This window comes from Pinus tabuliformis, chromosome 6, assembly GCF_031772625.1.
Source record: "Pinus tabuliformis cultivar Carrire ecotype Pingquan chromosome 6, CPIR1, whole genome shotgun sequence".
In the NCBI taxonomy this organism is placed as follows: Eukaryota; Viridiplantae; Streptophyta; class Pinopsida; order Pinales; family Pinaceae; genus Pinus; species Pinus tabuliformis.
Window position 1 is genome coordinate 1,197,054,575 of NC_142292.1, and position 72,089 is coordinate 1,197,126,663.

Sequence of the window (72,089 nt, forward strand, 5' to 3'; positions counted from 1 at the left end):
TTGCCTCCCATGCTAGGAACATTAATTGCTACAATATTTCCGTTGGGCTTGGGGCAAAACCATTGCATGATCCATGGCGATATCGTTTTCCAAGATCTTTTTAGAAGATATCATGTAGCAGGTTCCTATCGATGCCACTTCTTCCGGGTTGATTGGAGGTGGAAGGGTGAAAGTTACCATTAGTATAGGATCTTTTAATAGGCCTACTCTGATATTTTGAAGCGAATGAGGGCTTCCATGGATCATGGGAATGCTTCCTGTAACTTGAGAACCGTTGGGGAGGAAATTTTGTTGATCGACGATTGTAACCCCTCCTTGAAAGGGAAATGCAATCTTCCTAAAATAGGTTGACACAACAGCCGCCATAGCATATATCCATGGCCTTCCTAGTAGGATGTTGTAATCAATATTTCCATCGATTACTTCAACATCTATTTCTACTGTTTTCCCTTCTAGTTCAATTTTCAAGTTACTTAGAATACCATATGGGGTATATGTCCTTCCGTCGAATGCTTTTAATGTCGTCGAAGATCGCGACAAGGTTGGAGATCCTAAAGTTTTCCAGCAACTCATCGACATGATGCATGTAGATGCCCCCTCATCAATAATTGTTCGATGAACAGTTTTGTTGAGGGCTTTCACTTGAACAAGGAAAGCTAGTTGAGCTGGTAATTGAGGATCGTATCCTTTATGATCGAAGGATACAAGATTGGAATCCTTTGGGTCTATCCCACCAATGGCTGATAATAAAGCCTGCCTTTGGGATGGGCAATTCTGTAGTACTTCAAGAGTCGACATAGCGGATGGCGATTGGGCCAAATCTTCCACTATATTATAATGTTGTGCCGCTCTAGCGCAGGGATTAAATGTCGACTTGTGTACTACTCCCTTTGGCAGTTTTATCGTCAATTCAGGAATGGTAGGTGGCGCAACTTCTATCGAAGTTGTTGTCGAACTACTAGGTTGATCTTTATCCTTGTTGTTCGACAGTTGTGGATTCCCATAATCTTTGTTCCTTGTCGATATCAAAGCATCATTTTGCTGTTTTGAAACTGACAACATTAGCACTTGAGACGGGGAAGCATTTTCACTTTCAACCAGATTTGTTCCTGGATTTGGAAACGGATTAGTTAACACTGCGAAGGTTTTTGAATTCTTGAAGAATTTCTTAACCTCAGCTCTATGTGGACAATTTGCGGTCCAATGATCCTGATCGCATATAAGGCATGGATTTTTTGGTTTCCTATCTCGAGGAGGGTTTGAAGAAGATTTTTCAGGTGATGATTCCTCCTGTTTCTTCTTCTTCCCTTTGCCTTTTTTCTTGCTCCCTGGTTGTTTGGTTTCTTTGCCTTTATCTGTTGATACGGCATTTACTTCCGAAGCAAGAAGTTCGTCTTTTTCATTTTGACCTGAAATCTTATGGGCCTTTTTGGATGTAGCCTTTGTCGATTTCGTGTCTGTTGTGCCAATCACGCCATCGTCGGCATGAGAGTCATTGTTCGATTTAGGAGGAGGAGGAATTGAGAATTCTGGTCTAGGGGCGTCAGGTATTTTATCATAGAGCATGCCGGACTGAGTGTAAATCAAATCCAGATATTGTGCACGAGCGATAACTTGCTCTTCTGTTACAACTCCCCCCTTTGCCACATCTTCCGTGATGGAAGGTAATAATGACTTGATAAACCATTCAGTTAAAAGTTGATCGGGGACATACGTTTTTACCATTCTACGACGACGTCGCCATTCATGTATATGATCAGATACGTGAGTAGCCGTCGTCTGTTTGAAATTGGTAAGAAGTTCTGTTCCCGTTTCGTACCTTATTGGTAACTGAAAATGGGTTAAAAAGGTTGTGGTAAGGTGCTGAAGTTGTCGAACGAAGCTCTAGGCAGTTCGATGTACCATTTTGCCGCCGGACCCGTTAACGTCCTCTAAAAGAGGCGAAGTCTTATCGAATCATCATTCAGGGTGTTTGATGAACACCATAGATGAAAAGTAATCACGTGATTCGTTGGATCTTCACCCGGATTTCCATTAAATTTAGGAATATCTGATGGAAGTTTATGCAGAATTGCTGGCCACCAAGGGGCGTAAGCAATTGGATCGTTGGTTAACCAGTTTAAATCAGGTAACTCCAAAGTTGCCACAAAGGGTAACTGCTGATTCAAGTTAGGTGAAGCATACCCAGGATAAGATGGGATTGCCTGAGCAGTTGGTCTTTGCATACCGGAATAATGCATTTGATGTTGGTATGTTTAGTAAGGTTGGTGGACATGAACATTGTAAAATGGTTGATTTTGACCATTTTGAATGTATGACTATCCACTGTTAGCAAAGATTTTTTGCTCAGAACCTTGGTATACTTGTTGGAATTGCAGTTGTTGGTATTGCACCAGCCATGGTTGTGAAGCCATGTGCTGTTGCCCAATACTAACAGTTTGACCAAGATGAGGGGTAATTGTACCCGTCTGAACCTGTGTCGTTCCACTAGTCGGCGATTGTGGTTGAGTCGCAGGGTCAAGGGGTTGTTGCATTACAACCTGAGAAACATGAGGTTGGCATACAACAGGCAGCGCTTGAACTTGCGACATGGTCACAATAGCTGGCGTAGTCGGTATATTCGACATAGGTAAGCATTGTTGCATTGAATATACAACTCTTGGTTGTTGAGGTAGTATAGGTACCCAACCGCTTGAGGTAATTCCAGTATAACCTGAGTGTTGTTGTGAACTCCCGTATGGATATCCTCCCGGAGGGGATAATGAAAGGGTATACTGCCCCCCATACTGTGGTAATCCAGAACTCAAGGGAATTGTTTGCCCTTGGGGGCCGGACTGCCCAAATTGACCTCCAAATGGATCAATTTGTTGAGACTCAACATAAGAGTTTCCAGATATTATTCCGGATGAACAAACAGGAACAGACCATACTGTCAAAATAGCCCCTGAGTGGGCTCCTTCTAGCGGCTGAGAGCTAGACGGGACAGATGGTATAACGGCGAACATTGTCGGAGTGATAGCAGGGAGTTCTGTCATCGCTGTGTCAGACGACACAGTCCTAGATGTTGACAGTTGTTCAGACATTTGTAGTCTATCCAAAAGATTACCTAGCGCTTCTACAGGAGGTTCCACTGGTGGTAGACTAACTTCTAACGAAGAAGGATATAGAGTGATCCCGACTCCAAATTGCGTTGGAGTACTTGTTTGAGGATCTTCTACAATTTCTTCTATGGAAATCAGACCAGGTGGAAGGGGAAGACCGTCAGGTCCGTAAAATATTTTTGGTGCCGAAGAAGGTGTGAAATCGGCAGCGACAGATGTTTGAAGAGAAAGACTCTCCGAACTGGTTGTAGATGGAACTGGTTCGGTAACACGAGTGTTTACTCTCAGACTAGGATCAATATCACTGTCCTTCTGTGGCTACTGAACTTCTTCTGTAGAGGCAGGGATTCCAGAAATTTTTGGAGTAACCGGAGTCTCTGATGTCATTGGAACACTTGTTCTAACTTTAATAGGAGATTTGGAACCGGTTAAACAAGTTCATTTTTTCCGTACTGGTTTCGATTCCAGAGACAAAGACGGTTGACTCGTAAGCCTCCGCGAATGACGGGGTTTCAATTGACTTTCTTCCACGATTGCAGATTACTCGATCAACTAAAATAAAAGGGAAGTATGTTTCCGAATTGAATGAATTTTAGACGCTTTGACACAACTTGTTTTTTCAGATTTTAAGAGTCGAGAAAAAACAAAAGATGACTCTAGTCTCCTTCGATTTTTAATGAGCCTGAAGTGACAAGTGCTCAGATGGACCTTTTCCGTTAAGGAGTCTGAAAAGGAACAAAAGGGACTACTCTGGAAGTCTAGGTAGAGGGAGTACCAAACCAATCGCAAAACTGCATAATACTTTTTACGGTACGACAGTCAATCTTCCCGAATGTTGTGTTCAGTGCATTGCGATCGATAGGGCGGCAAACACGGTTTCCTATGGATAAAGGATTTAAGCCTATAGGGGTCTCCCAAAATATACTCGACGGTACGTGGGAGCACAAGTCCGTACTGGCAATTATCGTCTCAAAGTGGAGGAATCACCCAACCATCAGTGAGAACAACAGTTACCAGGCTTTACGATGCCGGAATACGTCTCTAGCCTAGACCTCTAAATGTTGTACGTTAAGTTCCAAAGCGTTGTTAGATTCATTGAATTTATTTTAAGTTGATCTTGCTTATGAAGTTTGCCTTTCGGGTTCACCACGAGATGTAGATGTAATTCCTAAAATGCAATCTAAAGATGATAAACAAACTTTTTATCTCTTTTGTGCAATGAAAATCCTAGCTACTAGGGAAAAGAAAGACAGAATCTTTTCACAAAGAGAAAAGAGCACACTGTAAATGAACTTTCCTAAATCAAGCCAAACAGACTGTCTATATGCAAATGCACATGCATGTATTTGTTTTTGGACTTTCTTAGTATATAGATGCTAAAAAGAAAGTTGATGCACAAATCTGAATTTCTTTTCAAGCGACAAATATAAACAAGCTTCTTTTCGAAATCAAAAAATAGAGATGATTACGACACCTTACGATTTTGAAATGAATACTTTTTTTTGACACTAGAAAATTGCAAATTCAGACCAAAAGCAATAGTAACAGGATAATCGACCATCAACAGCAATCAAACTTTCTCCTACGATCAAAATCGACACTTGCGACAGATTCAAATCAAAGGACGACAGTACGACTATGCTACTTTTGCAAAGGAAAACTGTAAATGACTCAACAAACACACAAAAACATCTACAGTTCTTTTGTACAAAGGAGGCAGAATAATAGCAAGGAAAAGGGGTTTTAAACAGACATATACTGATCACAGACAACAAATTCAGGAATAGAACTGGAAAGAATGAAGCACAGAAGCCACAGCTGCACAGAGCTAGTCTGATCAGTGCACCTGTAACACAGGGAATCTGAAATGCAGCGCAGGTTGTCCCTTCGGGAAGTGCGCTGAAATTCAAAATCTCTGAACAGTACCTGCGCTGGGCCAGAAACGACACTCTATCCGGGTTCTGGGTCGCAGTTTGCAGTTCAGTTCTTGGTTTTTGGCCGAGTAAAAAGCAATCAGTAATGCAACAATCAGGGGTAGATCTAAGGAGGATCTAAGAGCTATCACAAGGGCAATCAGATAGTTTGTGAATCAGCTGTTTAAATCATAAACAGATCCAGTGAATGGATTGAAGCAGCAGTTATCTACTTTGCATTTGTTATGGCAAATGTAGTTCGAATGCTACTTGTAAGTTTATGAAACAAACAACAAAGAATGATAAACAAACAAACTAATTATATCCCCAGCGGAGTCGCCATTTTGTTACAGGGAAAAGTGTCTATATAGAATTGCTCTATCCCACTAAGGTGTGATAGCTGCCTTAGAAACAAACAGAGAAAAACTACTTTTGTTTTTCCTTTATGAATTATAGATAGATAGGAACAGAAAGACCAACCTCTGTCTTGCGCTAATCCTTTGATTTGATCCCTCTCTCCTTTGATAGTCCTCAGCTACCTGCTCCCTTGCACGCCCAGCTTCACAAAGTACCTGTAAGATCACAGAAGCATAGCACTATACAAAGACATGGATCTATAATCATAAACAATCTAGGATCATATGTAAATTGACCATACAAATGTAACAAGCATCAATGATACAAAAGCATGGAGGAAAATTCAAATAGCTTTTATTGATAAACAAGAAAAGATCCAAGAGGAGTTACAACCAGTTGTTCTGACCCAGCATCAACCTCCCAGCAAAGAAGCCCCTCTTCACCTCAAACAAAGCATAGATCACCCAACAATCTGATGTTTGTCTCTAGAAACCAACAGCAATTCCTTACAATATGCAAAATTCCAGCCCCCGGATCTCTGGGATGAGGGATCCATATATAGATATATGTAAGGAGGATGAGTCAGCTTGTGATTTGATTAGTGTCTTCTCTTTGTCAGTTCTTGCTTCCACTTGGAGACTGAGGGCCTCTTACTCATCCTTGGTCAAATTCAGTGAGGCAAGTGTCACAGGAGAAGATTCCGGAAGCTTCCATTGCGTCTCCCCTCACGGAATGACACTGCCATTTGTCATTTCTCGCCCATTGCACCCCAAAGAAGGGTGTTTTGAAATGCAACGCACCCTCACAGTGCATTTGGGTGAGATGCAACGCACCTAACCAGTGGAGCAGCTGCAATGATCCTGTTTTGACCAATTCTGAGCAGTTTCTGGTGGAGAACTTCTGGGAGAAGCTGTAATCTGTTGACCTTGTTCCTTTAGGGGTTAGAACAACACTTTTAGGGACTTAGGAGCCCTTGGTTTATGGACATTTCATGCTTGGAGTTGTAGGGCACAAAAATGTCTATAACACCCAGCCATGGCCCCATCGGATTCGCACCAGGAGGCCCCCGATCCTCAAAAAGCATTCTCAAATCTGGTAAAGTCCCTCCCCCCACAACGTCCCAGGCCTGCAATCTCGAAATTTGTCAAGAAACTTGATGTGCTTCAGGAAGTTCAGCTTCCCCCATCTATCCCTCGCATGGCAGCACTCTCTCTTGCCAAGAAAGGACTAATAGGGCAATTTACAGGGTTTTGGCCATCGCCAAGAACAGTCCAAAGATGGGTGGAACGAAACTGGTCAGATAAGATCAAAGGGAAAATATCCATCCGATTTTGTGGAAAAGGGTATTTTACATCTCACTTTGAATCCAAAGAGGACAAGGATCTGATCTTCAGGAACAGGCCATACTTCATGGATTCAAGGGGGCTCTATCTTAATAAATGGACCACAGATTTCGATCCGGAACTAGACATCCCAAGTGTTGTTCCGGTCTGGGTCCGTCTCCCTCACCTTCCACTTCACTGCGGGGGTGATGAATCGGTTCGGGCCATAGGGAATGTTGTTGGCAAATACATTGATCGTAGTGAACCCAAGGACAACATGCATGCATACACAAGGATTTGTGTCGAAGTGGATCTAGGTCGAAGACTGCCGGAAGTGATAAAGTTGAAAGTGGACGAATGTAGTCATATCCAGCAGCTGGACTATGACCAGATTCCATTTAAATGCAAGGTGTGTCATGAATATGGGCACTTCGCTAATAGATTCACAAAATTTGTTAATGTAGACAACGATGAGCAAGATGGCCACTAGGAAACAGTCAAAAAGAAGAAATCAGCCCCCCCCCCAAGCCTTCTTTGGACTCTGAAATTCCCGGTTCCTCCGGTCTGCGTCCATCCTCCTCTTCTCCATCACCCACTGATCTCCATCCCCTTGATTCGCCTCTCCCTTCTTCTTCCAACCCTTTCTTTATCCTCTCAGCAGTAGACTCTGCCCGTGAGAATCCCCCCTCTGAGCCCCCTATCACCCTCCAGCCTTCATTTGTATCTTCTCAACCTCCGCCTGAGCCCCCTTCATCAAGGATTACCAGAAGTTCCTCCAAAGAACATGGAGCATCTAGTGATGCTTTGAAAAAACAGGGACTGGGCAAAAAATCAGCCAAGCAACAGAGGGATGAGAACGCCCAAAAAGATATAGCCATGGGCACGCAAACCCCAATATAATCCTACATCCTTCGACACTAAGAAAAAGAGACAAGTATTAAAGATCATGAGAGGCGAGCACCTCTCTGCATGCCCAATGCATCATGATGAAAATTCTTTCTTGGACGGCAGGGCTTTAGCGCACCCCTCCAAATTAGCTGCCCTTAGAGATCTAATTCACAGCGAAAAGCCAGGAATCATGTTGATACAGGAGACAAAACAAAATCAGTAAGAAATGACAAAAATTATAGACCAACAGAGACAGTATTTATGAACCATCAGTGAAGCTAGAGGGGCCTCTGGAGGAATCGTTACCATTTGGGACAACAATAAATGGGTTTGCATCTCAACAAATATTCATTAGAATTGGATCAAAACTACTCTCGACAGCAGAACAGGCAATCAAATGGTAACCATATACAATGTTTATGCACCCAATCACTTCAGAGAAAAAGAAATCTGCTGGGATGATTTGAAGGTAAGCATAGAAGGGGAACCAAACACCAACGTCATAGTCACAAGCGACTTCAACCTGATTCTTCATGCCATTGAAAAAAGGGGAGGAACCTTTACTCCAGATCCCTCCAGAGACCATCTAGAAACCATCATACAGGAGCACGATTTAGTTGACGTTATTCCCAAAAATCGCAGATATACTTGGAGCAATCGTAGGATCGGCATTGGCAATGTAATGGAAAGATTAGATAGGTTTCTAATCAATATTACATTCCTCTCCTCTTTCTTAGTAGGATATACCAACATCCTCAACACATCTACCTCCAATCACTACCCCATTACTTTGACATTGGAAAGCCATTGCCCTCTTGGTCCCATCCCCTTCAAATATAGCCCTCTTTGGAATCGGATTCCAGTAGTTAGAGAACTTGTTCAAAAGACATGGAATCAGCATATAGAAGGCTCACCAAGTTTTATTTGGGAATCCAAATTAAAAATAATCAAACAGGTATTAAAAGATTGGGCTAAGGACAACTATCAGGAACCAGAAGAGAACAAAAAGAAAGTCAAAAGTGATCTAGAAAATGTTTAGCTAAGGATTGAAGAACATGGATTATCGCAGCAAAATAAAGAGCAAGAAAGTTCCCTTTATGCATATCTGAGTCATATTAATAGGGAGGAAGAAATCAAATGGCGCCTAAAATCTAGACAACTATGGCTTCAGGGGGGAGATAAAAATACAGCCTATTTCCACAAACAAGCTACTGTTCGAAAGCTCAGAAATAATGTAAGTACAATTATGGACAGCGAAGGAAATCGGTACAGCACTCAGGAAACCATAAATAAAGCTGCCTTTAAGCACTACATGGACCTTCTCACCGAAAGTAAAGGGGCAGAAGACTATTCTGACTTGCTCCAGCACCTGCCCAAAGGAGTCACCAAGGAGATGAATGATAATCCTAGCAAAGAAATAGAGGAAGAGGAAATTAAGGGAGCAATCTGGAGCTTGCAACCTGATAAGGTGCCAGGACCAGATGGATTCCCCATCTGCTTCTTCAAGGAGTATTGGACTTTGATAAAAAAGGACCTGATAAAGATGATCCGTTGGGTACTAAGAAAAGGGAAGTTAGGAGGATTCACCAACTCCACCTTTCTTGCCCTCATTCCCAAGGAAAATCGGCCCGCCTCCTTTTCCAAATTCCGACCCATTTCTCTATGCAACTCGTCCTATAAAATTATTTCTAAAATCTTGGCTTCCAAGCTCAATCCCCTTCTTCCATCCCTGATGTCTGAAAACCAAGGAGGTTTCCTTCCCAACAGGCATGTCACCGACTCCATCCTCCTTGTACAAGAAGCCATCCATTCGAGCTTATCCAGGAAAGAGAAAGGATTTGTCTTAAAACTTGATCTGGCAAATGCCTTTGACAGAGTAGGACATTCCTTCCTTATTGCCATCTTAAATGAAATGGGCTTCGAGCCATCCTTCATCAACATGATTGTAGCCTGCATTTCAGGGCCCTGGATATCCCCCTTGATCAATGGAAGGCCTTGTGAAGCTTTCCAATCTTCCCGGGGGCTTAGATAGGGTTGTCCTCTTTCCCCATACCTATTCATTCTCATGGCTGAATCTTTTAGCCAAGCTTTAGATCACAACCATAGAGTGGGGCTCATAATTGGCATCAAATTTGGGAATGGAGCAAAAAACATTAACCACTCTCAGTTTGTCGATGATACCTTATTAATTGGGGGAGCATCCACCACTATAGCAAGGAAATTCAAGAAACTCCTTGACCAATTTATGAAGTATTCCAGAGGCAAGTTCAATCAGCTCAAAATTTGTATCTACGGGTGGAATACCACAGACCAGGTTATACACAACATTGCGAGCATATTCGGTGTCACATGCAACCTGGAATGGACCCACTTCTCATATTTAGGTATGCCTGTGAGCTGGGGCCTTTGAAGGCTGAAACCTGGAATGGAATCATTGACAAGGTAAAGAGGAAAGTGCAACAATGAGGAACAATGTGGCTCAATCTATCAGGCAAGCTCATTCTCCTCAAATAAGGTATCACTTCCCTTCCTCTCTATCGATTTTCTCTATATCAAGCTCCAACTATTTTTCATCATAAATTGGAAGTTGCACTCTGAAATTTCCTCTGGCAAGGGGGAAGACTGATAAAAACAAGTTCAATTTAGTCAGCTGGAAGCATGTAATTCAAACTCAGGATAGAAGTGGACTCGCATCAGATCTCCAAAGTTCTTAAACCTGGCCTTTGTTGCAAAAATTGTCTGGAGATTAATAACAGGACCTACATTGTGGTGGAAAAAGGTATTGGAGTTTAAATATCTTAGTTGTCCCAGGCAGCAACTCTTAGACTCCAATATCCCCAACGAAGAATCCACCAAAATCTAGAGATTATGTAAGAAGTTTATTCCATTTATGAACCAAAACATTTCGAATGTCCCTGGGGGGGAACCAGCATAAATTTTGGCACTAATAAAATTATGGGGCAGCAGCCCTTGACCATGCACAAAGAGGCCATCCCTGTTATAAATTTGTTTAACAATAGAGGAATCTATCACCTGTCTCAAATCTCAAGATGGGATTCCCAGTCGCATGTCTAGACAGGCTGGTATTTCCCTGAAATTCCCAATGCTTTAGAACCTAGCCTCAGCTATCTGAAGATGCTCCTCCATAGTAAGGCCCCCATCCAAGAAGGTGAAATTGATGGTTTTTGTTGGGATGCAACTGGAACAGACTACACCATCAAAGCAGACCATCAACATCTCTGTAATAGCACCTATCAAATGAGTTTGTGGAATCATTGGAAAATAGTATGGCGAACAGAGGCTCCTCCAAAAGTTAAATTTTTTATTTGGCTCTTGCTAAAAGCCAAAATTCTAACAGCTAAAAATCTAAAAAGAGGAGGCATCAATGGCCCATCTAGATGCCCTAACTGTTGCAAGGCTGAGGAAACGATGCACCATTTATTCATAGAATGCCTGGTAGCTGTTGACTGTTGGGAAAAGATGGCCTCAACAGGTAACATAAACTGGGAACCCCAGCGCACTATAGCAGAGACAATCCACAAATGGAGAAAAGATTGCCCCTGGAAAGAAAAAAGAAGCAGTTTGGTGAAGAGAGTATGGAACGCTCTCCCTCACACTCTGTTATGGCGCATCTGGCTAGCCAGAAATCAAAAAATCTTCCAGGACAAAAGCTCAAACATTCGAATAATCTGTAACAAAGCTAAAACACTTGCTTTGGAAACGATCTCAGTAAACACCACTGGAAATATTGAAGCAGCAAAATACAGCACAGAGGAGCGAAACTTCATAAGTTACATTTTGGAAAACAATCCCAAAGCTCAAGAAGTTCGTAGGAGGGAGATTCAGACCAAAACAAAAGTCAGTGCTTGGAAACTGAGACTAAAAGAAGAGGGGTGTGCTAACTGGATAAGTAACTGTAACTCCTTCCATTTGTTCTTCAACGGGGCATCCAAATCAAATCCGGGTATAGTCGGAGCAGGAGGGCTGATCTGTAACGCCAATGGTGATTGTATTCTGCAATACGAATGGGGTCTTGGGAAGGTTTCAAACAACAGAGCTAAAGCATTAGCTCTGTTCCAGGGCCTAACACAGCTAGGCAAACTGGGAATAAAGAAGGTGAAAGTTTTCGGGGACTCCTCCATCGTCATCCGCTTAATGGTTCATCAACAGAACTCTCCAAACACACTTCTACAGCAAATAAACAAGCGCAACCAAATTTTTCATCAGGCAATGGAAGATATACAATATTATCACATCCTCCATAAACTGAACAAGAGGGCCGATGAACGCGCCAATAAGGCATGTGAAAGACAAATCGGTGTCCTAAGCTGCAACTCCAGCGAGTCCTTTCAACCCCTGCCATGAGTCAAAAGAAACTCTTTAGTGATAAGCACCAAAACATTGACAGAAATGAGGCGAATCATGAGCTACGGACTGTCAGCAGGACGGCTCATTGTAATAAGATACTGGATAGATATGATATACACAAAGCACTCAATGATATTGAAAACTTCAACACCACAGCCGGCAGACGTCCCTTCGGATCTGATCGTTGGATCTCACAGGACTCTTTCCAGATCTACTTGCAGGATCTCCATCTTCATCGCGTGACTGGCTTGCCCTCTTCCCGCTCTTTCTATATGCAGTCTTCCTCTATATATTTCCCCTACTGCCTTGATCTTCATTGCTCTGTTTTTCTCTGCCCCCAAGAGCATCCGTCCTCTGTAGGCTTTCTTGTGTTGTCCTCAGCGTTGTTTCGTTGCCCCTTCATTAGAGTCTACCCTTTTCATCTTCGTATCGATCAGAACCTCTGGTCAGCCTCTCCTTGCCTTGCCCATCTGATTGTTTGCGCCCCCAAGCGAGTTTCGGTTTATAACTTCCCTGCTCCGTGGTCTGTCTCTTCCTTTTTTCTTGTCCCAGGTGCTATCGACCGCAACCGTCCCTCATCAGTAAGCATGGCACGCTCCGAGGACTGTTTACACTGCGCGGATTTACAAGCTGAATTAGAGGAAGTTAGGGCGCAACAACATAAATTAGAAAACCAGCAGAGGATCTTGGAGACCAGAATTAAAGATCAAAACCACATCATCAACGACAAATATCGAGCAGAGATAGACCTTTTCCTGCATAGGGTCACTTCTCTTCATGAGTAGTTTAACTGTCTGTCAAACTGATGCAGTCATGCTGAGGAGTCGATATCAATGCTGCAGTATATGATGGACAAGCGGAATCAGACAGCTCCTAGCTCTTCAAGTGCCAAGCAGGCAGAACCGGATCAAAATTAGGAGGAATCCACAACAAGACATATAAGCCATATAGAAATAGATTAAAAATGCTTTGCAAATGTAAGTTTTGGTTGTTCCAATATGTAAGAATCTATAGTAGTTCAAGGAGCTTTAGAAGTAGAAAAAGGATCAAGGAGAGATTCCCATTTTGTAACTCCTTTGATCCAAATTACCAGCGGTATATACTGTACTTCAAGAGATCTGACTCCTTCCTTTTCAGCCACTAGTATAGCAACCGACTTTGTTAAAATATATATATATATATATATATATATATAGACAATTTTTTGCATAATAATAATATTATTTTTATCTTAATTACAATAAGTTTTGCTATCAATTACACATAATAAGTAAGTACTAAGTAACAACTCTACATAGTACATTGGTTTAATTAAAACTACACCACCTATGTTCTATATATTTCATTCTTCACCTATATCGCGTACTAACAAATTAACACTTAACATCAACCTACTTAACTACATCATTATTTCAAACAAATGTATCATAAATATTTATCATCAAAGTGACACTTCACGAATCACTCTACTCAGCCAATCACGATCTTGCCCATGTAAATCTGATCAGATTTTAACTATGAAATAGGGCTGAAGTCTAAATATGCTGATAAATATGTGACCGTCTGTTATAATAGAGTCACGTTGCAATTGAATTTTCCCACTGAAAACTTATATTGCTTGGCTTTCCAAAAACAATAACTTTGTATCCCACGACAAAATATAAAGTAATATTGTTCAGTTTTCGAGAAAAACCATATGATCAGAGCAAGAGCTAACGGGCATACTATAGGGCATTAAATGCCTGGCTACATGCACCCCCGTTAGCTCTTTAACACGAGCGCGCGGTGCTAGATAGATAAAAAATATGTGCGCGTGTGTTAAAGAGCTAACCGGGGCGCATGTAGCCGGGCATTTAATGCCCTATAGTATGCCCGTTAGCTTTTGCATATGATCACAACAACGTGTAAGATATAGGAATTAGTTCCTATTTGTAAAGATTAAGGAGAAATTAAATGTAATTTTCAATTGTTTAGATCGAGTTTGTTACCTTCTTGCAGTTTGTGACCCTCTTTTTAAGAAAGAAAGCGAATGCAATAGTTTTATTTTTATTTTTAAATCATTAATGGAAAAATCCAGTAAATTATAATTTTTTTTAAATAAATAATTTTAACAATTATTTAAATAAAAATTAATATTATATATTATTGGAAAAAAAACATATTACTAAGTTATCACTTATAAGAATGATATATAGTCGCTAATTTATATTATTAAATATTCACTAATAAACAACTTTTTATGTATAAAGAGGAGGTGGGTCCTTATGAAGGAGGGGTGGCTAGAAATAGGAGAGAAACCATACATGAAGGAGGAAGTGGGGCAAAATATGATCGAAAACATAATAAGGGATGGGTGGAAAGAAATATGAGAAAAAACATATAGCTTCTCATAAAATCTTACAAAATAAGGTATCAATTTTCACTAACAAAAAAAATTTCATATCATTAATTTCCACAAATGAAAAAGGTATTTTATCTATAAAATACTTTCCATAACATTTTACAAAATAAGGTAATAATAATTTCATTATTTAATTTATTTTCTCTTTGTAAATCTAACACAAATTGAACATATTTTAAATAATTTTTCAAAATTATTAGTGAGGGCTCTTTAAACTATAATAAAAATGTTTTAAATACTTGCTTGATTGTTCCTTAACAAAATTAGGACATGAATCTTTTAAATATTTCCTTAAGTATTTTTTATTCAATTAAGTATATGAATTAAGTATTTTTTATTCAATTAAGTATTTTTTATTTCCTTAAGTATTTTTTATCTAATAAATTTGGAAAAAATATCCAATTTATATTTAAATATATTAATTATAATTACATTATAAAAAAACATATTGTTTTTATTTATAAATTTAATTCATTATCTTTTAAATAATTGAAAAATAGTTATTTTAATTAAAATATTTAAAACCGTGTAAAATAACACAAATTGTGAAAAAAAATTTATTATAACAATAATAAAAAAATATTTATAAAAAATAGTATATAAATGGTATATTAATTTTTTTTTTATAATTTTTTTCATGTGAGTTGTTTTTAAAGAGTTAATGTTAACATTATATACGAATTATATTAAATAATTTACAATGTAAAATTATATAATTATATATATAGCTGGAGTAGTTTAGTTAATAATAACATTTTCCAACTCTATAAATTTAACTTTTCAAAAAAAATATTTATTAAGAAAATTATTAATAACATGTTTTTAAAATATTTTCATTTTAAAATATTAAGATATTTTCTACAACATTACATTATGATATCATAAAACTCACAACCATAAATACATATTTCATAATAAATCTTAAATGTGAATGATAGAGCATATTTTATTTTATAAATCCAATAAAAAATATGTATTTATTTTAATAAATTTTATTGTCTTATTTTTTTTCCTTTCAAAAATGAAAAAAAAAAAATTATTTTTTTAAAGTTACTTAAATGGTAGATATATAAACTTCAAATTTCAATAATAAATGTGTGTTTGTGTTTGTTTATATCTATATCTATATCTATATATAGAGAGAGAGAGAGATACACATTCTATTAGGGTGATCACAAAGTTCTCTAGATAGGGACACTGTCACATGATCATGCTGCATGATAACACAAGGGGAAGACATGGTGGCATCCATTCCCTGACCTAACCTCATGTCACAATCAATGCAACTAGGCCATGAGCACTCAACTGAGGACAAAGAATTTATGCGCTATGTATAACATGGATTCAAACATTATCGAGCTAGACATTCCTTCCTCCAGACTCTTGGCACTAAAATGGTTCGGTTGTTGGTGGTTTAGAGTTGTTGCAGGCAAGAGGAAAATTAAAAAAACCAAAAGGGAACTACAACATTATAATCATCATGGTGAGGGAGAAAGCCTAAACCAAAAGGGGCAGTAGGGAACGAGGACATCAACCTCTCCCGTGATGGCATGCTCGGGGTCAAGAGCAATTTGATGAGGATATTCTTATGCGCATTTGTTAGCTCGTGGCTACCATAGAGGTAAAGAAGAGATGAAAAATCGGTAATGCCCTCTGGGCTATTAGGAATCTTCTCGGCAGACAACTTAGGGAGAAGAAAGAAATAAGATAAAGTTCCAAGAGCAGGATGGCAGACGCCAATTCCATTCTAGTCAATACGCCCATAGCACCTAGGAACCTATCCACGATGATGAGGATACGCTTTTCTCCTCCTCCTCCACCTCCTCTAATGTCTTCCAATTCTCACTATGGATCTGAAGCAACAATGTCCTCGAATCAAGGACTGAGAGCCTTCCAATTGGGAAACTAGATTCACAAGCAAAGAAGAAAAAGGTGGAATTCTACCACAACTCACTCAAACTCGTGGAACAAACGTCAAACTTGGCCAGTCAGACTGATGCCAAAGACACATATAGGGTTGAGCCCTACAAGAGACAAGAGGAATTTTACAATGTCTTCATTGAATGGCAGCATCATGCCTAGCTACCGAAGGGATTCGATGACCCATTCATGTATCTAGCACAACGGGAGTAGGCCAAAAAGTAGAAAAATCAACATGACAAGGTCCCAATGAAGCCAACACATCCAACCTAGCCAAAATATGACCAAGTGAAGGTCTACTCCCATCAGGCGTGATAAATCTCCATAATTGTACTCTATTGTTTTCCTTCTCATGTTATTTTGTTGTTTTTAGAGTGTCTATTTTCCACTGTGTTCTTTTCTATTTTGTTGTCATATATTCAATATCATGCACTTAAATTTACTAGGAGGCCATCTCGTTTCCCTGTCATGGGAAGATGGTCCATGTAGTGCTCTCCTCATGATTGTTTTGCTTTTTGTGTTACTATTATCACTATGCCTCAAAGCTCTTGGAGAGATCACATGGATTCCCTTTCATGGGTAAATGGTTTCATATGGTTTCATGGATTGAAATTTTCTCTCAGACACATACATTTCTACAAGGCTGTATTTTTTTGTAATTTTTTATGATATAGAAATTTTAACTTGCCTATAGAAAAAAGTATTTATAATTTTTATAATATTATAATGTTATATTATAAACCTTATATGTTGATGTTAATAATAATTATATTTTTATTTAAGGAATCCATTAAAAAGGAAATCTATTTTAGATCAAATTTATTTATTTATTTTTAAATATTTTATTGTTTTAAATGGTAAATATATATTATATAATAATGATTAAATATATATTATTAAAACATTATAATGTCCTATCATAGGTTTATATAATGATAAATATATATTTTATATTAAAGTTTAAATATCATATTTGAAAAAGGTTATTAAAATTTATTCTATATAAAAATTATTTTAAATTCATAATGCATGATGGTTAAATAATTCAATTAAGAGAAAAAAAAAATTAAATAAATTTCATTTTTTAAAAGATATTAAAAATTAATATATTAATATTTAGAAAAGAATAGTAATATATTTGAATTTTATAATAAAAAATTAAATACTTAAAATATTAATTAACTTGTATTAATCTTTTATAGAGAAAGATAAATTAAATATAAAATTTATATAATTTTGAAATTAATTTATATATTTGTGTTTTTAAGTTATTATTATTATTATTTGATTTGATTATTGCTCAATGTTATATAAAACATACAACTTTCATTTATATGGAACTTTTTTTTTTTTAAGTTTTGTAGTTTGTTAATATGGAATAATAATTAATCCAAATCCAAGTTTAAAGCCTTGAAAAAATAAAATTAAATGGATAAAGTTGTTATATATATATATATATATATATATATATATTGTTAGATTTTGATGTTGATGATAAGTCTATTTTATTTTATTTTACAACATTATAATGTTATGTGATATTAATGTTAATGATAAATATATGTTATATAATAAATTTTAACTCTTATATTTAAAAAAAAATGTTATTAAAATTTAATATAGATATAAATTATTTTAAATTCATTATGTAATTTTTAAAGAATTGAAATAAAAAAAAAATTATTTATTTTAAATAAATTTTATGTTTTTCAAACATATTAAAATTTAATTTTTTATTATTATTTCAAAAATGCTTTAAATATATAAAATATTAATTAAATTATATTAACTTTTTATAGATATAATTAATTTAAATGTTAAATTTACATAACTTTCCACTTGTTTTATACATCTAAGTTTTTAAATAATTTTGTAATTATTATTATTATTATGATTTACTATTTATTTAATTAGGTTTAAATGCCCTCTATAACATACAACTTATATTTACTTGGAATCTCTCTATTTTAATTTTGTAATTTTTTAATATGGTATGATACTGTATCCAAATCTAAATTTGGAGGCTGAAAAATTAAATTATAAAACCAAACTTAGGAAATAAAATATGTTATATATTATAATGTAAAGATAATTGTAATTTTTTAATATGGTATGATACTCTATCCAAATCTAAATTTGGAGGCTGAAAAATTAAATTATAAAACAAAAGCAAAAAACGTACTTAGGAAATAAAATATAAATATGTTATATATTATAATGTAAAGATAATTGGATGCCATAAAATATTTAGTGCATCTATTTGATGCAGATGTCTCTTTAGGAATGTCTCATGGCTTGTACTAAACCAACATGATAGCTCTAACAAATACCAATATCAGGCAACAACTTCTAACTTCTATGACGTTAAGGTTAACATTTCAACTGAAGAATTGAATCTAGGTAACAGGTTGGAAGAGGCATTTTTTGACATGCTCCTTAATTTCCATATTATGAGAAAATGTGAAACCGTCTCCGTCCATGTAAAACAACTGCGCTATTTTCGCCGTTTCAAAAATCAGCCTCCTGCAACTGTCCGGCACATCATTGTTATTCACAAACTCCCTATTCAACTCATCGAGAGCGTTATCCATGACAGTATACACATGTTCCAGAGCTTCTTCTTCGGAGATTTCAGGATGGTCCTTCATATAACACTCTACGGCAGAAGCCACCTCGCCTTGACCTCTCTCAGCCTGCATTTATATTTACCAACCGTTTAAACATGAGAAGCAATTAAAGTATTAATGATTGGTTAGTTGCTTTTCCATTTTTAACACATTATTTTCATGTAACTGCTTCTTCATATTGTCTATTGAATATTGAAAAGCGAAAAGACAATGATTACCTTACCACATTGTGCTTTATATCAAATTATCAAATGTTGGAAATGCTAAGTACCTTATAACTTCATATCAAATTATCAAATGTTGGAAATGCTAAGTACCTTATAACTTCATATCAAATTATCAAATATTGGAAATGCTAAGTACCTTATAAGTTTTGGTGTCGTTCACCAGACGCCCTGTCACGCCCATGAGGTAGTGAAATCTGGATGCGCGACCAATTTTGGAGAGTACATCATCGGTAAGAATCTCCCTCGTGAAAATAGCGCTGATGAGAACCAGTGTTCCCAGCGATACTGACACACTCGCATTCTCTATGTACTCATCATAAGACGGCACATATTTGGTTGCACACCATTCTGCTTCTTTGGCAAACGCTGCTAGCTGGACTTCCCACTGCCATATACCATATTAGTGAATAATAAATCTATAATCAATATTAAACTTCAGAAAATTATGACAAGCTTAATACATACAACTTCTTGAACGAATGCTAGCATGTCACGCCCCTGTCTCTTGCATCCTTCTTCAACTATTTCATTAAACGTATCGTAAAAACTCTTGAAACATATTTTTATATCTGGTGACATTTGATCTACCAAAGATAAATCCCATCTAAAAACAAAGCCAATATATAGATTAGCCGTCATCATAATAATAAAATAAAGAATGTACCTGAATTTACACTTTATCTTATTGGTTTTAATTATGTATGAAGTACATATGTTTTTGAATTTAATTTTATTATAGATAAATTTTTGAAGGATTTAAAATTTCAAATCCAAAAAATATATATTTCAAATCAAGAATATATATATTAGGTTTTAATAATTAAACCGATCAAATTCAGAATGATAAAGTACATCACGATTTCAAATGGAAAAATGAAAAAGATAAAGTATCTTCATCTTTATAGGTTTTAATAATCAAACCCATTCACAAATTCCCATGAAAAAGATAGAATATCTTATCCTATAGATTTTAGGGATTTCAATATAGTACCTATCTCTATATAGATTTTACAGATTTTAATAATCAAGCCAATTGGTAAAGTACATACAGCTTGGCGATAAAGTATCTTCCCTTTGAGGAAAAGTTGAAATAAATAAAACGTTTACCTTTTCACAGATTCTGAAAACAACTTGAGATTGTCCAGAGTTTCATGACCGTCATAAAGATCATCTAATATGACTATGAAAATAGAAGTTTTTGTGTAAACGGCTCTGCAGGTAGCGAACTCTGGCTCAAACAAAAATGACCCTGGTGAAAAATATAGTTCAGCCACACGTTCCCGAGTGAAGCCCAACTCTGATAAACCCGATGAATTCCACCACCTTTGAACAAAGCAATGCAAAATATATTGTTAGCTGTGAGTAAGGAAGATAGTATTAATAAGATGAAATACAAATGTGTAAGTAGCACCTTCGAATATCTTGAAGCTCTAGTCTGTGTAGAGCTTGCACACGATTGAAGTCCAATTTTGCTAATTCCAAATATTTTTCGTTGGAAATGTTTGGCATCCTGGTAGAGGGAGTTACAGAAGGAAGTTTATATTAATGGAGGTTTTATAGATATTAAAAAATATCTGAAGAGATTGTTGTTGTTTAATAATTTATTTCTACAGCTTTTTTTGTTATATAAAGGAGTTTAACAAGTATATTTATTTTTCCATAATACTTACTGAAAAAACAGAAAAACTCAATCATACGATCTTGAAAGTTAAAATTACAGAGAAAAATTATTAATCTTACATATATATAGTTTTTCCGAGCCAAACATCGTTTGGTCCATAATTTTCAATGTAGCTTCTGGCCTCCAACCTTGGCATATTTCTATGCCAGGGATATTTGAGTGCATATTCCACCTAGAAAAACACACCATTGAAAGATCGAATTTAGTAAAATACGCATCTAACGAAAAAATGTAATATGAAAAAATGTTGAACACTTGTATTATATATGAAATCTTGTTGAGCAATTCTATTATAGCTTTTAAGATAATTTTAAACTATGATTTTTAAAATTTGATTTGACAATAAAAAGAACTGAATTAATTGAGCTGGCTCTATTAATTAAATTCTAAAATGTTTCCATAACATAAAGAGAGCAAGCAATATTATGTACCTCTCCCCGAATATTCTTTTTAATAGCCCATTTGTCAAAGGCATCCACATCCTCCAGAGCATGCTTCAGATACCTTTCCGTACAGAGTTTTGCTTCCTTCATGATCGTTTCTCCCGGAAATGCAACGTGTGAACAACGATTGACATTTAACATGTCTGTAACTCCTCTCTGTGATTGACCCAAGAAGCAAAAGAACTCTCCATTCTCATCTCTAAAATTTTTTAGAACATCTGCCAAAAATGTTGGTTGTAGAGTTCAACAACCTGAATGAATTCAAAAACAAGGCCATTGGCACAATTCCCAGCAAAATATAATAGCTCTCTACACCAACATTTTACCTGAGGATACATTGTATCCATGCAGTCTCAAGATTCGAAGGCCCATGGCTGTATCATCGATATCACGGACAGCATTCTCCCTCCCCCATCCAATGCCTCTAATTTCGTCCCAGTGGCTGCACAACAATTTCAGATATAATAATTACCAAGTATTACGATGAACCACAGAGGGCTGAGACAAGAATGTGCATTGTCTCCATTGTTATTTATCTTAGTTATGGATGCCTTTAGCAGAGGTATACATGTCATGAAGGAGTCTGGTGCAATTAAGGGATGTGGGATATTAGAAACAATCAGCGATTACATCTATTATTTGTAGATGACATTCTCTGTGCGAGGGAAGCACAATTATCAGAATGGGAATCCTTTCACAAGATATTTCAAAACTCCGTAAAGCTTCTAGACTCCACATAAACAATGAAAAATTTGAGCTTTTTTTTGGGAGACTCATCCTAATTAAATGGTATAGCTGTTGGATGTTTCCATGTAATGTGTGAGTTGTCATTGTGAGTCCTTAGGTGTCAATCTAGAAGTAGTCAGTTTCCTATGTGTGAGTTGTAATAGCTATCTAGAGGTGTCGTTGTCAGTGATGATACTATAAATATGTAACCCGTGATATCAATAAAATATATAGTGTTTAATGTTGTGTTTAATAGATCCCTTCTCATTCTCTCTATTTTCTAATATGGTATCAGAGCCTATTCTAGCTTGATTCCTTTATAGGAAGGCCAGGAAAATGAGAGATCTTTGAGTGTTATTGTTTTTTATATAAATTAGTTTAGTGTGTGAATTTAGTTTTCCTGTGTGTAATGCCTGTTCAAGATTGTTCCATATGTTTTCATCACTCCTGGTTTATTATTGAATGTCGTTGTGCCTTGGTGGCTTATTATTGAATGTCGTTGTGCCTTGGTGGCTGAGATCAATTAGATCTGTGAGAAGATTGGAAATTTTCCGTGTGAATTCTGGAAATAAGTTGTTGTGAGGGCAGAAGCACCAAATGCGCATGCCAACATCATCACTGCCAGTGGTACTCAACACTGCGAATCGGAAATTTGCAGAAGCGAATAAGAAATTTGCAAAAATATTTCAAGATCAGGACCGTGCTTGCAAAGTGGTGATCAGATCTTGAGCCATCGTGGAATTTCTTTTTATGAGATTCCCTCAGCATTACACCTCCTTCTGTGAGCTCTTGCTTATCCGCTGCCTAAGTGAAGCTACCCACACGGTAGCAAAGGAGGAGTCGCCGCTCCATTCATCTAGTAGATTTTCTGGAGGAGAGAGGTCGAATGCTATGTTGAAATCTAATTTCAACGCTGCCGTATGCTATCAACCAAAACCGCCTGCAAAACCACAAAACTGCCCAGAAACATATCGCACCGCTTTTCCGGAAAAGCAGTTTCCGTATTCGTTGCTCCGATGCGTTTTGGTGCTGGCACGTGGCTCTCGCCTGACGTAGGCAACTTTGACCTATCGGGAGATATCGTTCACTCATGTGAGGCCTTCCGATATCGTTATCCACCGTCGGATCTGCTCCACTCTCCTCCGCCGTTGATCACCTGGAGCTGCATACGGACCCACATCAATTCAATGTTTTGCGTGGAGTGAAAGATTTATGGTTGACCGCCGTAGGTAAATGAGTTAATGATTGGTACAAGATTTTGGTGGGCCCTTTTAATGTGAATATGGGCACGTTACGATATATATTTTTTTATATAGCTCGTAGGTTTCTTTAAGTAATAGGTATGTAGCATTTAAAGACAGGTATGGTCGTTTTTTTAATGCAATGTAATACAAGAAGAGGAGCTTGTATTTTTTTGTGTGTGTTGACTTTTATTTATATGTATCGCACATGGGAGGAGACAGAGGGAGTTCACAGCAGCGTAAAAAAGATTGATGGTGCAGTAAAAAGAAAAACACACAGCAGTGTGTAAAAAGACAGAACCAGATGATGTAATTTTTGGTGTAGGGAAAAACCATGTGTGGTTTTGCACAGCAGTGCATAAAGGAAATGGTGGAGCGATTTTTGTAAACCTGTGTTATTTTTATTTACAGCAGTAAACTTATGTAAACTTTTATTACAGCAGTAAGTTGTTGTTTTTCACAGCAGTGAATATAAAAGGGATTTTACAGTGGTAAATCTTTGCATCAGGTTTTAATGAATAGAATGTTTTTAATGGTGGTGAAATACTCTGTTTCTTCATGAAATTTTTTTTAAGCTGTCTGTGCACAAAAATCCTGTGGAGGTAAAACAGAGCATTGCCTCTGTGTTTAGTTTGAATCTTGGTTTTGGTATTTCCCCAGCAAAAATATCCATCAGTGGTATCAGAGCAGGCTCAGGCTCTTTAAAGAAGTTAAAGAAGCTGAAGGGAGAAGGTTGTTGCTGCAGCAAAATTTCTCAGGCAGACAGAAGACTCAGACAACAAAGGGTTCAGGTATTTCTCAAAGATTTTTCTTTGTGTTGCTGCTGAAAGAGACAGTCAGTTTTTTTTTAAATACAGAGTCAAGGAATGGCCAGCACAAGCACTGGTATGGGTTTGTTTAACACCCAGCTCCCACAGTTTAATGGGAAGAACTATGACTATTGGGCAATAACCATGACAGCCCTGTTTGCCTCTCAAGATTTATGGGAAATAGTTGAGGAAGGTTTTGAAGAACCAGCAGATGAAACTGAGTTCAATGCACTAACTCAGGGAGAGAGAGATCAGCTGAAGAGCAATAGGAAGAAGGATTCGAAAGCCCGTATGTTGTTGTATCTAGCAGTAGACCAGAGTGTGTTTCCAAGGTTAGCAGCAGCTAAGACAGCAAATGAAGCATGGCAAACCCTCAAGACAGCCTATCAAGGCATGGAGAGAGTGAAGACAGCAAAGCTACAATTGCTGAGAAAGGATTTTGAGAACTTGAACATGAAGGAGTCAGATAACATTGACTCATTCTTCACTCATGTGATTGGTGTAATCACACAAATGAGAACTCATGGAGAAACCATTGAAGACAGAAGGATTGTGGAGAAAATATTGAGGGTCTTACCCTCAAAGTTTGATGCAATAGTCACCACCATTGAAGAGACAAAGGATCTCTCAAGATTTTCAGTTGATGAGCTACATGCATCACTGATAACACATGAGCAGAGGTTGAGTAGGAATGAAAACTCATCTCTAGAGCAAGCCTTCAAGACCCAGATGTCCTTTGGAAGAGGAAGAGGTCAAGGTAGAGGAAACAAGAGAGGAAGAGGCAGAAGCCAGAACAGAGGAGGAAGGAACAGCTCATCAAATGCACAAGGAAGAGGCAGCAATCCAAATCAGAACCAAGGCCAAGGCAGCAGCCAACAAGGAGGACAATATCATGCTCAAGGACAAAGGTATGATAAATCTAATGTTCAATGCTATTATTGCAAAAAGTATGGACATTATGCAAGTGATTGTAGAAAGAAACAGCATGATATGAACACTAGACAAAATGCAAATGTTACTAGAGAAAACAGCAGTCAAAGTAATGTGTTGTTAGCCTGTAACATGGCTGAAACAAACAGTGAGGAAATTTGGTTTTTAGACTCAGGTTGCAGCAACCATATGACAGGGAATATAGCCCTCTTTTCAGCCTTAAATCAGAATTTGAAATCAGAGGTCACACTAGGAACTGATAGTAAAGTGTCTGTTATGGGAAAAGGGGAGGTAAAAATATTTACAAAGCAAGGAGAAAGGAAAACCATAGCAGATGTCTACTATGTCCCCGGAATGAGATGTAACCTATTGAGTGTTGGACAGCTTATCCAAAAGGGTTACAATGTTTATTTTGTAAATGATGTGTGCACCATCATGGACATACCACCCAGCAAAAGATGCATTGCTGAAGTGAAGATGACAAGGAACAGGATGTTCCCTCTCAGGATCCGGGCAAATTTGAAAAACAAAGGAGAAATTGCAGCAGTTACCCAAGAGGCTTTCCAAAGCGTGCCAAAGGATGAGAATTGGTTGTGGCACTTGAGATTTGGACATCTCAATTTTGGAGGTCTGAATTTGTTGAGTAGGAAAGGAATGGTAAGAGGATTACCATTGATAGAGAAGCCGGACAGCCTATGTGAAGGCTGCATATTGGGAAAACAACATAGAGAAAGTTTTCCATCAGGGAAAAGCATAAGGGCAAAGGCACCCTTAGAGATTATCCATTCAGATTTGTGTGGACCGATGCAAGCTCCATCATTAGCAGGCAGCCTATATTTCCTAACATTCATTGATGACTGTACAAGAAAGACTTGGATATATTTCCTCAAGAACAAAAGTGAAGTCTTTGAGAAATTCCAAAATTTCAAAGCACTTGTTGAAAACCAAAGCGGGCTGCACATTAAAGTTTTGAGAACTGATAGAGGAGGTGAGTATATCTCCAAGGAATTCCTAAGATTTTGTAGAGAAAATGGAATTCATAAATAGTTTACAGCAAGGTACACTCCGCAGCAAAATGGAGTTGCTGAAAGGAAGAACAGGACCATCATGGATATGGCAAGGAGCATGTTGAAGGCAAAGCATTTGCCAAATGAGTATTGGGCTGAAGCTGTACATTGTGCAGTGTATATTTTGAACATGTGTCCTACAAAAGCAGTCTTGAACAAAGTGTCGGAAGAGGCATGGAGTGGGAGAAAGCAAGGAGTCACCCACATGAGAGTTTTTGGGTGTGTGGCCTATGCACACATTCCGGATCAGCTAAGGAGGAAGTTGGACAGCAAAGGGGAGAAATGTCTTTTCATTGGATACAGTGAGGAATCCAAAGCCTACAGGCTGTATATCCCATCTACCAAGAAATTTTTTGTAAGCAGGGATGTTTAATTCATTGAGGAAGAAGCTTGGGATGGAAGCATAGAGAAAACAGTAAATGTCAAGAACTGTTTGTCTCATGATGAAGATGAAGAGGAGGTGGCTGAAATGCATCCCCAAACAGCAGCGCCAACACAAGAACAGCAAGGGACACCATTGAGGATCAATGAGAGTGCTTCTCCAAGCACACCACAAGGAGGAAATTCAAGTGCATCTTCAAGCACTTGCACACCAAGTGAACGAGGTAAGAAGTTTAGAAATCTAAGTGAAATTTATGAAGAAGGAATGAATTCCTTATTTGCCTTGTATTGTCATGTTGATGATCCTATTCATTTTGAAGAAGCTATTAAAGATAGGAAATGGATAGAAGCTATGGATGAGGAGATGAATGCCATAGAGAGAAACAAAACATGGGATTTGGTAGAGTTACCAAAAGGCAAAGAAGTCATTGGTGTGAAATGGGTCTACAAGACCAAGAGCAATGCTGAAGGCAAGATTGAAAGGCACAAGGCAAGGCTGGTTGTCAAAGGGTACAAGCAGCAGTACGGGAGAGATTATGAGGAGACTTTCGCACCGGTTGCAAGAATGGAAACCGTGAGAGCAGTGCTATCCATAGCAGCTCAAAACAAATGGAAAGTCTACCAAATGGATGTGAAGTCAGCATTCCTAAATGGAGTGTTAAAAGAAGAGGTGTACATTGAACAACCTCTCGGTTATGAGAAGAAAGGTGAAGAGCACAAAGTGTGCAAATTGAAGAAAGCTCTTTATGGGCTGAAGCAAGCGCCAAGAGCATGGTACAGCAGGATAGACTCATATCTATTGGATAATGAATTTGACAAATGTGAAGGAGAGCCCACAGTCTACATCAAGGAAAAGGATGGTAAAATTTTAATTGTTGTCTTGTATGTAGATGATGTTATTTTCACTGGAAATGATATTTGTCTTATTGAGAATTTTAAATCAGTCATGAAGGATGAATTTGAAATGACTGACATGGGTTTGTTGAGATACTTCTTAGGCATAGAAGTAGATCAAAATGAAAAAGGGATTTTTATATCTCAAGCAAGATATGTAAATCAAGTTTTGGGCAGATTTAAGATGGAAGAATGCAAGGCAGCAATCACTCCCACAGTAATGGGATTAAAGCTCAGCAGAGAGGACAGCAGCAAGGATTTTGATCCTAGCTTGTACAAAAGTATTGTAGGCAGCCTTATGTATTTAACAGCTACTAGGCCTGATTTAATGTATGCTGTTAGTTTGATTTCCAGATTCATTGAGAGGCCAAAGGAGGCACATTGGCAGGCAGCAAAGAGAATTTTGAGGTATGTCAAAGGTACCAAAATGTTTGGCATATTATATAGTGTCTCAGAAAGTTCAGATTTAATTGGTTACACTGATAGCGATTGGGCTGGAAGTGTAGATGATCGGAAGAGCACTTCCGGTTATGTATTTCATATGGGTTCAGGAGCCATTTCATGGGCTTCTAAGAAGTAGTCCATTGTAGCATTGTCTACAGCAGAGGCTGAATATGTGGCAGCTACAGCAGCAGCATGTCAAGCAGTGTGGATGAGAAGAATGTTGAGAAGCTTAGGCCAAGAGCAGGCAAAAGCGACAGTGATCTTTTGTGACAATAGCTCAGCTATTGCATTGTCAAAGAATTCAGTGTTTCATAAAAGAACGAAACACATTGATACAAGGTTTCATTACATCAGAGAATTGGTGAACAATGGAGAAATTGTCCTAGAACATTGCAGGACTCAAGAACAGGTAGCAGACATCTTGACAAAGCCACTGGATCAGAAGAGCTTTGAATTTTTGAGGAAGTGTCTCGGTATGACCGAATGCCCAGCTGTTGAAATTAAAGGGGAGTGTTGAAATCTAATTTCAACGCTGCCGTATGCTATCAACCAAAACCGCCTGCAAAACCACAAAACTGCCCAGAAACATATCGCACCGCTTTTCCGGAAAAGCAGTTTCCGTATTCGTTGCTCCGATGCGTTTTGGTGCTGGCACGTGGCTCTCACCTGACGTAGGCAACTTTGACCTATCGGGAGATATCGTTCACTCATGTGAGGCCTTCCGATATCGTTATCCACCGTCGGATCTGCTCCACTCTCCTCCGCCGTTGATCACCTGGAGCTGCATACGGACCCACATCAATTCAATGTTTTGCGTGGAGTGAAAGATTTATGGTTGACCGCCGTAGGTAAATGAGTTAATGATTGGTACAAGATTTTGGTGGGCCCTTTTAATGTGAATATGGGCACGTTACGATATATATTTTTTTATATAGCTCGTAGGTTTCTTTAAGTAATAGGTATGTAGCATTTAAAGACAGGTATGGTCGTTTTTTTAATGCAATGTAATACAAGAAGAGGAGCTTGTATTTTTTTGTGTGTGTTGACTTTTATTTATATGTATCGCACATGGGAGGAGACAGAGGGAGTTCACAGCAGCGTAAAAAAGATTGATGGTGCAGTAAAAAGAAAAACACACAGCAGTGTGTAAAAAGACAGAACCAGATGATGTAATTTTTGGTGTAGGGAAAAACCATGTGTGGTTTTGCACAGCAGTGCATAAAGGAAATGGTGGAGCGATTTTTGTAAACCTGTGTTATTTTTATTTACAGCAGTAAACTTATGTAAACTTTTATTACAGCAGTAAGTTGTTGTTTTTCACAGCAGTGAATATAAAAGGGATTTTACAGTGGTAAATCTTTGCATCAGGTTTTAATGAATAGAATGTTTTTAATCTTTGCATCAGGTTTTAATGAATAGAATGTTTTTAATGGTGGTGAAATACTCTGTTTCTTCATGAAATTTTTTTTAAGCTGTCTGTGCACAAAAATCCTGTGGAGGTAAAACAGAGCATTGCCTCTGTGTTTAGTTTGAATCTTGGTTTTGGTATTTCCCCAGCAAAAATATCCATCATGCTAACGGCATTTGGGAACATGTTGGATCAGTCAATTTGCATAATTTTTTTATTTCTTCGTATAATGTGTTTGCGTGGAGATTTGTGTGAATTGCATGAATAAAAAATTGTGCATCTGTTTAAAAAGGAATCAAAGTGGTTGTAGAAAGATATGGCACGACAAGATCTGGATCTCAAATCTGGTGGGGAGGAGTTCAGTGGTTAAAACGAGTTTCCCTATTTTTTTTTTCTTCAAGCAGAGCAGCAGGTCTCCTTCAAACCGTAGTTGTGCATTATTTTTTTTGAGGGCCGAAGTTGCAAACTTAATTATTTTAGAAGTTTTTTTTATGAAGGTCACTTGGAAAAACTTTTTCTTAAAGTCAAACCATTTATTCGAAAGGTTTGATTCATTCGTTTAATTAGACGTGAATTCTTATCATGCTTTTCACTATTCACACATATAGAGGGTTCAATACGACTATTTTATTAGCCACGTTCTAGGTAGATCTTTAATGGTCTCGACAGCCGAGTTTGTTGAGAAAATAGTGTGAGAAATTTCACTATTCACACATATAGAGGGTTCAATATGACTATTTTATTAGCCACGTTCTAGGTAGATCTTTAATGGTCTCGACAGCCGAGTTTGTTGAGAAAATAGTGTGAGAAATTGTGGTGGTTTTATTAGTGTTGGTTGTAAAATTATTTTGTAGTGTGTAATAAAAAAAAGGAAAAAAGAAAGAAGAAGAAATGTGTAACCAAAAAGAAGAGGTTAATTATTTAATAGATTAATGTGTCCTATGGTCACAGGTAGTTCTTAATAAAGTCAAACTTGTGTGACTCATCATGTTCCACCAGTGCAGTACAGGTTATTTTATAGCGTCAAGTTGTAGAATTGTCTGCTGAAGACATTCTGTATCCAGAATGCTATCTTAGATAATTGATAAAGGCTGCGAAGGACCGTGGATTCGCAGATGGTAGCAGTTCCATAGGATGGTTCAGTATCGAGACTGACCCGTTACGCTCCGGGAGGTTGAGAAGCGTCAATTCTGCAAATCTCATCAACGATTTCAGAGGCGGTTACATTTTAAATGGAGGTCAACTGACCGCTCGAAGATGTGGTGGTGAAAGAGTGGAGTTTGCGAGATTCTAGAGTGGATGTGGGTGCTGATGATGACCATATCAGGGAAATCTGACAAAGTTTATTTATTGTTGTAATGTAAGCTTTTTTGTATTTTCTACATGTAAGCATTAAGGGATGGTGTTGGAAGTAATCCTTCCATGTAATGTGTGAGTTGTCATTGTGAGTCCCTAAGGGTCAATCCAGAAGTAGTCAGTTTCCTATGTGTAAGTTGTAATAGTTATCTAGATGTGTCTTTGTCAGTTATCTAAATACTATAAATATGTAACCCTTGATGTCAATAAAATATACAATGTTTGGTGTTGTGTTTAATGGATCTCTTTGCTTTCTCTCTATTTTCTAATAATAACATGTTTATTTGGTGTGAATATTTGATCATTATCACTAGTATTCAAATACTTGGGATGCCACTTGAAGCCTAACAATTATAAAATATCTTACTCGGATTGGCTCACTACTAAATTTGAGAAGACGTAGCTCAGATGATGATGCAAGAGCATTCAACCCAATAATGTCATTGTGTTTTTGTAGACATAGGGGTATTGTGTTTTCAAGGGAGTTGGTCTCTTGAGTGTGAATTAATGTAATTATTGAGGTTTTTTAGTGATTTTAATGAGAATAGGATTTAATTGAATATAGTGAGCATATTAGTAAATGTTCTCGAATGTAGAAGAACATGAGGGATTTAGGATAATTGAGAGATGAGAGGATTTGAGAATTAATTGTAAAACTCAGATTATGAGTTAGTTCATGATTTTATGGATTAGAGAGGATCCTTATGGATGAGGAAGAGATTTTAGGATTTTGTTGAGGAATCTATGGATCTAAACCAGGAATTCGTTTTAGAATCTCTTTGTATAAATGTAAGCCTAAAAGGCAAAGACAGAGGTTAGAAAGGTTAGATAGGTGAGATAGGTTTGATTGTAATCCTACAGGAAGGGTGTGAAGCAAAGACCACTAATTAGAATAATCAAGCCAGAGAGACAGAGTCTCAATATGTAATCATTTGTTTTATATTTATATACAGAGAATTCGATCCTGAGTGTAAGTGTATGATCTGAATATTGAATGATGTAATTAGAGATTTGAATAGTTTATATATGTAGGCAGAATCGAGGCGAATACATAGAGGAGGTGAAGAGATAGAGGATCGTGTGGATCTTTGAATCCATCGAAGGATCAAATAAAGTCCAAGAGGACAGTGATCAAAGAAATCACGAAGTTAAGCTCAAGCGGAAGTGAATTGAGCAGTGGAAAAGCGAAAGGTCGAAACCTTTGAAAAACCCGAAAACCACAGAAAAATGGAAGAATGGCTAAAATCTAAGTACAAAGAAAGAGCGGAGAAGTGAAGTATCGACGCACAGTAACCATTGGATCTGGAAGATCAATGGTCAGGATTAAATCGCATCAGTGGAATCCTTATGGATAGATCGGAATCGGGTCTTGGACAAGAGCGATGAGCGACTGCCGATTGATCGTGGACCGTTGGATCGGAACTAGATCAACAGTCGCGATCTAATCGCAAATCGAAGATCGCAAGGTCAAGGGACAACAACAATAGAAATAGCGATGTGCAATGGGGCCGATACACCGATAACGATAAAGCATCGATCAGCGATCGGAAGTATTGGCGATCAAGCTTCGAGGTTTCAGAGATCAGAGTGCAGCACTGTGGAAAGGTGATAAGGGCGGACCCGATAAGTCATATGGCGCGGTTAATGATATTTGAAATCCGATATTGTGCTATCACATATCGAATGTGATAAAACCCGGTGTTAATGAAACCCATTGAGGAGCGATTAGCGATAGCGATAAAGGGAGCATCGATATCTGTGCAGAGGCCATATAAAGGCAGAAAATGTATGTTTTGCAGGTATTTCCTTTGTAAATGGTTTATAAAGGATTAAGCGCAGATATATGAGGTTTTATATATAAGTCCAACGTTATCAAAGGATGGAAGGTTTTATGTGTTAAAATATATTTAACCAATGTTAAAGAGGGGAAGGTTATATAAGTTAAAGGGATAATGAAAGTTATGAGGAGATTTAATGTCCCGATAGGAAGGATTTAATGAAAGGCTTTAATAAAGTCATAAATGAAGGCTTGAGAGTTGATAAAGTCCCAATCCATGTATATTGAAGGAAGGGTTAGACTATGTTGGGTTTTAATCAAACATTCCGCATAGAGATTTATTAATGGGCCTTAAACCTTAGTAAATGAAGATTTAACTCCTTAGAGAGCTAAAATTCCTGGGACAGACAAGATTATGAATTTTATATGCATACTGTGAGTGTAAGCGGGGGTAACCCTATGCCATTTGGTATCAGAGCCGATTGTAATTAAAACAATTGGTGTTAAATAGAACAAAGAAATTCTATGTAAAAGAATTTAGAACAGAGCTATGTGTAAAGATGTTTATGCAGGCATAGGGGATCAGATTCTAGTCTGACAAATAGTTAAAACACATAGGTGATGTGTAGCAGAACTTGCAAATGCAAGGAACTGAAGACAATCCTTTTAAATAACTGGAAATGGTAGAATAAGATCATGCAGAGATCTTGAAGGTAAGGTGATATGTTTTGTTCAGATTTGAATATTGGAGAATATGTGGTTGTTATATTGATACACAGGTGACAGAATAAGGAGGTGAGAAAGTTGCAGCAATAGCCTAAAAACAAGGAGAGCTCGATTGGTTCCAAAGGAAAGAACCAGAAAGATGTTGAAACACTGAGCTCAAAAGACAGAAGCTTAGTGAAGCATATGTAGCAAGGAGGAGACTTGTTACTACAAAGGTATTGTTGCATATCACAAAGGAAATTCCACAGAGGATGTGGGTAGAATTTCCAAGGTAATGAAGGAAGCTAGTAAGACTTTCTAAGTGAAAGAAGAAGTGGTCAGAACCAAGTATTTCATGGCGATTGAAATACAAGAGGACAGTTGTGTTCTTAGAAGGTGCAGATGAGTTGAAACCTAGAAGAAGCAGAGAGAAGTGCTCAAAGGAGGTTCCAGAGATAGAGAGCCAAGTGCTTGCTAAAAGATCGAGTATAGAGGAAAGCTTGGTGAGGTAAGTTGCAACAAGGAGGACTTGTTGCAGAGGCTTTAGTGCAGATCATAGTGAATGAGCGAGGAACTCATAGAAAGAGGAGAAGAAGATGGCTATTAATAGTCATAGCAGAGGTTTTGAGGAAGACCACAACAGAAAAAAGATGAAGAAAGAAAATGCCAAGACAAATGGCAGGAGGATGAGTCAAGAGGAAATTGACAAAGAGATTGCAGAGTTGAAAGAACAACTCAATGTATTGATGAGGATACTAGAGGAAAGTCAGAGACAAGGTTGGGTATTAAAGAAGAAGCTAGTGAAGTGGCATAAGTTGCAAAGAAGGCTACAGCAGAGAAAAGTAAGGTGACTAACGGAAAAACTTAGAAAAGCTAAGTTGGAAATGGAAGTGTCCATTTGTGAACCAGAGCAGGGTGAAGTTCTGGGTGAAGATGAAGAATTGAAAACTGAAACTTCAAGTGAGGGCAAAAGGTCTGATGATTTTAAATCTGATAATTTGTGTATGTTTGCAGGTGAAACATATAAAGAAGGACAATTTGCCGCTATTGTCATAAAGAAGGAAGAAGATAGATAGAATCTAAATTCTTTTTTAAAAGATGAAGTAGAGAAAGATATCAAGCAATCAAGTAAAGGACTTGATGAGATTGAGAAAAAGACCATCGAAATATTTCTAAGTCATGTAAAGGACTTGGAACAGTAGGAGGAATTGGTGATTGAATCATCAGATGAAGACATGAGGTCTTGTGGTTTTGCAACTGACAAGTTGTGCTTGAATGCAGGCATTGCAGAAGACAAATCATTTTATGGAAACGTCTTGAATGAAGCTGAAAATTGCCAGGTAAAGTATGATGATGACTACCTTTTAAATGAAAATCAAGTTGAGTTATTACAGCAAAAGGATTTCATAAATTCCATAATTAATGGAGAAAATATCTTCAATGGGAATGAGACAGTTATGTCCTATGATAAGAAATTTGCTATTGAAGAGAATAACGAGGAATTGATTTTCTTAAATAATCAAAGGGAGAGTGATGGACAAACATCTAAAACTATCAAAGAGATGGAGGATTAAAATTTTATTCTAATCGAGAATGAAGAAATAGTGTCAATAAGTTATGCTTGTGACAAAGAAGAAGATGATGAGGATTGTACAAAACGTTTGGGAGAAATTCCAAGTGAGATGGCAAATTTGTGGCATGATTTAAGTCTTTTGGAAAAAAGGCTAGAAGACCAAAAAGTAAGTGTTCAGGTTGTAAAATCAGAATTGAATGAGAATGAAGAAGTTCACTACATTGGACAAGGATAGAAATACATCATTAGAACAGATGGTGTGGAGGAGAGACTAGTTAACAATCTCATGAATTCTTTTGAGAATTCAAATCAGCATACTGATGTGCTGATAGAGGAGGAGAAGACAAAGCAGCAAACTGAATTGTTGCCAAAGGAGGAAAAGGCACAGAAGCCTTATGTTTTTTATTTTAATAATTGTTTTGTGAGTGCAGGTTTAGTTGCAGATGCTGGAGGAAATTTGGCACAGATGAGCAGCCAAATAAAAATGAAAGAAGAAGATTTTGTGGAAGAATTTAATCCATGGAACAGAGATGCTCAATTGCTGGAGAGAATGCTGGAAAGTCATGATTCAGTGCAAATAGAAATAATCATGAAAGAGGGTAAGGATGAAAGGGAGGCAGTAAGCGTAGGAGTCAAAGAAAAAGTTGGAGCAAGAGCAATGTCTACAATGGTAGCAAGAGCAAAAGTAGAAGAAAAAGTAAACCAACAACTACAAAGTGAAAGTAACCAACAACAGTTTGAAGAGTTAGTGGACAACAACAACAACCTGAAGCAAAGAGAAAGAGGAAGAAGTAAGAGGTAGAATATGGACCATTCCAAGGATGAACTGGAGACAAAGATTGAAGAATTATGGCAGTTGATGATGAAACAGTCCATATGGAGGAGAATGATAGCAGCAGGAAGCATGATCAATCAGAGTATGAACTTGATTGACAAGGAGAGGAAGATGAAACAGAAAACAACAAAAGTACAACAACAACAATGGTGCAAGGCATTTGGGCGGCTACAAACTAAAGTATGGGACCCCGGATTTTTTTCTATCAACATATGAACCCACATGATTAGGAGATCATGAAAATTTTATACTTTGGGAGTCTGATGCAGGAGCATTCAGCCCAATAATGTCATTGTATTTTAGTAGAGATAGGGGTATTGCGTTTTCAAGGGAGTTGGTCTCCTAAGTGTGAATTAATGTAATTATTTAGCTTTTTGAGTGATTTTAATGAGAATAGGATTTAATTGAATATAGTGAGGCATATTTGTAAATGTTCTCAAATGTAGGAGAACATGAGGGATTTAGGATAATTGAGAGATGAGATGATTTGAGAATTAATTATAAAACTCAGATTAGGAGTTAGTTCATGATTTTATGGATTAGAGGGGATCCTTAGGGATGAGGAAGAGATTTTAGGATTTTGTTGAGAAATCTATGGATCTAAATCAGGGATTGGTTTTAGAATCCCTTTGTATAAATGTAAGCCTAAAAGGCAAAGACATATGTTAGAAAGGTTAGATAGGTGAGATAAGTTTGACTGTAAGCTTACAGGAAGGGTGTGAAGCAAAGGCCACTAATTAGAATAATCAAGCCAGAGAGACAGAGTCGCAATATGTAATCATTTGTTTTATATTTATATACAGAGAATTCGATCCTGAGTGTAAGTGTATGATCCGAATATTGAATGATGTAATCAGAGATTTGCATAGTTTATATATGCAGGTAGAATCGAGGTGAATACATAGAGGAGGAGAAAAGACAGAGGATCGTATGGATTGTTGAACCATTCGAAGGATCAATTAGAGGCCAAGATGGCAGTGATCAAAGAAATCACAAAGTTAAGCTCAAGCGGAAGCGAATTGAGCAGTGGAAGAGTGAAAGGTCGAAACCTTTGAAAAACCCGAAAACCACAGAAAAATGGAAGAATGGCATAAAATCTAAGTACAAAGAAAGAGCGGAGAAGTGAAGTATCAGCACACAGTAACCGTTGGATCTGGAAGATCAATGGTCAGGATTAAATCGCATCGGCGGAATCCTTATGGATAGATCGGAATCGGGTCTTGGACAAGAGCGATGAGCGACTGCCGATTGATCGTGGACCATTGGATTAGAACTAGATCAACGGTCGCGATCTAATCACAAATCAGAGATCGCAAGGTCAAGGGACAACGACAATAGAAATAGTGATGTGCGATGGGGCCGATACGTCGATAGCGATAAAGCGTTGATCGACGATCAGAAGTATCGGCGATCGGGCTTCAGGGCTTCGGAGATCGGAGTGCAGCGCTGTGGAAAGGTGATAAGGGCGGACCCGATAAGTTATATGGCGCGGTTAATGATATTTGAAATCCGATATTGCGTTATCACATATCGGATGTGATAGAACCAGTGTTAATGAAACCCACGGAGGAGTGATTAGCGATAGCGATAAAGGGAGCATCGATATCAGTGCAAAGGCTATATAAAGGCGGAAAAGTTATGTTTTGCGGGTATTTCCTTTGTAAATTTTTTATAAAGGATTAAGTGTGGATATATGAGTTTTTATATATAAGTCCAACATTATCAAAGGATGGAAGGTTTTATGTGTTAAAATATATGTAACCAATGTCAAAAAGGGGAAGGTTATATATATGCGGTTAAAGGGATAATGAAGGTTATGAGGATTTTTAAAGTCCCGATAGGAAGGATTTAATGAAATGCTTTAATAAAGTCATAAATGAAGACTTGAGGGTTGATAAAGTCCCGATCCATGCATATTGAAGAAAGGGTTAGATTATGTTGGGTTTTAATCAAACATCCCGCATAGAGATTTATTAATGGGCCTTAAACCTTAGTAAATGAAGATTTAACTCCTTATAGAGTTAAAATTCCTGGGACAGACAGGATTATGCATTTTATATGCATACTGTGGGTGTAAGCGGGGGTAACCTTGCATCAGATGAGACCATAAATGGCTATCTATGGGGCACAGGTTAATCATTGTCCAATCAGTTTTTCAAGGCATACCTGTATATTGGATGCACATATTTGATATTCCCCAAGCCATAATAAAAAAGATTGAATCCATAGTGGCAAATTTTCTGTGGTTTGGATCTAGCCCCAGAAGAGAGATCTCGTTGTCGAACTAAATCTTATTTCCAAACCTGTAAAAAAAGGTGGTTGGGGCATCCTTAACATTAAAAGTTTTAGTCAAGCTCTCCTAACTTCCAGCCTCTGGCATGTATTTGGGTAGCAAGGACTTTGGCAATCTATTATGATGGCCAAATATATTCCTCAAGGAGAATTAGAGGTGTGGATCCAAGCAAGAACCCCATCAAAGTCCTATATCTCGGCTATATGGTAGAGTCTAAGGACCATGATCCCATGGCTATGTAGCAATCTGCGTTAGGTTGTCGGGGACATAGAGAGAATTCAACTGGGTTTGGATGCCATCAAAGGCATGCTAGGATTCCACCTTCTTTCGCTTCCGTTAATAAATATTCTCGACCAGCAGGGATTCAACAATTTGGCCAATATTGGGCAGGGACATCAGTTGCCACTATCCACCAGTTCTTGGCCTCATCTTCGAAATATTGGAATCCCGATGTTCCTCGATGCCAAATGGAAATCATATCGAGGCAATCGTTTTCAGGCTAGCATTTCTTTGACCCCTCGTCGGGATAGACTTGTGTGGGGGTCTTTTATTCAATGGCAAAATCGCAACTTCAAAAGCATATGAGAATATCATTTCCTGCATTCAACCCGAACCTTTTTTCGGTTTCACTGTTCAATTGTGGAGTTGGGAGGTCCCACTCAAGATCGTGTGTTTTTCATGGCTAATTCTCAACAATCAGATTCTTACCTCAGACAACCTCATGAAGAAAGATTTTGTCAGGCCTGACAAATGTTCACTCCATAATTCAACGATGACAGAGGATTGTTTCCAACTTTTCACCTTCTGCCCTTTCGCCAGGGACATAAGGAAGCGGGTGATTTCTCTCTTGGGGGTTACAGATGGTAGCTGAACAATCCTTGGTGGTTGCTTGGATATGCTCTCAGGAACGACAAAATAAGGCCTACAAGGTTGTTCCCCTCTATGCCTTTTGGGGTATCTGGCGAGCCTGGAACGAATATATCTTTGAAGGATCCTTCCCTACTGCCTTACTGTCTTCCCTCCACATTGTTGCACTCTTTCTGGAGACAGGTCCATGGACCCCAAGGATTTCTCCCAGTCTATCATTTTTGTTGACCTCGCTAATGGGTAAAAGCATGTTAATGTGTATCACTTTTTCCACAAAGAAGTTTTATAAAAATAAATGGAGTTGAAATGTTTACTCTTAAATTTACAAAATCATAAAAAATTAGGTGGTGGTAAAAAAAGACAAAACATGTCAATTTAAATTCAATTTCATGTCATATTTTTTCTAAAATTTAATATATATTTTTTTATCTAATTTATTGATTTTCTTTAAAAGATATCATTAATATTTTACATAAATTTTTAAGTAGTGACAAAACTACGACCCCCCATTTCTCTATTGATTTATGTTTTTTAATTCCAATTTCTTTAAGAGATGTGTTGTAAACATTCTAAAGATTGGTAAACAAATTTAAAATTAAAAAATAAGCATATTTTTTAATTATTATTAAAATACTAGTAAAAATTATCATCTTTTCGTATATATAAAACCACAACCCAAGAAACTACCCATTCAAGTTTATAAAATCATTTTTTTTTAATAGAAATTTGAAAATAACATATAACAAAATGTTAAAATTATTTTTTGAAAATTTTTAAAATATATTTTAAATTTTTTATAATAAAATTTTTAATTATGATTATAATAACATATTTTATATTATTCAAAATATAATATATAAAATTATTTGTTTAGAAATTCTAATTCTATTTTTATATAAATTTTTAAAGAGTTTTAGCATTTCATTTAACTTTACATAAAGCTATTTATATTTTGTGAGTGATTAACCATAGTTTTTACCAATATTTACTATCAGTGGACTTATTTGCAAATTTAGTATTTACTTTTTATAACATTATTTATATTTTCTAAACCCATTAAATAGGTTCACTATAGCTTTTACCAAAATTTATTGTGAGTTAGCTTTGTTACAAATTTAGCATTTATTTTTTATAATTAACCAGTATGAAACTCAACTCATTTAATTGATATTTTTATATTATTTTTTTTAATCTTTTTTCATTTGAGTATTTTTTTGCTTTTTCCATATAATGAAACACATTAGCATGCTTTTACCCTAATATTTTTCCAATTTGTTACTTTGATGGGGCCTCTGCTGGTGGGCGTTGCAAGTGGGGAGTTTCACTCCATATAAATCCTGCTCTATCCTTTTGCTTCAAATGGTTTGGTGGCCTAGGGGACAACTATAGGGCTAAGATGTGGCTTTATGGGGAGCATTACAGGTTGCACAGTGGCTCAGTGTTAATAGCATATTGATGGTAGGGGACTCCCTTTCTACCATCCGATGGATACAAAATAGGTTCTCTTCAAGTCCGCGCTCTTCTCAACTCGATGCAACACATTTCAGACCTTAAGGCACTCTTCACCGAGGTCACTTTTCAACACGTCTTTAGAGAGCAGAAAGTTGACTCAAAGCGTGCTCTGTCTTCTTTGCCCGGTCACATGCATTTTGAACAGGTTGCGGATGGAACCATTCAAAGTCAGGGCTCCTTTGCGTTTTCTAAATCTCTTTGTTTCTACTTAGGACTCTTTTCGGCCTCTCTGGGGGCTTGCCAAGCTTTTGGCTTCGATACCTCTTTTTGACCCTTTCCTCTCATGATTCCTAGCATGGCCTGATGAACTTCATGTTTATATTCTTTATTGATGTGTTGGAGATCATTTCTTACTATGTATTTTCAAATGTGTAACCGGGTTAATCATTGGTAAGAATTTCGTTTGTATCATTGCCCACAAATTTAAGGGATCAATGTTTTGTCAAATGTGTAACAGGGTTAATCCTTGGCAAGATTTCGTTTGTATCATTGCCTACAAATTTAAGGGATCAAGATTCATGTATATGTAAAACATTTGATATCGATGAAATGTTCTAATTTTTCTCTTTTAAAAAAAAAATTATTAAGCTGAACTTTGAAACATCCATCAAATAAACGGATATGTTTGAAACATCCACCAAAATAAATTGATGTGTGATTATCACAAAAACGAGATGGATCACATAAACTTAAAATCAGAAAACACTTTACTCTTTTAAAATGCCGAAAAACATCATACCTGTAAACATAATCCAATGCGTCTTTGATCTCATCCTTGAAATGGCGATCGATTCCTAGCCTCTCAACAGTATCAACGGCCCACAGACGTTCAAATAGATCAAGCGGATAGTGACAAGGAACTGCAATAACAAATTCTTCATTCTTAGCATTTTTCACAAATTATATGAAGTGAAAAGGGCTTTCCTAAAATCATATTGTCATCTTGATACCATGGTTTCCGAATTTCTTCAAGACAAAATTCAAGAATTCCAAGCATTTTTTGCTCCCAGTACGCATGAACACAGCCGCTGTAGATGCCGGCGAGCTGAGAAATGATCCATCCTTGGATTGAAATTTGATTATTTTTTCGCAGTCTACTATATCTTGCAGGCCTTCCAAAGAATATAGTAACGACGTTGGAAATGCATAGAGAAGATTAGTAGGAAGCCTGATGCAAACACAACCAGGGGAAAAGGTAAAGTTAATAAGTCGTCACTTTGAGAGATGGCAAATTTTTCAATGACAGATCAGATTCTAACCTTTCAAGCTTAGCTTCCCGTTTTTCAATGATTTGCTTGATGAAAGGAAGTTCATAAGGCAGATCCAGACCTAAGGCTTTAGCTTCTTTTAGAATTGCAGGAAATACTATTTCAAATCCACATGGCATGTGCATATCAGCCTCCTCCTCTAATTTTCCAGCTTGTGTCTTGAAAAATTCAATCCCTGAAATATGTACAAGTTAAAAAGTAATTTTCACAGGAGAGAATATACCATGATTTTGTCACTGTATGAAAACAAGGTAAGGGCAATGCTGATATCAACATATTTCTACTTCAATCCCCCACACACACATATATATATATATATATATCAATTAATAAAAAAATTACACAAGGGCCTTGATCGATGTACAAACCTTTTTTTACTTGTGAGTCTCCAGTCTGCCATATAGTAAGAGTAATAATAGATGCAAGAGTAGCTAGTATTCTGTCATATGCCAAGAAGTAGAATTCTTCACCCCAAGAGCCATCTTTCAACTGATTTTGAAGAATCCAATCAAGTGTTTCAGGAAACTGAGGCTTCTCAGAGCCATCAACTGCTGGAATCCTTGCTACCCAAGCAGTGTCATATGCAGAGGGATTAATTTCCCCATAGTCCATAGATCTAAACATATTCTTAATCTCGGATATTAATGTCTCGATACGCTTCTCGTCTGATGGTGCAACCTATAATTATTTCACGTCGTCAATTATAACAATGGAGGCGGAGCTGCTACAGTGATGGGAATTAATCAATCGACAGGCACTGAGATTACTAACCTTGTAAGATGGCATTAGAGATTCGATAACATGGTCCTTCCAGAAACTTGGAGGAAATTCTCTTTTCACCAGTTTAGGAACTGACACCGGATTTGAAGGTATCCAAAAAAACCAATCAGGGAAGAACGACGTTATAAAGATTTAAATTACTTCCCGATTCCATCACATAGGTATTTTGTTTTTGAACTTTCGAATTCAACATTTCTCTTTTCTTAAAGTGAATCGCACTTATTGGTGGGAAACCTCTATAAGAGAATACCCCTTTTCTTATTTCTTAAAGATGAGTTACACTTATTGATTGGAAACCTCCATAACAAAATACCTATACCGAAAGTAATTTCTCAACATAAATCAAATCACAGTCTTCTTAAAAATTAAATTACTTTCTACCAAATGCTATAGCAGGTTTTTCGGTAGACTGGTAAGGAAGGGAGGTTGTACCTTCCCCAGCACAAGCAACGATCTTGCTTGAACCTGCATATCAAGATACATTAATCAGTTGAGTTGAAATTAATGTGAAATAAAAATAACCATAATAGTTCTAGTGGATAATGAATAGTCTAGTTGGTTTGAAATGTAATGTTTATCCAGTTTTTTTGCCTGGTTATCTGCTGGAGAAGACATGATAAAAAGGTTATTATTCTTCGTCTAAGTGCGGAAACAGGGCATCTTTATGGTGGTGATGGCTGATTTTCTGAATATTCCACAATCATAAGCACTGTGCCACGTACGTCTGATTGCGGAAAAATCAGCAATCGACATAAACTCACGGCCACAAACAGCAAAGAAATTATTAATAGAAATTATCTACTGACCTTTACTCCCATCGAAAACAGGAAAAAGAAATTATTATTCTTCTGTTAAATGTGGAATGATCAAACGATAAAAAGGACCATTTCTCAGAAAAACACAGCAAGAAATGGAAATTATATACTCACCTTTACCCCATCGTAGGTGCAAGTTTCTCCGTTTGCCAGCACTGGTTCCTGCATCAAGCGAGCTGTGGAAATGTGGAATGCATTGTGTGTTAGCATGGTGAGCTCCAATACGAATATGGGATGACAATGAAGACAAAGGCAAGGCCATCTTCCCAAATGCACCACCAGTTGCAGAGATTGAACTCAATCGATGAAATGCCATTTCATGAGAATTTCTTATAAAGGTGTTGTTTCAAAATGTTTAATTTTATTAAATATATAAAATTATATTTACACATACATGACAACCATGTATTATTCAAGTATGACCATCCAAATATATAAAATTATATTTACACATGCATAATAACAAGCATGTATTATTCAAGTATGACCATCCACATGATCTGTCCAAAAAGGGAGGTCATATTCGCACTTAAAAAAATTGTTACATATATTATTCACCAAAATAACTATTATATAAACAATATTTACATAATATCAAAAGTGTCTGTGTATGTTTAATAGCCATATGAGATAACTTATGTTGCATGAATTTTTGGAATGTGGGAATGTTGGGAATTTGGGTACATCCACTTGAGGTTTCTCAAAAATATGGTAATATTATATAATAAAAAAAATTAAAAATTAAAAATATATTTCTAATTATATAATTTATATAATAATCAAAATTAATATTAAATCAAAATATCCAAATATTAAGTCCACATGGGGTAGCTCAAGCAGCAAGGGTCGTGGAAATGAAGTCTCACCGAACCGGAAGTCTTGGGTTCAAATCTTGGGCTACCCTTCCCCCGTAGAGGGGTACATAATGGACATGTAAATCGGAGAGTCTCACCCCAGCTTACAAAAAAAAATAAAAAAAAAATCAAATATTAAAATCAATTTAAATATATAATATCTCTTATATATAAATATATTCTCTGGGTGTCTCTCTCCCTCGGTCTCTCACTTCTATATATATAAAATATTAAAATGTCAAGTTCATTCATTATGTTCTCTGACACATGATGAGTCTTTGAAGCAATCTACCTTAAAAATACAAAGGAACAATTTTACCTATGTTTCTCTAGTTATTCTTACGAGAAAAAGTAAAGAAACTCTAATGGTTAAGCATTGACTACCACATACAATATGCACACAATCTTCTGCCATATATATACATAAACAACAAAATAAATACTCATAAGCATAGATATCACCCTTACATTGAGGAGTCACACGCTTCCTTAACTCATCAAGATTGCTCTGGTTTCTCAATTAAGGATGTCGGTGTTAAGGATCTCTTTGGCCTTTCTTTCTGCGAAGGTTTCAACAAAGGCTCATGTTTTGTAGGCAATTCAACATATTTGTCTACAGGCTTTGTATTCCCCAAACCTAGGGAATGTCAAAACTAAAAAAAAAAACAGTCTTCAAAGCTCCCAGAACTGTCCCAAGCTCACATTGCAGCTCCCACTGAAAAGGGAATGTTCCCATATAGTTCCAAAGCTTCCAGGATCGCGGAAACCATTGGAATGGGTTTCCCACCTCTAAGGAGCGGTTCCTGTGTAACAGAGGAGATAACTATGAATGTACAGAGATATAAAAAAGTCTCACAAAAAGTTGATGAAGAATGTGAGCCAAAAGAAAATTGTCAAAACTGATCACTCTATGAATAGTTTATGATAAAATATGTAGAATTGATCATTTTTTTGTTGTTTGATCAACTAGTTCCCAAAGTCCAAGTCTAAATGCAGGCTTTCTGTTGAAACACTATCCGCTTGACTATTGAGTTCCTCTAAAGATAAAGGTAAAGGTATCTTTTTGTCTTGATGTTTCTTCAAGCAAAGGCAATAGTCTCTTGTTGTGACATATGTAAGACACTTTGACCAAATTTATAACCAACGTAGAGTCTCCAAAGACCTGTAAATGATCCACTCCTTTCTCAACTACAAACATAAGCAACAATTTTAAGGATAAAAGCTCACCATAGTTGTTGGAGCCTGCTCCCAAGCCCATTTTTAGAGAGAAGAAATGAGTCTGCTAAAGATGAAGTACAACTCCTCCACCAGAACTAGAGGTATCTCCTTGAAAAGCCCCATCAAAGAAATCTCAACGATGTGTTCTATCAATGACTACAAGATTGAGTATTCTATTATTACTATCATTTTGGTCCTTTGGGACAAGATCATAAAAAACTAACATATGTGTCACAGAAACCTCAATAAGAATGTAGTGATCTTCAAAGATAACTCTATTTCTTGCAAGAACAACTCCCCGAACAATTAAAAGAGACAATATTTGATATGGCTTGTTCCTCCTCAATGAGAGCCTTTAGAACCATGGCTCCTTTAACTCTTCACCTCACCAAATACCTCAAATATGAGCTTTGTCATAACATATTGCCAAACACCTTTCAAATAAATTGGTGAATTTTAATCCCGTTTGAAGTCTTCTACAAAATAATTTCAAAATCACTTAACAAAAAAAAATAATTAAATAATTATCTTTTAAAATTGAGAAAAAAACAAATCAATAAAAATTTAACATATTTTGTGGTTATGTTTTCTTACCAATATATTTCTTTGAAGTGATTTATTAAATATGATTGATAAACAATGAATAAATAAAATTTGACAACATATTTTGAATTACTAAAAAAAATAAAGAAACCCTATTCACATTTAACACCACTCACAAATAGATATAGAACAAACCCTATTCACATCTATCACCATAGTCTCACAAAACCATTTATTTGAATTAGACATATAATCCACTCTCACAACATAAAATAATTATGATGAACAGATTGACTACTCATACCATTTGCAACACCATATTTTGAATAATAATGATTAATTCCAACATACCTAAACTTGAGGGAGACCAATCATCGGAACTCAAATCGTTGCTAGAAATTTCATTGTCAAAATGGAGGATGATCTTTATGATGGTTAATCATCCCATTTAAACATGCATTCACATGGTTGTGCATCCCATTTCAAGATGCATTCACAAGAAGGTTACTGAAAAATTTGTTGGAAATACAGAGGCGTAAAGGCACCAAATTGACACACACAAAACACACAAGCTGCTATTCTTCTATATTGATGACACAAAATTTGATGATTACGATGAACCCAATGAGCGATATTTATACTCTTTCAACTAGAAAATCACTCAAAATAAATTCAACATGCAACCACACACTAAATTTGATTTTACCAAATATAAGACTAAACTCGAATTTTCCCACACTTGACTCAATTAACTGCAACTCTAAATTTAGAATACTCTACATGCAGGGGTAAATCTTTAACACTCCCCCTTAATTACAACCACTAAACTAAGACATTACTCATGGCAACTCAAACATGTCAGTTCGTCTAAGTCTTAGCTAGGCTTAGAACACCTAAGTTTCCTTTATGAAAGTCAAATATATCTTTTGCTAACCTTTTAGTGAATATATCATCCAATTGATCAATCGATTTACAAGGCTTCAAATAAAAATCTCCATTGCTCATAAGTTCTCTAATAAAATGATATATAATATCAATATGCTTGCTCTTTTGATGAAACACACTATGCTTGGATAATGCAATGGCTGAGGTGTTGTCAAAATAGATTGTTGTTGATCCTTGTTGTTTCTTCTTAAGTCCATCCAAAACTCTTTGTAACCATATTGTTTGACATGTTGTTGATGTTGCTGCTATATATTCTACTTTTGTTGATGAAAGTGTCACAATAGGTTGCTTCTTATATGCCCATGATATCACACCTGAACCAAGATGAAACACAATGATAAGTGTTTTTCCTATCATCCAAACTTCCTGTAAAATCATTGCCTATATATCCAACCAAATCCTTCTTCTTCATACTTGCATAAAATATGCGACAATTTGTAGTTCCTTCTATGTGTATTCAAATTCTTTTCTGCGATCTCCAATGCGAGTCTTTTGGAGACTCCATAAATCTAGAAATAAAACTAACTCCTTGCATAATATATGGTCTTATAGTTGTGAGATACATAAGGTTGTCAACCAATATTTTGAATAGGGTTTAAATGACATTTGATCCTTCATCATCCTTAATAACTATGTAACTATTGCAATCGGTATAACAGAAGGTTTACAATTTTCCATTCTGAATCTTTTCAACAATTCTTTAGCATATTTATTTTGACAAATGAAAATTACTTTCTCATATTGCTCAAATTCTATGCCAAGAAAATATTTCATAAGACCAGTTCTGTCAATTCAAATTCTTTATTCATTACTTCTTTAAATTCATCTAATTCAAGATCACTAGTATAAATCATGTCATCCACATAGAAGCAAACAATCAAAAAATTTCCATGCTCATTTACCTTTATGTACAAGGTAGGTTCAATGTTGCTTTTGCAAAATTCATTCTCAATCATGTGATTTCCAATTCCTTTATACTGGGCTATAGACACTTGCATGAGTCCATAGAGCGCTTTCTTCAATCTGTAAACTTTGTCTTCATGACCTTCAACTTCATAACGTGGAGGTTGCTGCACATAAATTTCTTCTTCTAGAAATCCATTCAAGAAAGCTAATTTCATATCCATATGATACACTTTCCACTTGTTCTGAGTTGTTGTTGCTAAGACTTATCTTACAATATCCAATCTAGCTACTAGAGAAAATGTTTCTCCAAGGTCTATTCTCGATTGTTGTGAGAACCCTTTTGCTACAAGCTCTACTTTAAATCTGTCAATCTCTCATTTTTCACTCAACTTTTTCTTGTACAGCCACTTCACACCAATGATATTTTTATCTTTTGGAAAATCAACCAAATCCCAAGTATCATTCTTCTCAATAGATTCTATTTCTTCATCCATATCTTACACCTAATTTTCATCTCTGATAGCTTCTTCAAACGATGAAGGTTTAAATGACAAAATGAAAAATTTGAAATAACATCCAAAATATCATAAATATATTACAAACTTCTCATTTTTCTCTTACCATTGCTTGATTCATTACTTGACTTATAACTAGGAGAATTTTGATCTGTTGATCTACTTGAAGATCCATGTTGTTCATAAAATATTGGAGTCCTTGCTAGTGTGAATCTATTTGGTGTCTTCTCTTGTGATCCATGCTGCTCATTTTCTACTACATCCTCTTCTTCCATCTGTGGCACTCTTACATCAACTTTTTTATCTACACTCCCATTCCATGACTCTTGTTCTTTGAACACAACATCTCTGCTGAGTGTAGTCTTCTTGGTGATAGGGTTATACAATTTATAAGCCTTTGATTGCTCTCTATAACTAGTAAATATAATTTTTTTTTTTTTTTTTTTATCATCCAACTTGCCTCTTATCTCTTTAGGTAGATGAGCATATGCTACACATCCAAACATCGTGAGATGAGATACAGTACAAAGCATACTTGACCATGCTTCTTCTAGTAATTTTTCATCACGCTCTTTGTAGGAGATTTCTTTATCACATAAACAATACATGCAACTCCTTATGCCCAATACTCATTAGACAAGCTTCTTTGTTTCAACATGCTTCTTGCCATGTTCATAATTGTCCTATTCTCTCTCTCTGCTAAACCATTATGTTGCGTTGTGTATATGCATTGTGTATATGGTTGTAAACTCCCTTCTAATTCCATGTTCTTTGCAGTAAGCATGGAATGCCTTTGAATCATATTCTCCACCACAATCTAATCTCAATACCTTGATTTTCTAATCACTTTGGTTCTCTACTAAGGATCTAAATCATTTGAATTTTGCAAAAGTTTCAGACTTCTTCTTTAGAAAATAAACCCATGTCTTTCTATTGACATCATCAATAAATGTAAGGAAGTAACAACTTCCACTAATCGATTGTCTCCTCATAGGTCCACACTAGCTTGTATGAACCAGCTCTGGTGGATGTTTTTCTCTTTATGCAACTTCTTTTAGAAAACTCTCATGGTATTTCTTTCATGAGATACAACACTCATAATTAGTAGAAGGTTCTTTGATGAGAGGTAATCCTCTAACCATTTGTTTCTATTGCAACAATCTTAAAAAAGAGAAATTCAAATTTCCAAAATGAAAGTGCTATAACCAATAATCATTAGAACATGCAAGTATAAAAGCACTGACCTGATCACTGCAATTCATGATTAGAGGAAAGGGTATGTTTCACGTCATCTGCACATTGGCTATCAACTACTTGCTTGGAGGCTTGTCATATATAACACACTCTTGTCCATGAAAGATAACTCTGTATCCTTTCTGCATCAACTGGCCAACACTTATCAACTCGCCGACATCTCACCTTTGATTTATCGACTCTTTGATTGTTGTTGAAGCTTCCGTTATTGCCTCCACTTTCTTGTTCTTGCTCTTCTCTTCCATCTCTCTGACCACTTGATCTTCCGCCTCATCCTTTGCCTCTCGGTTTACCTTTTCCTCGACCTTTTTTCTCTTGAGATAGAAACCTGAATTTTGAAAGAGTTTTCTAAGGTGGAATCCTTATTTTTCTCTATTTTTGCCTCATGTGATAGAAGTCATCCCATTAATTGTCAGTGTTCTAAAATCCTTGGTTTCTTCAATAGCTACTGCTACAACATCAAAATTAGTAGAAAAAAATATAAAGACCTTCTCAACCACTATTTGATCTTTAATATCATCACTATAAATCTTTAACTTGTTTATGATAGTCAAAACCCGATTCATGAATGAATCGATTTCCTATGTTTCCTTCATGTATAGACTTTCAAAATCTTTCCTAGTATTCTGCAACTTAACAGTATTGACTTTGGCCATACATTTATAGCTCGTCTTCAAAGTCTCCAATGTTGTATTTGCTGAAGACGTGGTGATAATCTTTTCGAACACTGTTTGGTCTACTCCTTGTTGGATAAGTTGCAATGCTTGGGCATTCTTCTTTTTGTGTATCTTTAAGTCCTCCTTCTCTGCATGTGTGAGGACTCATTCTTCTTCTTCATTCTCAGAAGAGGTTTTGGAAATCCAATCGTGATGTACTCCCAAACATCATGAGCCTTTAATATTGTATTCATCTTAATGGCCCACATATCATAGTTTTTCCTTGTAAATGGTGGAAATTACAACTAAAAACTTAATGAAACAATATTTCTTCAAAAAATATACTTAAAAACTGTCAACTTCCTTATTTATTAAACCCCTTTCTATTTTTATTTTTTAACTTTTTAAAAAATCTACTTTGCACAACACTTTTATAAAACCCTTAATTTTATTTAAAAAAAACTTGTTATAAAGCCCTTTTAATGGCCAAAGCCCTTTTATAAATCTTTCACGTAATAAAACAAATATTTTTCAAAAAGGTGGTTATTTTATAAAACCCTTTATTTTATTTAAAAAAAAATTATAAAGGCCTTTTAATCGCCAAACCCCTTTTGTAAATCTTTCATATAACAAAACAAATCTTTTTCAAAAAAATAGCCCTATGCGCTTCAAATTTATGTGCGGCTTTTTAATAAGCCTTGCTCATTGCACCTTTTGATCAGGGTGGAGCTGCAATGATTTACTAATCACACTTTTGGATAGAGGGCAACAGCCGTGATGAAAACCAAAATTTGGTGAGTTTTGTGAGTTTTTCCCCATTATCGCACCTTTAAACTTTAGAACCTGCGATGCGCACCCAAAACCTATGATTTTTGAAAAATCATAAGTTTTCTCTTATTTGCTTGATGTTTCTGTTGGCTTCTAGGATATTGTGATTTTTTTTTATCTCTTATATTAATTTGTTAGGAAGGAAGTGTTGGAAGGAACTAATTCCAACCACCCGCATTAATCTAGTTAGACTGTTCTAGAGAATACAACAGATATTTCAAAGTGTAGGTTCTAGAATTCATTGACAAAATGGGCAAACTTCTTGAAGAAGCCACCACCCCATCAAACTCCAGAACATTCTTTGTTATGTATAAATTCTTTTTTGTTCATCGAATGAAGGTAGAAGTTCTAAGTTCTAAGTTTTTTGAGTTCTGCGTTTATGAGTCTGAGTCTCTGCTCTCTGATATGGTATTAGAGCCAAGTGAGCTATGAGAAGATAGATCTCAGGTGAGCTGCTTGGAGGAGGCCAAGTGGTGAATCACTACGTGAGGCCAATTTTTGGCTGAGTGTTTAAGTGAAGTCCTGGAGATATTGTTGTGCAGAGAGTGTGAGCGCATGCTAGGTGATAGTTCATTGGTGTAAGTTCGAGTGCTTCCTCGTTGAGAGTTGAGAGCTTAAGGCTCTTCTGTGAGAGAGATTTGTGTGAACTCTTGAGTCAGTCGTGTTAAGCTTTAAGGGAAGTCTGGGTGTAGTGTAGTCAGTTGTTTTCCTTCTACAATTGTCATGAACTTGCGTTGAGAAGTCATTTAAGAGTGTGGAGTTTCTTTGTAAGAGATCGTTGCACGAAATATGGAGTTGTGCTTCCTGGAGGCGTTGGCGTATGTGTGTAGAGCTGAAGGTCTGGTGGCAGCCTGAGGAAATCGACTGCACTTGGGATAATTTCCTGCCCCTTGGCTGTCGAGTGCGCCTGAAGAAGTCGAGCAGTTTAGGCCGAGGAGTGGAGACACCTGTGAAGGTCTCAGGAAACGATATGTGTGTGAAGAGTGGTGGATTGTGTGCCACCTGCGAGCATTGGGTGCATTCTACAACTTCCTGAAGTGTCTGGTATATTTGTAAGGCTGTTTTGTGCATTTTGTTTACTCGTTGTTGGGAAATCCTTTTTTTTTTGTGCTTGCAGCTGAGTGTTTTGGAAATTTATGGTGCAAGCAATGACCAGATAGGCGCTGCGCACCAGGAGAAGAGTTGTGTGCTCCGGAGAAGGACTGTCTTATGATTTGATGTTTGCATTATAGGTTGTGTGGATCTGAATTATGATTTTCTGCTTGATTGTCTGATCTAATTGCTAATGGGGGCACCTTATCTGTAGCCATGAGATTGTTGGAGCGTGTTGGTGCTGAAGTTGTAGAATGTGCATGTGTTATTGAATTGCCAGAGTTGGAGGGCCAAGACTGAATATTAGTGAGGTTGTTTGTGCCTGTTGTGGATCACAATGTCTTTAGTTGTGTTAAAAGAAGAGTGATGGGTCAACAGAGGAGACAGTCTTGGAGAGAATTGAAACAGGTGAAGAGAAAGAATGAAATGGCAATAGTTGCAGAAGAATATGAAATGCTTCAACCAAAAGTATATCCGAATCAGATAGAAGAATTTGAAGACACTGATGCAATACTGAAACGATTAATGCTAGTTCTGCCAATTTTCTCAGGTAAAAATTTTGAACTTTGGGCAATAAAAATGGAAGGATTGTTTGGTTCAATAAATTTATGGAAATTTGTTCAAGGAATTTCCATAAATGTCAATGATAAAAGTAAGTGTACAATAGCATTGTTTCTCATCATATCAATGTTAGACGAAAATATTTTGTCTAATATTTTGTATGAATTTGGTGAAATATGTGATGCAAAAATATTTTGGGATATACTTGAAATGAAATATAGTATGGAGGCTAGTGAGAAAGTCGATGTTGATGAAGGTGTTGTTGCTAAAAGTGATTGTGTTGAAAGCATCATAGCTTGGATTAAAGCTGAAAGTATGTCTTTAGCTGACAATAGAGTAGTATGTGATATTAAGGAAACACCTTGTGATGCAGAGATTTATGAAGTCAAATTTGATGACAATTATGTATCCCATGATAAGTGGTTAAATATGATGCATGAAAAGCATCTTATTGATGGGTTGTTGTTTGGTGAGAAGAGTTGCCTACCTCCATACACAAATCAAATGCAGGACAACATGTTTGCAGCAACAGAATTGACAAAAGAGGTTGAAGACATGAATCAATCAACTATGTCAGCAAAGGAAAATGAAGGAAGCAAAGCTCTTTCCAAAGAGCACGACGAGAAAAATCAATATGGTTCTCGTTACACAGTAAATTGTCACTGCCTTCACTCTAGTCCTTCTACTGTGTCATGTGTCCAAGTCAAACATGCTCATATTAAACAAATGCTCTCTGATGTTGCAAAATGACCCAATTTTCCTAAGTTATCTGCCTCATTGCGACTATGGACTAAATATATGCGCTGAAGGGTGTTCATAAACAGTCTGGATCCACTGCCAGCGTGGAAGTACATCTGATTCCCAAAATGGTCTGATTACATGTCCCAGTGCGAGGTTACTTATAATCTTTAGCGATGATCTGACTGGCTACATTGCTCACTAGCGATGTCAGCGCTAAATCTTAGTTATGCACCCTCGATGATCCAGATTGGGCAAATTTGTTCTAATAGTCAGCCTTCTGGATGACTCCAGACCTGGTTGTTGGCATAGTTTGTATCGCACTCCTTTCTCTGGCGTGGTTGTTCCGTCATTTGTGCTACCTTCCTTGGAGATAAGCTCACTATTCCACCTTTCATTGAGACTCCTCCTATTTAAACTCTCACCATTGCTATGCACTGGTAGATTCTGATAGTTGGCTAGTTAAGTAGTGCTGGTAGTGATTGTGAGTTTGCTAGATAGCTGGTGTGAGTGTGACATGTGTGGGATTTTTGATAGCTTGTGGAAGGTTGTGAAGTGCCCTTAGCATTGTGTAAAACTTATAGGTGAGAGAGACCTTATATGTTGGGAGATCCATCTTCAAAGAGTGAATGCTTGAGGAACATGTTGGCTGGATCCCTCTGAGAAAGCTTGTGACGTCAAGACTTTGGTTGTAAGCTTACTCTTATTTCATTATTAACACAATCAATGATGTTTTCCTATGTCTTGTATGTAATGTACTTGATAGCTCATGACTTCTTGACTTTGTGAGTAAATAGATCATTGTTGTTTTCCAGTTACGTGCTTTGTTGTATTTCCTTTGCTTTGTTTCAGGTTGATCACTCATTAGGAGAAGGAAGCGGAAGCTGGAGCAACACAACGGAACTCCATCGACCACCGGTTGAGGTAGGCCCCCAACTATGACTATTTAAGGAAAGCTATTGTTGATCTGTCCTTGTTTGTGACTAGACCCACTCTAGGGCCAGAGGGGTTGCCTCTGTCCGCAGAGGGAATACTTTCCTGCATCACAAATTAGTGACTCCGCTGGGGAGTTTGGCCTTTGTTCTTTTCTTTTTTGCTCTTGTCTTGATTTTTTATTTGGTCTCTTTCGAAGTTTGGGGATTAGTTATCAGACTTTGAGTTTCGTGGCTTGATCTGGGATGTACCTCTATTCGATTGAAGGATTGACTGCTTTTGATTTGGGAGTTTTGGTTCACCTGTCATTGTTTTTAACATCACCACGGTTTTAAATTTAACAGTCGCGCTGTCATCACGCTCACCCTTTTGTAATATCCTGTGCATCACGTAATTACGTCACACAGTCGCGATGGTTCTGTAAATCTAACCATCGCAGAAAAGTCGTGTACTTCTGCGCTAACATCGCTTTGTTGTTGCGGCTAGTTCTTTATCAGCGCTTGTTTCTTGTGTATTACCCGTGCTGATTGCTGTAGAATTGATTTTCTCAATTCTACCTCCTGAGTCCATCAGTCCTGCTGGTCCCTTGCTTTTCCCTCTTGCTTGGTAGCTTGTTTTTCGCTGTTTATGGTTAAGGCACTCTTTTGTGAGCTTTGTTGAATGAATCTTTTTCTTTTTTGCCTATGTGACCTAGTTCATTATTTCAAGTTTCTTGAATCGGGTGGCTTGGTTGCTTGTTTGCCCAAGGTTCGTTTGCAGCTTTTCGTTGGTTTGATTGAGCCTTCACCTTTGCTTGCTTTTGATTGATTGTTTAGTGATTGTTATTCAACCAATCTTTGGCATTGATTCGATTTCCTTTTGCTACCGAACATAGATCACAATTGTTTGGATCAACCGGTTTTTTCCACACTTGCTTGTTGCTTATTTGACAACAAAATCAAAAGGACTGCATTCATTTAGTGTACGAAAGTGAAAGTGAATTTGCATTTCAAGTGTGCATATTGGAAAGCGAATGATAAAATCTCTCATTAGTAGTATCCATGCACTTTAGGAATTGATGTCTATATGCATTGAGTGACTGCCTTTGTTGTCTTGGTTTTCTTGGTTTGCGAATGATCTCTCTACCCTCCCGTAGGTAGGTGTTCATTGAAGAAAATGGATATTTTTGCTCATTCTAGCTGCATCCTAGGATTTGTTGTATACATACGGTAAGGCTTGAAAACTAAAACATAATTCAAGATCAACTCTAAAATGAACTGAATAAACCTAACAACGCATTGGAACATAACACACACTGTTTAGAGGTCTAGGCTAGAGACGTGCTCCAGTGTCGTTAAACCTAGTCACTTTTGTTTCCACTCAAGGTTGGGTGATTCCTCCTTCTATGACTCAATAGTGGTCTAGTATGGAATTGTGATCCCATGTACTGTCGAGTATACGTTGGGAGAACCCACTAGGTTATCATCCTATATCCTTAGGAAGTTGTGTCTGCCGCCTTGCAAATCATAACGCACCGAACACAACATTCGGGAAGATTGACTGTCGTACGTAAAGTCCTTGGTTTTCATATGATCACCAAGGTGTATATGTAGTTTTACGGGTTGTTTGGTAAACCTTTTGCCTAGTTCTCTAGAGTAGTCACTTTCGTTCCTTTTCGGACTCCCTAAAAGAAAGGTCCATCTGAGCACTTGTCCTTTCAGGCTCATTAAACCTCAAAAGAGATAGAGTCACCTTTTCGTCCTTTTCTCAACTCTTGAAACATGAAAAGGTCAAGTTTTGTTCCTGTGACATAAAATTTACTGCCCACAAAATATTCCTGGTAATAGTTAGAGTTTTTCATTACAGTTCGATTGTTTTTCAGGCTCGTTCCCGATGGCGATAGTCCTGGAGTCTACTGGTCAAGTTTTTCCCATAGATGGAAATCCTGGTCCATTTCCTCCTTTTGGAAATGCCGGTGCTCTGTATATGGCAACACTGTCCTTGCCTGGGTTAACCATCGGTTTACCCGTTTGGTTGTTTTCAACCTCAGTGGTCCCAAGTGTCATGACTCCTATTCTACCATCTCCTTCGTCTGAACCACGACATGTTGATTCCAAGGTGGAGCCTACGCCTTCTTCCCCTATTTCTTCCCCCTCCTCTCCTCCTTTGCCTAGTGAAAGTTTCACATCTAGTAACCAGGAGACTAAGAAGAAGAAGGAGAAGTCTGATAAATGCGAGGCCACCTGTGCAGCTATTGCTCTGAGTACATCTCAGGTCGGACCACCTTCTGCTCCTCCGTGGAAGGTTAAGTTTCCTTGTAAATTGTGCAAGGGTGACCATCTTCTTCGTGATTGTCCTAGCATTCCTAGGATCTTAGACGTATGGTCTCATGATCCGGCTCGTCCCTCCTCGTCCTCTGAAGCTCATCGCGATGCTACCCTATCAACTGTCAATGGTAAGAAGAAAGGGAAGATTTGATGCCCCTGTAGACTGTGTGAAGGCAACCATCCCCTTCACCTTTGTCTGCTCATGGATAAAGCTTCCGTCGTTTTGGAAAGTCTTACAGCTTCTTCCCTCCAACTTCCCATTGGTTATTAGAGGCTCTCTTCAGACCCTCTCCCCATTGACAAAGAGATTGAATTAGATTCTTCTCTTGTCCATCCTCCTCTTTTTGAGCCTGGCTGTGCTAAGCCTGTTCCAAATCAATCATTGGTCGGAGAGAGTGTCGACTTAGGTTCACCACCTGTTGATCACTCTGCTTCAGAATAGCATCATGATCATGTTCTTCTCATCTCATCATATTCTCTAGAGTCTGACAACGACCCTTCTATCCTCGCTGATTAAGGGGATCCTCCTTCGGTTCCTGTAGAGCAGGTGGGTAATCATACAGTTCCCCCACCAAGTAGTTCAGTCATTTCCTTCAACTGAAGTCATTTGACTACATTTTTCCTTCCATCCTATGTGCCTTTCCAGATTATAGTACATGCCTATGATAAGGCAGTACCTGGCACTGTCTTGGATGAGGGTGCGTCAGTTAGCCTCATGCCTTTCACTACTTGGCAAGATTTGGGCTCCCCACAGCTTGTGCCAATCACACAGAATCTGTTGGCGTTTAACGGAAGAACCAGTGAACCTTTAGGGATCCTCCTAAAGCTTCCTGTTACTTTGGGAGGCAAAACCATCTATATAGACGTCATGGTTGTCCAAGGTGCCTTAGATTTCAGTCTTCTCCTTGGTCGTGACTATGTCTATGCCATGGGGGCCCTCGTCTCTTCACTTTTCCGTGTGGTTTGTTTTCCACATGATGGAAGAATGGTGACCATCAATCAGTTATCGTTCTTTAGTCCCCCTGTGCCTCCTACGCAGCCGTCGTCCCCTATCGGTTCTTGCTCGGAAGCAATACCTTCCTTGCCGCAGGTCAATTATGTGGCTACCCATTTTGTCTCCACCTCTTCTGATGATCATGTAGGTGGTCTCGTACATCATGTACTAGGGGCATTGGAACCTGATCTATCATTGGTGCATCATGACATGTATTCCTCCTAGAGTGCATTTCTTCCATCCCGCGAAAACCTCTTGGGAGCAATGTTATCGTATGGCCCATGAGCAGGTGTTCCGAGGATAGTTTTGATCTTGTGTCAACCTCTTTAAAAAACGAAACAAGGTGTCACGAGGATAATTTTTTCCTATGTCAATCTCGTTAAAAAAATGACACAAGGATCCTGGAGCACAGTTCCTTGTCTTGTGTCAAGCTCGTTAAAAAATGAAACAAGGAGTCTTGAGGAAAGTTCTTGATCTTGTGTCAACCTCATTAAAAAATGAAACAACTCCCCTTTCCAAATCGAGTCTTTGATTAAGATCTCGTAAATTCCAAGTCGAGTCTTTCCAAGATCTCGAATGTGAATCTTCATTTCATCCACCTCGTTGAATGGAATGAAGCTTGGGTGGCATGTACCTCGATTTGCGTCATTATGTTGGGGGCATGCGAACTTATAACAAGCATATTTTTTCGTTTCAAGCTTGTGTAAACATGAAACTGAATCTAAGCAGAGTTCTCATGGTTCAAGCTTGTGTAAAAATGAACCCATACTTGATTTACACCTCGTGATTATTGTTTTTATCCGCTAAATTCTGCTAGATGAGCCTTGGTTGTTTCATTCCATCGCCACCATCTCTTTGGTTGATCATATGCTTTCACTTCATTATTTATCCTTTCTTGAGGAACCGCAGTGATGAGTGGTTTTATTAGCCAACCTCTTGACCATTACATGTTTTTCGCAGTTACACCATTGTCGGAACTAGTTGCTACCCTTTATACCACTCGTTCCTCTAGGACGAGTCACCTTTAAGCCTTTTTCTGACTCGTAAAAGATGAAAAGATTGCCGAGTTTTCCCTTTTAAATCGTTAAACGAAATAAGAGGCGGTCTGCTTTAAGCTCTTTTTCAATCGTTTAAAGACGAAAAGATTGCCGAGTTTTCCCCTTTAACTCGTTAAACGAAATAAGAGGCAGTCTTCTTTAAGCTCTTTTCCGACCATGTAAACACGAAAATATTGCCGAGCTTTTGTCGTTTCGGGTTCATTACTGGTTATGAAACGACGTGACGTTGATTGCCTTTCTACTTTTTCGGGTCGAGGTCACTAGTTACGAAAAGTTCTCCTTGATCGTAATGGTCGGGCGGTTCTTTCTAGTATCATTTTATACTTTTTCAAGCTCGAGAGACACAAATTTACGAAAAATGACCCCGCTAGAGTTTTATTTTCCGTGTCTTTTTTCAAACTCTCTAAATATGAAAAAGACTCCGAGTTTTACCTATGTCGGACTCGTTAAACCCTGACGACATTGGACTCATCACCATGATGAGACTCGAGCTTCTCCTCCCTAGGGCTCGTTAAACTATTACTAGGTTGGATTTGACCGAAGTTTGAGCTTATATTACAAGCATATGCTATCCCCTTTAAGCTTGCTTCAAAAATAATAGGGGTACTTGCCAGCAATGGTGGGGAAAATTTGGAAATCATCATTGGCAGCTAGTCACTCTTTAACATCAACACTTTTGCTTCTTGTCGGGTTGGGACATCCATACATCGTCATTTGGCCTTCCGCGGGTTTGGGTTGTCATTTAGCCTCATTTCATCTGATTCACGTCGTCTTCATCGAGCCTCTGATCCCTTCGTACCTGAATGTTGCCACCCTCCGGAGTCGTGTCGCTGACATGTTCAAGAGTATAATCCTTCTGCAGTTTACATCCTTGCCCTCTCTCTCATACTCTGTTTCACCATCTACCACTTGTTCCTTATCTCGTGTTGTTGATGGGGGAAACATTATGGCCCTCCTGCGACAGGTCGTCTCCTGTCGACATCAGCTCATTATTCAGGAGATTGATCTAGAGATCCCCTTTGGCACCTTAGAGCTTGCATGTCTCAATGGCAGTCGAATTTCCTCATTGGTCGTTGATTGGGTGATTCCACGAATATTCGACTTCAGCTCCTTCTTCACACTTTGTGGATTGTGCTAGACAGTACCTTAATAACCAATGGAATTAACGGTTTCCATCATTGATAGGTAATCAAGCGGCTTTCTATCATGCTTGACCTGAGCACATCTATTTGCATGTTAGAATTTGTACTATGATCGGTTGGGTTCAAGACCTCGAACTCAGATTACATATGTTCGGGCTGCATGGATTGGTTTATGATTGCATGAATCATTGATGGATGGCTGCGACCATACCTGAGTCTTCATGGATGGCTGCAACCATACCTTTATCATTATCATGGTCTCATTAGTTGGATGGTTGTGTCCATACCACAGACCTAATTCCTATGTCTTTTGAATGGCTGCGCCCATGCCTAGACTACATGTACTTCATTATCAGGGATATCAGTTGTACTTGCGTGTAGGTTCTTCCAGATGGTGTTCCAGCTTAGTCAGTTTTGTAAAGCATTTCACCCTTCCCACTCTCTCAGGCTTCATACTTTAGGGGGCATCTGTTACATAGTAATTTGTCATTGCCTTCACTCCAGTCCTTCTACTCTGTCATGTGTCCAAGTCAAACATGTTCATATTAAACAAATGCTCTCTGATGTTGCCAAATGACCCACTTTTCCTAAGTTATCTGCCTCATCATGACTATGGACTAAATATACGCGCTGAAGGGCGCTCATAAATAGTCCAAATGCACTACCAGCGTAGAATTACATATGATTCCCGCGATGGTCCGATTACATGTCCCAGTGCGAGGTTACTTATAATCTTTAGCGATGATCTGACTGGCTACATTGCTCACTAGCGATGTCAGCACTAAATCTCAGTTATGCACCCGTGATGATCCAGATTGGGTGAATTTGTTCCAATAGTCGGCCTTCTGGATGACTCCAGACCTAGTTGTTGGCATAGTTTGTATCGCTCTCCTTTCTCTGGCGTGGTTGTTCCGTCATTTGTGCTACCTTCCTTGGAGATAAGCTCACTCTTCCACCTTTTATGGATACTCCTTCTCCTATTTAAACTCTCACCATTGCTATGCACTGGTAGTTTCTGATAGTTGGCTAGTTGAGCAGTGTTGTTAGTGTTTGTGAGTTTGCTAGATAGCTGGTGTGAGTGTGACAAGTGTGGGATTGTTGATAGCTTGTGGAAGGTTGTGAAGTGCCCTTAACATTGTGTAAAACTTATAAGTGAGAGAGACCTTGTATGTTGGGATATCCATCTTTAAAGAGTGAATGCTTAAGGAACATGCTGGCTAGATCCCTCTGAGAAAGCTTGTGATGTCAAGACTTTGGTTGTAAGCTTACTCTTATTTCATTATTAATACAATCAATGATGTTTTTCTATGTCTTGTATGTAATGTACTTGATAGCTCATGATTTCTTGACTTTGTGAGTAAATAGATCATTGTTGTTTTCCGGTTACGTGCTTTGTTGTATTTCTTTTGCTTTGTTTCAGGCTGATCACTCGTTAGGAGAAGGAAGTGGAAGCTGGAGCAGCGCAATGGAACTCCATCGACCACCGGTTGAGGTAGGCCCTCAACTATGACTGTTTAAGGAAAGCTATTGTTGATCTATCCTTGTTTCTGACTAGACCCACTCTAGGGCTAGAGGGGTTCCTCTGTCCGCAGAGGGAACACTTTCCTGCATCAGAGTTCTTATGAATCTAACATTGTTTTTGAGTGTGCAGATATTGAAAATTAGTAAGAAGCAATAAAACTTGAAGAAATTGCAAGCATTAAGGACAAGTAGAAGTCCCAAGAACCTGAAGCAATGTTGAATACAAAGAATGTTACCCTGAAATCAAGAAAGGAGAAACTCAATAACTATCTTATGACAATAAAGGTGAAGATGAAGTTGCACTAGCAAAGGAAAAGGAACAAGCATGGACCCTTTAATAAGAAGTCAAAAATGAAATGTTTTGTTGTAAGCCTAGCTGAGACTTAGACCAGCAGGCATGTCAATTAAGAGTATGTTTAACAGTGTCTTATATATGGTTGGAATTAAGGGGTGTGTTGGAAGGAACTAATTCCAACCACCCGCATTAATGTAGTTAGACTGATCTAGAGAATACAACAGATATTTCAAAGTGTAGGTTCTAGAATTCGTTGACAAAATGGGCAAGCTTCCTGAAGAAGCCACTGCCCCATCAAACTCCAGAACTTTCTTTGTTATGTATAAATCCCTGTTTAGTCATCAAATGAAGGTAGAAGTTCTAAGTTCTAAGTTTTCTGAGTTTTGTGTTTATGAGTCTAAGTCTCTGCTCTCTAATAGGAAGAAGAGAAAAGACATAAAATTTAGGGACACAAAATTTACTAATTATTGTTTTTTTATATTGATCATACAATATTTGATTAAAATAAATTTGATGAGGGATATTTATACTTTTCAACTAACAACTCACTTGAAATAAATTTTACATCCAACCATACACTAAATTTAACTTTATCAAATATAAAATTAAACTCAAATTCACTCAACTCAACTAAGTGACGCTCTAAATTTAAACTACTCTACATACCAGAATAATTAAACGGGAACAATTAAGTATCTTTAACAAAGTTAAGACAATATGTATGACTATACAATGTTATAACCATGACTTAGAGTGACTAGTCAATATGCTCCTTAAGGAATCCATACGGTCAATCAAACACCGAGTGCATTTAATTCTTCCAGTCACGTTTGAAAAACCCGTGGACAAGCAGCATCAATATATGGTTCACATTATGTTAGGTTAACCATTATTTCACTAACAAATATTTAGGTGAAATTATTTTAATCCGACAGTTTTTTTATAATTTTGGTGATAGCATTTTATTAGTTTGGAGATTTTATTTTTTCATTCAACATATAGTGTGTAGATGTTTTTTCAGTCAATATTGGGGTTGGTCTTTTCCTGCCTCAATTTAATAATTAAGAGTATGTGTTTCTTTTTAAGGAGTTACAAGTTCAAAGAGAGGAATAGAATATCCACCATTTTATTGGTGTGGAGATCCATTTCATTAGACATTTACTGGTGTGCAAATCTTTTACCAAATAATATTGGGGCTGCCTTGGCCTCACTCAACCTAATAATTAAGAGTATGTGTTTTCTCCTAAAAAATCACAGGTTCAAAGAGAATGATAGAGTATTCACCATTTTATTAGTGCAAAGATCTTTTTCATTAGACATTTATTGGTGTGTAAATACTTTTCCATTAACATTAAAGCTGACCTGAGCCTAACTCAACTTAATAATTAAAATTATGTGTTTTCTCTTAAAAAATTATATGTGAAAATAAAGCAATAAAATATATATACCATCTTAAACTTTAATAGCTAAAATTTTTTATTTTTATTTTTTCTAGTAAACAAAATATAAGGTACATCCATTCGATATCTAACTTAACCTTAATTTAAATTATTATTATTATAAAATAAATTAATATTTAATTTCAACACATTGAATCGGGTATACATTTACTTTTGAAGCAATGAAATCAAAAGCCATATTCTCCGTCTGCCACTAAAGGTCTTTCCAATGTGAAATCGTTGTGAGATGTGGGTTAATGGGTGCATACATATTCATAGCTCCACGCGGATTTCTCTATCGTAGAATTCAGCGATTGACTCGGTGAGGTCCCAAAGATGAAACAAAGCGTGGGCACTGACTGGTTCGGTCGGACACACAAATAAAGATGAGCGTGGGAAGTTGTCGATGAAGTTGCAAGCATCAACTCTTAGAGATTTACCTGTGGTCTTTTACCATGAGAAACTGAAAAAAATTAAAAAGCTTTTTTCTGGTAAAGACCAAAGTAAATATATCATAATGAAAAAAATAGTTAAAAGTAATATAGGTTTCTCCTCTCAGTGTAACACTAGATTGTAAATTAATTTAGTATTCGGTATTATGTTTTTAAAGTATTAGTTACGACTAACATGAGATACTGGCTCTATTGTATATCGTCCATGTTGGCTCACATGTTAATGGTTGTTGAATTATTTTATATCTATATTTATATATAAAATATAGATATAAATTATGTTTTTTTAGTATTAATTATATATATATATATATATATATAATACTATTTCATTACAATATGAAAGAGCTACATTTTGTTAGTGCTTTTTGGGGCATTCTTATATGCTGTTTAAATATAAGCAAAAACCAGCGTTATGCAGCCCAGTGTAAAAAAGAAACTAACTGTTGCACTATGCAAAGTGCAATACATCCATAGTTGCAATTACTGGAAAATTGTCCATGTTAACTAACTGTTTCACTATGCAAAGCGCAGTACATCCATAGTTCTAATTATTGGAAAATTGTCTATGTTATATAGCTTATAGAGAAAAAAAAAAAAGAAGAGAATAATCACATATTTTAGTAAAAATATATTATGGTCTATGTTATATAGTTTATAGAGAAAAAAAGAAAGAATAACCACATATTTTAATAAAAACATATAAACATGTGTATGAAACCAAAATTGTCCATAAAGGAAAGATTTGTAAGATGCCAGTTAGCTAGTAACAAATATCTAAAATGGATATATGTTCATAAATTTGTAAGTGTGTTGTTTAAATAAGTTTATTTGAATGAAAATATGTTGTATCTCAAAGGAGAGAGGGAGGACACTCAATAATGGAAGACTCTAAAGGAAACGAAAAGGGAGATGAAATTGTAAGTATCAACTAACCTATTTCCATTTAAACTCTCCAAAGATCAAATCTTTAGAGGTTTGTACCGTGAAAGATTTGATATTTTTCTGAGTTCAATACATCTGGAGTTAAAATGAATATCGATTGGTTATATATATATATATATATATATATATATATATATATATACCATTAGCTTTATTTGAATTTTCATTTGAAACAACTATTTACCCACCCATCCCAACCGCATCCACCCTAATCGCAGGGAAAGGAATCAGTGACAAAGAAAGAAGATAAATCATGGAGCACAGATTGCTCTTCTCATTATTCAAAATAGTTAAATGAATTACATCGAAATAATCAACAATAAATTACGAGAGCGAAATTCGATTAAACTGAAGTAAATTTGAACTGACTATGACACCTAGCCGACAATGGAAATAAATGTGATGACAACTAACACACAGTGAGTTAAATATCTCAATATCCTCTGCTAATCTCAACTATTACAAGTAGAGGCACTTACAATGCCTAATTGCTCTCTTTGAAATTCAAATACATTTACGCCCAATAACTTTGTGAGAATATTTGCAAGTTGATCTTTGGAACCACAAAAAGCAAGTACTATGTCCCCATCATTGACAAGCTCATGGATGAAATGAAAATGTGTGTCAATGTGCTTGCTCTTTTTGTCGAAAACACGATTTTTGATCAATAAATTGTTGAATTGTTATCACAGTAAATAGGATTTGGCTCCTTCTGAACATTTGAAATATCTTTCAATAATATTGTTAACCAAACTGCTTAACAAGCTGCCGAATTTATTGCTACATATTCTGCCTCTGTAGAAGCTATTGAAATGATTGACTGTTTCTTGGATGCCCATGAGATTAGATTGGTTCCAAGGTGAAAATCATACCCTGAGGTGCTTTTGTGATCATCTAGATTGTCTACATAATCACTGTCTATATTACGTGGAAATGAACAATTTTCAAAATGTGTGTAGAACAAACCATAGTCTATGGTCCCTGCAATATACATTAAGATCGTTTTTGCAACCTTCCAATGAGAAAATATTAGGTGACTGCATAAACTTGGAGACAAAATTAGCAACAAACATGATATCATGTCTAGTTGCAATGATACAAAACAAAATACCAACTAGACTTTTATACAACGTGGGATCAATTGGTGGTGCTACATCTTCTTCACATAGATTTGTGCCTTGAGAAATTGGTGTATCAACTGGTTTGCAATTGATCATTCTGAACTTTTGGATGTTGTCAGTGACATATTTTTGTGGACCAATAAAAATGCCATTAGAAAATCGTTGAATTTCAATGCTTAGGAAGTACTTCATGACCCCTAGATCAGTCATATCAAAATTTGTTTGCATTTCTCCTTTGAAGTCTTCTAACATCATATTTCTTGTATAAAGAAGATCATCTACATAAATGCATACAATCAGAATTTTACTTTCATGAGTTTTGGTATACAAAGTTGGCTCATAGTTGTGTCTGCAAAAACCACTTTTGAAGAGATAGGTGTCAATGCGACTGTACCAAGCTCTTGGAGCTTGTTTCAAGCCATACAATTATTTCTTCAATCTATATACCTTATGTCTCGGTCTTGGAACTTCAAAACTAGGAGACTACTCTACATAAACTTCTTCTTGCAATATACCATTTAAGAAGGAAATGTTTACATCAAGTTCATAAACCTTCCATTTATGTTGAGATGTTGTGGATAAATAGTTCTCACAGTGTCTAACATTACTACTGGAGCAAATATTTCACCATAGTCGAAACCAAAATGTTGTGAGAATCCTTTGGCAACCAACCTTGCCTTATGTTTCTCAATTTATCCTTTTTCATTCAGCTTGGTCTTATATACCCATTTTACACCAATTTTGGTTTTGTCTTTTGGGAGATCAGCGAAATCTCAAGTCTGGTTCTTCTTTATGGAAACAATTTATTGGTTCATTGCATCAACCCAATGTTTTTCTCTAATCTCTTCTTCAAAATGGGTTGGTTGAGATGAAAAAATGCAAACATATTATGCTAGTCAAATTCACGCTCATGCTCATATATTTCTTTGATGCTTCTTGTTTTATGATTGTCTTCTGAAGATGTTGAACCATTGGTGGATTCATTGCTTGAATATGTACCATATTTAGAGTGGTATGACTCTTCTTGAACCTGCAATCTTGGTATATGTGGTGGATAAAAGGGTTGATTTGAAACTTCATCAATATGATCACACCAAAATATACTTTCAAAAAATTTTGTTGGAAACAATACTAAGAGGGGGGGTGAATTAGTATTATTAGATCAATTATTTTTCATTTCACAATCAGATTTGTAGACCCTACTTCAGTTATGGGAAACTGCGTATATACGCTACTGTGTCTAAGGCAACCAGCGTATATCAGGAAACTTATGATTCCTTAAATGTTGATCTTTAATCAGTGCATCAGAACTTCATTAACCATAAGAACAGTAAACAGGTGCAGTAAAACATAACAGATCATCACACACATGGACACAATGTATAAGGTGGAAACCCAATGTGGGTGAGAACCACCTGCTGCAATTCGTCTCTATCTTCTTTAATAAGAAACTTCTTTTTACAATATTTCTGTACTGGTGTAGTCTTATACCAGTACGCAGGCTTCTACCTGTAGAAGGCTACAACCTTCTCTCGTTCTCCAGCTTCTCCTGGAAGGGAGCTACAACCCCCTTAGCTCTTTTACTAGTTGATGTACTAGTACGTAGGTGCTGACCTACATAAGGCTACAACCTTTTTTTTTTTTTTCTAGGGACGATGTTTCATAAATTTTCAGACTGGATCCATCAATAACATCAATCAAACATCAAATCTATCTGCATCAATTAATATCATTGCACCAACTAAAACTGAATCAAACAATCACTTCTCTGAATGTTGTAACCAGAATACAATAACAGTAACCAGACACCAATCCTGAACCCAGAATACTGCAGCAATAAATAGAAGTAGCTAAAGCATATTTTATGAGATGTACGCTACTTCAACATGAAGAACCTGCGTGCATACGCTTCTGTATTAAGGCAAACCACTGTATACACCATTTTGAATTACTGAACTAGCGTGTATACATGCCTCTGATGTGCCAAACCTGCGTACAGATCTATAAAATATAATTTTCCCTTTTCAAATATTCAGACATCAGTTATACCCAGATTATCAGATTTATATATCAAGTCATGCGCCAAATATAATAGATCAAAATCACACAAAGATACTACTATTCAAGCCTTAAGATCTTGACCCATCAATAAAACTTATCCTTCTTCTAGCGCTCAGGTTCCTCCTTGGTTCAGATCCAGTTATGCACCATAACCCAATCACCAGTATTCTAGATCTTACTTCTTCATTAGATATTCAATGCTTGAGTGAATGATGTTGCCTAATGATCTCCTTTCCCTTTTATAGTCTTAGGCCTAACTCAATACCATGGTCCAAAACCATAGAGAATCAATACCATGGACCCAATACCTGGGTTTAGCACTTCGGATGAGATACCATGGTCCAAAACCATAGGTTTAAATACCAAGGACTAAATACCATGGATCAAAAAATAATATTTCCCACATGTACGCGCTTTTCTGTGCATGAAAGTGCGTGCATACACATATGCGACTTTTGATCGACAATCCCGCGTTATAAGCGATCTGGTTAAGAGGAACCTACATATCTCTCTTTTTCTTTCATTCTAAGCGCCTGAACTGTGATCTACCATTTGAGTGAGTTGCCATCAAGGACAACACCTATGTCATAGTGTCAAACCTGAGTCATAATGCCAACAATCTCCCCCTTTGGACTTGATGGCAACCCCAAGTCACTCAAAGTCATTCTCCCCCTTTGACATCAAGGGCAAAGGGTTATGCTCCCCCTGAATACATGCTGAAATCTCTACTTTCCTGTGCTGTCCATGCTCCCCCTAACTGTAGGCAAGGTCTGCAAAAAGATGTTCTACAAGAAAGAACATGACTCTATACATTATAAATGACCTTCCTATCACCAAAGACTCATATATACATCCATCTCCCAACCAAGTGGGGATATACCAATATTGACTCATCCACCCAACCAAGTGGGGATACACCAAAAGTTTACACATGATAAAACAAGAACATTACATCATCCATCCCAGGCATAGTGGGGAAACCAAAATAGGCCGTTACATGACCTTGATAATAAAATAAATACATGACATAGAGATGAAATATCTACAACAAGACTATGATAGTCATCAACAACTATCATCAGCAACATCTGTCAATCATCATTCAGACCAACAACCATGTTCTCCCTCAACACCTGTTCCACTTGAAACCAAAAACAACTATGAAATTGAACCAAGATCTTCTAAGATAATGCCAACAATGCATTATTAGAAGTATATGCTCCCCCTGAACCTGTGCCAGAGGGTCTCTGTCAAACCCATATCAGACTCTTTTCATCCTGAGTCTGGCCCATTGATTTCCTTCAAACCAACATATACGTGAATATATCCACAGAAACTAGCCTATGTACGCGGATGCTCCTCATGAAACTTGCGTACAACTACTTTTCTCTTAAATAGATAAGTTTCAATAGCAAGATGATGCATCAACTACTCCCCGCTTCTGCCTGAGGTATTCAAATTTCTCCCTGGGCAATGGTTTGATGAGTATATCAGCAACCTGTTCCTTAGAGGGAACATACTCCAATTTGACCTTTTGTTCAAGCACTTGTTCCCAGAGAAAATGATATTTGATAGGTATGTGCTCGGTCTTTGAATGCATGACTGGATTCTTTGAAATATTGATTACACTTGTATTATCACATAAAATGGAGATAGGTGGAGTACAAGTGATTTGAAAATCTTGCAAAGTTTGCATCATCCAAAGGAGTTGTGTGCAGCAAAATGCAACAGCCACATATTCCGCTTCAGCTGTAGATAAAGCAATTGAACTTTGTTTCTTGCTGAATCAAGATAGTAATCTGGAACCCATAAAGAATGCACCACCACTAGTGATTTTTCTATCATCCACGCTTCCTACCCAATCTACATCTGTATATGCATGAAGTGTGAGATCTGTATCTCTAGGATACCATAAGCCATAGTTTTGTGTTCCTTGAAGATATTTGAAAATCCTTTTAACCGCCTGAAGGTGTGCTTCTTTTGGATTTTCCTGGAATCTTCCAATTATTCCTACTGCATGCATGATGTCTAGTCGGGTACTTGTCAGATAAAGTAGACTACCAATCATGGATCTATAGGTTGGTTGATGTACTGCTACTGAATCATCATTTGCACTTAGGCTGCATCCTATTACCATAGGGGTACATACTGGTTTCGAATCTTCCATTCCATATTTATTCAAGATCTGCTTGAGGTACTTGGTTTGTGATAAAAAGATACCGTCTTTATTTTGTTGGACTTGTAAACCAAGAAAATATGTCAGCTCACCAAGCAAGGACATTTCAAATTATTTCTGCATCACCAAAGCAAATTTTTGAATCATAGCTTCTTCATTGCTACCAAAGATGATATCATCGACATACACAACATGTATTAGAAATTTATCATTATCAATTTTTATATATAGATAGCTATCTGTTGATCCTTTTGAAAAACCTTGTTGATGGAGGTATTTGTCCAGATGATAATACCAAGCCGTTGGAGCCTGTTTAAGACCATAGAGTGCCTTCTTAAGTCTGCATACAAGTTTTGGATCATTTCCAAGGATGAATCCATTTGGTTGCTCAATATACACTTCTTCTTCTAAGTCTCCATTTAAAAAGGCATATTTCACATCCATTTGAAATACTTTGAACTTATGAAAACTAGAAAGAGCAAGGAACATTCTTATGGCCCCAAGTCTAGCAACTGGTGCAAAAGTTTCTTCAAAGTCTATACCTTCTTGTTGAGCATAACCTTTACAAACAAGTCTGGCCTTGTTTATAATAGCATCTCCATTTTCATTTAGCTTGTTTTTGAATATCCATTTTGTCCCTATTACGTTCTAATCATTTGATCTAGGAACCAACTCCCAAGTATTATTATTTTCAATCTGCTCAAGTTCTTCATTCATGGCCTTGACCCAGCATTCATCTTTGCATGCTTCACTTACATTTCGTGGTTCAGTGGAGGAAAGCAATGCTAGATAGCTTGAATCTTCTGAGATAGTTCTTCTTGTTTGTACACCTGCCTCTTTCTACCCCAAAATTTGAGTTTCTGGATGATTCTTCTGAACGTACCTGGAAGGAGTCTTTTCTTCTATCCTTATCTGTTCTTCTGGTGTCTCATGGGTTTCTTCTTCATCATAAGTCTGATTTGATGTTGAAGGATAGTCCTCATCATCTTCGAAATCTTCGGATTTTACTTGCCTAGGAATGTTTCCTTCTTCATCAACCACTACATCAATACTTTCAACAATTTTTCCAAGTATTTTATTGTAACACTTATATCCTTTGTTGTGGGGAGAGTAACCAAGGAGAATGCCTTCATCTGCTCTAGGTTCAAACTTCCCAAGGTTTTCATCAGTCCTGTTAATGTAACATTTGCTTCCAAAAATTTTGAAGTATTTTACCATGGGAGTCTTACCATACCAAAGTTCATGAGGAGTTTGAGTGATGTTCACTCGAACGTTTGTCTTGTTGAGAATAATAACTGCAGCAAATGCAGCTTCACCCCAGAAGGTTCTAGGAGTTCCAGATTCATCAAGCATAGCACAAGCCATTTGTTGAACCGTTCTGTTCATCCTTTCCACTACTCCATTTTTTTGAGGAGTCCTTGCAGTAGAAAATTCCCTTCTTATTCCATGTTCTTCACAAAAATCGAAAAATTCATCCGAAGTAAATTCCCCTCCTTGATCAGACCTGAGGCATTTGATTCTGCGATCTGATTCGTTTTCAACGAAGGCTTTGAATGCTTTGAACTTTTCGAAAGCTTCATATTTATGCTTTAGAAGTCCTATCCAACACATCCTGGAAAAGTCGTCAATGAACAATATGAAGATCCTCGAGGTGACCTTTTCCTGGATGGACCACATACATAAGTATGGACAAGTTCAAGCGACATACTAGCTGATCCTTCCTTCTCAGGGAAATTAGTTCTGGTTTGCTTGCCAAACTGACATGATTTGCATATTGTATTGTCTGGAATTCTGATTTCAGGGAGATCCCGAACTGCTTGATATTTGCATGCTTTCCTTATCTGAGAGAAGCTTATATGCCTTAATCTTCTATGCCATAGCCAATGTTCATCATTCTTGCTTAGATAGCATTGTTGTTGTCCTCCCTTAAGTATGTATAAATTATTTGGAGTTCTTATGCCTTTGATCACTGTTTCTCCTATATCGAGCTCACGGAAAATACATCCATTTGATCGAAATATTACCTCATTTCCTTGATCACACATTTGACTAAGACTCAATAAATTATGCTTTAAGCCATCAACATACATACCATTTCCAACTTTGACCTTTTCTTTCAACAGAACAAAACCTTTACCTTTTATGAGTGCAGGGGTGTCATTTCCAAATGAGACCTTCCTTTCCTTTTCTAAGGCACTATGTGACTGAAGTTTTTCTTTATCACCTGTTATATGTTTCGAGCATCCACAGTCGATGTACCACTGATTTTCCTGTCCTTCTGAATATAAGGCTATACCACATCTTTCTAGTTGTGGTTCTTTCTTTCTCCATGTTTTGGGACTCAGTGAAGCTTGCTCCTTCTGAGTTGTTTTCCGAATCCCACCCCTGCATTCAGAATCTTCATGACCGAAGTTGTTACAAATAGAACATTCTATTTCATTTTCAAGAGCAGAAAAGTTATTGTAGGTCCTTTTCATGATCCCAGTCACACTCCTTTGATTTCGTGCTTCTCTAGTCATGATGGTCTTGTAGGAAACACATTGAGCAGCTTTGTGTCCAAAGTTATGACAAGAGAAACATTGGCCATTGAAGAAATTCCTGTGATTA

General features: G+C 37.1%; 2 protein-coding genes across 2 annotated transcripts; one reads left to right on the top strand and one right to left on the bottom strand.

Annotated features, from left to right (window-relative positions):
* Nucleotides 1–6,406: 6,406 nt before the first annotated feature.
* LOC149263033 (uncharacterized) lies at nt 6,407–7,183 on the top strand. The gene has a single exon (XM_089385708.1). It carries the CDS (start codon nt 6,407–6,409, stop codon nt 7,181–7,183), a length of 777 nt encoding a protein of 258 aa, XP_089241834.1.
* An 11,295-nt stretch (nt 7,184–18,478) lies between these two features.
* On the bottom strand, nt 18,479–43,214 carry LOC149263034 (bifunctional levopimaradiene synthase, chloroplastic-like). The gene is made up of 15 exons (XM_089425620.1): nt 43,044–43,214; nt 42,547–42,579; nt 42,106–42,185; nt 41,703–42,012; nt 41,326–41,509; nt 41,017–41,234; nt 40,806–40,926; nt 21,575–21,690; nt 21,237–21,466; nt 20,865–20,977; nt 20,536–20,634; nt 20,232–20,447; nt 19,590–19,728; nt 19,261–19,509; nt 18,479–18,963 (listed from the first exon to the last, which is right to left on the bottom strand). The coding sequence occupies exons 1-15, from the start codon at nt 43,189–43,191 to the stop codon at nt 18,667–18,669; spliced, it is 2,553 nt and encodes an 850-aa protein (XP_089281746.1). The 5' UTR covers nt 43,192–43,214; the 3' UTR covers nt 18,479–18,666.
* Between the last annotated feature and the right edge of the window lie 28,875 nt (nt 43,215–72,089).

What these genes read in the sequence shown, in the direction of transcription:
- LOC149263033 (XM_089385708.1), top strand. Translation starts at nt 6,407, where the DNA reads ATGGCCCCATCGGATTCGCACCAGGAGGCCCCCGATCCTCAAAAAGCA.
- LOC149263034 (XM_089425620.1), bottom strand. Translation starts at nt 43,191, where the DNA reads ATGGCCTTGCCTTTGTCTTCATTGTCATCCCATATTCGTATTGGAGCT. An exon ending in CGTTGCTTGTGCTGGGGAAG is followed by an intron (nt 42,186 to 42,546) that starts GTACAACCTCCC and finishes ATCCGGTGTCAG; the next exon opens with TTCCTAAACTGGTGAAAAGA. An exon ending in GAAGAAATTCGGAAACCATG is followed by an intron (nt 40,927 to 41,016) that starts GTATCAAGATGA and finishes TTGTTATTGCAG; the next exon opens with TTCCTTGTCACTATCCGCTT.